The sequence below is a fragment of the Dreissena polymorpha genome, chromosome 8 (genome assembly GCF_020536995.1).
Source record: "Dreissena polymorpha isolate Duluth1 chromosome 8, UMN_Dpol_1.0, whole genome shotgun sequence".
NCBI lineage: Eukaryota > Metazoa > Mollusca > Bivalvia > Myida > Dreissenidae > Dreissena > Dreissena polymorpha.
This window is the reverse complement of record NC_068362.1, coordinates 105,482,471-105,554,559: the sequence shown is the minus strand read 5'-3', so window position 1 is coordinate 105,554,559 and position 72,089 is coordinate 105,482,471. Positions and strand designations below refer to the sequence as shown.

The window sequence follows — 72,089 nt, the reverse complement described above, 5'->3', positions numbered from 1 at the left end:
GTACATTGTGTGTTAAACAGTGGCTGGCCATATCAAGACGGAAAAGAGATTAATGGCTGCTTATAAGCCAACGGCAAAAAATACAGAAAAAAAAGTTAAATAATAAGTGATTGCTTGTGTAAAATACTGCTTATTATAGCAAGTTAACACTACATGTACAATTCATGATACATTCTGATCCTTTGAACATAAAAAATCTCCTTAAAATTATCAGATTTTTATTTTTACGCATCAGTTAAAAATAATTCATGAGTGAAATACCCCTCGGCTGAAAAAATTATCTGGAGCTCTGGTGGGCGGGGCATTTTTCTCTATATGAATTTAGTGAAAACATGTGAACACTCTAGAAGTCACATTTTTGACCCAATTTTCATGAAATTTGGTCAGAACATTTGTTTCATTGATATGAGAGTTGACTTTGAAAATGGTTCCGGTCAGTTGAATAACATGGCTGCCGGGGGGGGGGTTATATAGTAAAAAAAGCTTGTGAACACTCTAGAAGTCACATTTTTTGCCCAATCATTATGAAACTTGGTTAAAAGATTGGTTTTATATATATCTCAGATGAGTTTGCAAATGGTCCTGATCGGTCAAAAAACATGGCTGCTAGCAGGGTTTTTTTGTGACCCGCCGAAAATCGGCCCTTTCCCCTCCGATTTTTTGTTCCCCTCAGCTGGTAAATTTTCCCCTACATTTCATTTTCCCCTCCAAAAAAAAAAATGTTTTCTTTTTTTTTAACCTCTAAATATATAAGTTAACCTGATCCAGTGTAGAAAATAGAAAAATATTGCATAATTAAATTTTCTGTTTCCTTGAATTTGTTTTAAAAAACAGTAAAATATGCTTAATTGATTATTTAAGACTTCCCTTATTTTCCCCCAAAATCCTGCATTTCGTGTGATTTTTCCCCAAAATCCGGCGTTTTGCGCGATTTTTTTCCCCTCAAAAAAGGCCAGGCCCTTTCCCGAAAATCAGATAAAAACCCCTGGCCAGGGGGGGTGGGGCAGTGTTTCTTATTTGACTATAGAGAGAAATCTTGTGATCGAACACTATAGCAGTCACATTTTTTGCCTAATCATGATGAAACTTAGTCATTACATTGGTTTTATTGATTTCTCGGACAAATTGGAAAATGGCTCAGATCGGTGAAACACACTTTTTAGCTCACCTGATTGCTCAGGTGAGATTTTAGGATTGGTCTTTGTCCGCTGTCCGTCAACATTTGGTTTGTAAACACTCCAGCATTCACATTTGTCAAGCATTCTTTATCAAAGTTGCTGAAAGATGTCAGTCATTGACTGTCCCAAAACTTAAAGGTTGTTCATAACTTTTGCAATATTGAAGATAGCAACTTGATATTTGGCATGCATGTGTATCTCATGGAGCTGGACATTTTGAATTGTTAAAGGTCAAAGTCATCTTTCAAGGTCAAAGGTCTTTTTTTCTAAAATAGCTGCCTTGCGGCTTCAAAGCGCAGTAGGGGGCATTGTGTTTCACAAACACAGGTCTTGTTCTATTCAGAATGGGGCCAAACACCGGACTGCAAGACATTGCTTAAGTATTGGATAAATGTTTTAAAAAGTATGTCCTCCTTCCAGCCCTAAAAATTTATAAAGAATATCTCAAAATCTTAATATTTAAAAAATGCCTAATGTTTAACTGTAAAAAATTCCCCTTGAGCAGTGATATTTTTTGCAACATAATAACAAGTTGACCTCTAACATGATTGCTGTAATTTGGGCTTTGAGATCTTTTATTTACAAAGCATATTTAAACAATGGAACATAATTATCATACTAGTCTTTGATTTATCTTTAGCGTCTTTGACCCTGTCTGTTGTAAACAATTTAAGCAGTGACAAATACGTCTTTATAAATGTTCTATATAGTTCTATGATAATATGTACAGATTCAAAAGGTTTGAAAAGAATCAGCAGACATCAGTGGGCACAAGAAGATTTAAGGCTCCTCAAAACCTCTCCTCTTTCAATCATAGTTTGTTAATTGAGTGAAGTATCGTATCAGAAAATCCAAAATGTTTAAAGGCGCATATGCATAGTATTTCCCCATGACGATGCATATTCTTTGTTTTCAAAACGGTATTTATCTAAAAAGATGTTTTATTTTTTTGTTTTACATATATGCCTTTAATGGGATTTAAACTTATGCCTACACATAACCTACTTCCATGAAATTTTAACTTCACTAAAGTACGCTTATTAATAGTGTGCATGTGTAAGGTGGAACTTAATGTAAATTTCATAATATATTATTAATTTATTACTACTACCAATTGTCCAATGCATACTAAAATTGCCATGGCGACAATTTTTAGCTCGACTATTATATAACAAATATATATATTGGAGCTGTCCTACTCACCCCTGCGTCAGCGTGAGCGTTGGATTGTTAAAGTTTGCGAACCACCTCAAATATTTTTTATGTCTCTTGACATATTGCTTTCATATTTTCCATACTTCTTTACCAACATAACCCCAATCTATGAACAAGAGCAGAAAACTGTATCAAGCATTTTGTATAATTTATTATGTTCCCTTTTTATACTTAGAAAATTGAAATGTTGGTTACTTTTTGTGTTTAGGTTCACTTTATTCCTCAAGTATCAAAGCTATTGCTTTCATACAAACATGTACTTGCAACGCTTACTATCATAAGGGGATTATGCAGGCAAAGCTATGTAAATCTGACTGGTATTTTGACAGAATTATGGCCCCTTTTTGTACTTAGATAATTGAACATTTGGTTAAATTTTGTGTTTTGGTCCATTTTACTCCCTAAGAATCATAGCTATTGCTTTAAGACTTGGAAAACTCGCTAACTATAATAAGGGGACTGTAAAGGGCAAGTTGCATAACAATTAATATATTCCCACTTGGAATATGTGTGTATGGGAAGAAACTTAAATCACTTAGTCAATGTGTCTCTATGTTGGTCTGCATTTACTTAGCATTTCATGAAAACATTTCTTTTCACTCATACTATTTCAAATACATGAGTTTCTGTTATATATCATACAACAGTCACAACACTCAATAACAAATGGGCATTAAGTGTTGACCCCATGCACATGTCTATGCAAGCTTGGTAGCAAACATTATAGTGGGTCTGTACACTTCTTTCAACACGCCGTTTCTAAAATTTCGTATAATTGTTCCTATCGTCATAGCTTTCGACAGCTTTTTTTCTGATTCAAGCATCTTGCATCTGACAAAGTTTATGCTCATGTTGTTGAATGCATTATTCCTGGCTATGGCCTTGGTGTTTCTGAGGTAGACTTTGTGGAGGTGGTGTTTCTCTTTCAATAACTGCTTTATGTCCTCTCATCAAACCAGTCCTTATGTTTCTTGCCCCAAGGGTGTCTGTGGCTTTCTGAGTAATACACAATCCAACGCTCTTCCAGAGCATTCACAAAGGACAGCTTGCAGCTGGCAGTCTTTAACTTAGTAATGTTCAAAGGTTAAGGGGCCTTCTCTCTTTGCCAATGTTGTTTGGGCCGAATATGTATATTGGGCTTGGTAATGATGAGGCGGTGATCTGTCAAGCGTTCGGCAACCGACATTGAATTGGTCACCCGTACATCCCGCCTGTAACTCTTTATCAAGATAACGTAGTCAATAAGATGCAAGTGTTTTGAGCGAGGATGCATCCATGATGTTTGGTAATGGGTGTGAAGGGGCAAGAAAGTGTTTGTGATCAGAAGTTCAAGATCATCACATGTGTGGAGAAAAAGACCATTGCTGTTGCTGTGGATCACTCCATGGTGTCCAAGGACTCCTTCATTGTCAGTGCCAACTATTGCGTTTAAGTCAATTAAAAGTTGAGCTTGTCTAAATATAACATTATTTGATTATTTTGGTCACCTGTGATGTTTAATATATATATATATATATATATATATATATATATATATATACAAATAAAGGGTATTAAGACTTAATAAAGTTCCTTCTTGTAATTTAGGTAATTATAGGTAATTATAGTTTTTTTTAATGAATGCCATTGAAGATAATGTGCCCTCATCCTAGCTTTAGTGAAGGATGAGGGTCATTATTAGAGTAAAGCCGGAGGCTGAGCATGTATACTATAGCATTATGTTCGGAGTCGTTCGAACTAATCGATTAATTCGCCAGTACAACGAGAAAATCGAGTCTACCCGAAGTACTCCCAATCGAGTACACCGGAAGCACTAAGCACATTTTTCATAATTCAAAGCTCAATGTTTTGTTGAAAAACCACAATGGGCGGGCTAAGAATCAGATATAAAATATTGCAGAATAAATGTATGTTATACAATACATAAAAATGTTGGGTGGGTGTATACATGCTCAGCCTCCGGCTTTACTCTAATAATGATATACTATTATATATAATAATATTATAATAATAATAATAGCGTCTGAGTGCGTTTATTCAGAATTTTCCATATTTCATTATTAACCAATGGAGGGCAAGCCATTTCACAATTCTCAGGAACAGAGTACTTTGAAATTAAAGAATCTGTTTCACACTGTGTTGTGCAAGCAACATTTATTACTTTCGCCAAAGATGGTGATATTGGTTTGCCCTTATCTGGGGCTTTAAGACGGGGCAATTCCCAAGTGTCACATTCAGCCTCATCATCATCAAATAGTGCACTTGACATGTCAATGTTAGTACGTTTTCTTTGTTTTATTACATCATCAGTGTCAGAAATCTGATCTGCATCTACTTCGATTGTCATTCTTGGTAAATTTTCAAGAGAAGTTCCAAACAGAGATGTAATGTCATCATCATCAGCATATTGTGTTTCTGTACTAGGAATACCAAGTAACTCTCTAAGACTCTTTATGTCATTTTCTGATAGTTTAGACAAATCCAATGCAGGTGTCTGCTTATTACAACCTACTTGTGAAACTGAAAGTTCATTGTTATTCTTATCTGAACCAGATTGCTTCTTTTTTGTTACTTTCGAAACATTACTTTTACTTGTTTTGTCTTTAGAATTACTTTTGTCTTTAGAACTAATTTGCGCTTTCTCCTTCGGAGTGGCCTTTTCTTTTGCATTTAGTTTCTCATTAAACGTTTCTTCATCAGAGAAACCATAAAACGAGTCCTCCGACTCCTCTGGATGCAACGAAACTTCGTCTCGTTTAGAGCCCATTTTCCAAACTTTAAATGTCAATAAATTGGCAAAAACACTATAACACTGAGATTAATCAATGCTAATATAAACTGGGACTACGTCCTCAGTTGGCTCCACAATATATTGATGTACAAATTGTTTATTTTTTCTCACCTTGTTCGTCGAACGCCAGAACATAAAATGAAAAATGTGCTTAGTGCTTCCGGTGTACTCGATTGGGAGTACTTCGGGTAGACTCGATTTTCTCGTTGTACTGGCGAATTAATCGATTAGTTCGAACGACTCCGAACATAATGCTATAGTATACATGTGAAGCCGAAGGCATTTACGAAAAATAATGTAAGATTACCAGAAGGTGTTCTCGTGGTAAACAAGTGCGCCAACGTTTTGGGGACCAGTGAAACCCCTGCATAATTAATGCTTCAATGAATCATGACAGTGTGGCTTATTTAACATGATTTAGTGGCTGTCTGCAATGTTTCAATACATCATGACCCTTGGGCATATGTAACATTGTTTAGTGGTTGGCTACTGTTTCAATAAATCATGACCCTGCATGGGGCGTATGCAACATGGTTTAGTGGCTGTCGACTATGTTTGAATATATCATGACCCTTGGGCATATGTAACATGGTTTAGTGTCTGTCTGCTATGTTTCAATAAATCATGACCCTGGGCACAACACTTGCCACACTGGGGAGGTCGTCTGCACTTACCCAGTGAATTATACATGTTTTAACTAAATTTGTTTTGCAAAATATCATTTCCTGAGAAATCACATGGCCAAAAGTTTAATTCTTGGTTTGTGGCAATTTATTTTGATAATTTTTATTTAATTTAAGTGGTTTTTACTTGCAACATTGAGTGTTTTTATCAATACTTTGACATTATCTCCTATTTACATGTATGTATTCTTATACATGTCTCTGATCTGGTAGTCTTGATTTGTAAATACAGCTACACTAACAGGTTGTTCACTATATATTGTAGTAATGGAAATATTAAAGCAGTTAAAGTACATTTACAGTATGTTACAGTGTTTACAAATTAAAAACAAAAGTACACTAAAAGTGGCTTTTATTCAAAAGAAATATCTGGCAATAATTCTGTCTTTTTATTTATTCATTAGCAAAACATTTGTACACTGTAACTCCAATATAAAGCGCTCCGTTATAACGCTGAATCCAATATAACGCGGAGGGTGCTTGGATCCCATTTTTTCTCCAACCTTCCATTTTATTTCTGATTCAAATCCGTATAATGCAACTTCATGTATTTTCAGACAATTCAAAGATGGCGGCAATCACAATTATGTTGATTGCTTTATTCAACCGTCCGTTGAACCGATTATAATCGCCTCGAGGTTAAACAACACCGACAGCTAATTGATGTTAATATGTTGTGTAATGTCAATAAAGGTGTGAAAAACTCGCGTGTCAGTGTTTATTACATGTATACCTCATCAGAGCGGTTCAGTGCGATAATTTCCATAAGTTAAGTGCAAGCGGGATAGTTATACAATTCAAGTAATTCAAATGATTGAAAAATTCTTTCTTTGATATGGTTGCAGTTTGACTATATTAAATGAGCGGCTGTGAAATATACTGCCTACTGTATAAAACAACTTTTTCTGTCATTTTATTATCATTCTAGTATTATGTCATTTAATCTCTTTCAGTTCGTGTATAAGAAATTAAATAATGCAGACGATTTATTTACAAGCGAACGCAGTGTACCGGCAATTGTTAACAGAGTTTCACTTTCATTTTCGCGCGGTATCAGAAAGTCCCCGGGAAACACGTTTTTTGCATGCGTATGACGCAATATAACAATTTTTTGTACGTGAGTCGTATTGTATTCAATCTTAATTTAAAGTTGCTCGTCCAATGAAAGCTCTGCCCCATAATACACTGTACTTTTAACACTTCTGACAATGGCATATATGCATACTGTTGTGTTTATGAATTTCTTAAACATATATCGTCATTAATGTTCAAGATAATTATTTTTAAGTGATGTTGCAATTTTATTGGATTATCGGATAAATGTGCACATAAGAAAAGCGGTATGTATACTGTTATCGATACAATTCGGTTTATATGCATGTATTTGCGTCAACACAGCATGGCAACATGTCACATGACCTATATTATAGGCTATTCTATACCTGTTTTGTTTATAGCGCCCAGCAGTAAATGAGCTCAAAACCTATAACGCGGATCCGTTATAACGCTGTTTCGCGGCTTGGACCCCATTGACCGCGCTATATTGGAGTTACAGTGTAATATGAAAAGTTATAAAACAAAATAAAAAAATGATTTAAAAAATCTGTCACACATAATAACATAAACTAGCCCTTCCCCTGCAATTCCACCATTTATGGTAACCCAAGAAAGAACACTAATAATTTGGGTTAAAATAAACTAATAAAGTATGAATACTTTTGGAAAATTACCTTGTTTCAGTACTCTAGAGAAATATCTGTATGCTATTTTAGAAATGCTTTTGTCTGTGGTTAACATTCTTATTTTCATGTAGAACTTTAACATGTCTTTATAAACCTTTGTACTTCACCACCTTAAAACTGTGTATTTATCTGTTCTGAAACAATCAACTCCTTTTTGTCATTACTCACTTATTATTCCCCAAAAATGGCGGAAGGATATAGAATAAGCTTGTGCCTCAGTCTGTGAGTCTGTCCGTCCGTCAATAACTTTTCAGGGCTAAATCTCAGAAACTAAACAAGATATCAACATGAAACTTCATGTGTGCATAGATATCAATGAGAAGGTGTATTATGCACAAGAACCATTACCCCACATTATCTTAAATAAGAGTTATTTCCTTTTTTTATGGTGTATTTTATCAGGGCTTTATCACACATACAATAGTCCAACATGAAACTTCATGTGTGTATATACATTGTACAGGGCCCTCGTTTTGCACTTTTTACCGCCGAATATAGGCAGCTTCCCCCATAAAAAAATTATACTTTTTTCCCCTTTTTCAGCTAAAAATTCCCTCTCCAAATGTTTATACCTATGTTGCCAGCTGGTATAATGCTACTTACCTTTGATTTAATGTATATTTATATGAATCACAAAAAAATATAGCAATTTGAGGTGTTGAATGGTTGGTGAAAAGATCTTCTAAAATTCCCCTTTTCGCCCAAAATGACGCGAAATTCCCCCTCATGAGGGATGTGGGTGGCTTCCCCTGTCGGCAAGAGAGGGCCCTGATATATATAAATCAGGAGAAATGCCTTGTACAAGAACCATAGCCCTCCACTTTTTGAACAAAAGTTATAATGCCCTTAAGTTTGTTCTTTTTGTTTCATGCAAATGTTCATGGTTATATATCACATACCATTCAAGATTCCAACATGAATTTTCATGGGTGTATATATATCAATAAGGAGAAATGCCTTGTACAATAACCATAATCCTTCACTGTCTTAAACAAGAGTTATTGCCCATTGTTATTTATGTATGATGTAATTGTTCAGGACTATATGTCAGATATGGTACAATATTTTTGCATGAAACTTCATGGGTGTGTAGATATCAATGAGAAGTGCTATGCATAAGAACCATAACCCTACACTTTCTTAAATAAGAGTTATTGACCCTTGCTTTTTTTTTAATGATGCAACTTTTCAGGTCAATACATCCGATACGATACAGATTTCGACATGAAAGTTCATGGATGTATAAATCAATAAGGAGAATTGTTTTGCACGAGAACCATAACCTTACACTTTCTCAAATAAGAGTTATGACCCCTTGTTGTTGTTGTACATGTATCAAGTAACATGTCAAGGCTTTATATCAGATATGCTACAAGATTTCAACATGAAACTCATGGATTTATTTATATAAATTAGGAAAATTAAACTGCTTATAAACAATAACGTTACACTTAATTATTTTCTTTAAGGATTATACTGTATATCAAGAGATTAGCACCCATCCATAAACAAACTTTATTTAGCGGGGATATCAATTTAACAAATTTACTTGTTATGTATGTCCTTGATCGGTGTACATTGTAACAAGGCCATTCAAGATTGAGTTTACTATTTTTTAGAAAATAAAAAAACTTAACATGAATAAATCATTGATAACGCAATCATTTAATGTCAGTAGCAGTAAATGGTTTTTATGGCCCCCCATAGGGTGGACATATAGCAGTTGAACTGTCCGTCAATCAGTCCGTCAGTCAGTTGGTCCGTCCGAAAACTTAAACATTGCCCATAACTTTTGCAATATTGAAGATAGCAACTTGATATTTGGCATGCATGTGTATCTCATGGAGCTGCACATTTTGAGTGGTGACAGGTCAAGGTCATTATTTAAGGTCAAAGGTCAAATATATGGCTTCTAAGCGGTGCGGGCATTGAGTTTCTGACAAACACATCTTAAATTTTTGAAGTTTGATTATAAAATTAAGAAATGTAGTTGCATACAGTAGTAAGATAATGTATAAATTGTGGCCAACTCAATAGCTTTAAAAGAATTTTGCAAAAAAGAAATGCCCATAGAGTATATTAATTTAACTTTGGTCTGTTGGAATGTGAAAGCAATTTTTAAAAGCTGAATAACAGATCTATTTGCATGTTTCTCTTGACTATACTAATGACACAAAATTGACATTGCTTATTTGATCATTTGAATTGATAACACACTTGAATAATTATTTATTTTTTTTTATTTTTTTTATTCAATATAATACATACAATGTATACATGTATATGATCATACAACATAGTGATTGTACAAAGCAATAAATTCAGACATGTTATACAAGATATGCTAATATATATATTTTTTTAAAGAGAAATGAAATGAACAACTGAAGAATAGTTATGAAAAATGATGAGTTGTATAAAGTCGGAAGAAAAAATACTGGACTTGTGTGTTTTGTTGAACATTCACAATGATCTTATAAGATTGAAAAAAAATATATATATTTTAGAAAGATAAACTAACATTAGAGTGAATTGTATATAAGTGGACAAACATTATGAGAATTTAATCCGATTCCATTTTTGTTCAAAGATTTGTAATCTGTCATTACTGAGGGCTATTTCTTTCTCAATTTGGATTTTTAGTTTAAGACTATGGACAAAACAATTAAAGTTTGGTACTTGTTTTTTGTACTTCATAATAAAGATAAAATATTTCATCATTATAAGAATAAAATTCACAATATTATTACAGTCTATTGATTTCAATGTGTTAATTCCGAAACTTACATTTAAGAAAGATAGTTTAACGTTTAGTTGCTGTTGTTCAAGAAAAGATGCTAATTGATTCCAAATAGGCTGGATGTGTTTGCACTCCCAAAAAAGATGTTCTATAGTTTCGATGTTTTCACTGCAGAAATCACACAGATTTGAATTAGATAATTTGCATTTAAAGAGATATTTATTTGTAGCTATAATTATATGGAAGTATTTATATTGAAAATTTCTCAGTGTGCTTTCAACAGTTGCTTTATATGGCATGGTAAATATGTGTTTCCAATTAAGTTCATTTTCTCCGAAAAGGACTTGCCATTTATTTTGGATTTTGGAGTTTTCTGTAGGGTTTTTAATTTGTAGTGTGTACAATATTTTATTTGTTTTGTTTTTTCTCCCAAGTATGTTTTCTACGAATTTTGTTTGAGTACATGGTGCATTATTTGTATTGATTTCAGATTTAATATGTATGGGTATGCTTTTGATTAGCGTGTAATAATTCAGGAAATTATTTGAAGGTATTCCGTATATGTAGCATATATCATCAAAAGAGTAAAAATCCTTAATTCTGAACTCATATAATTGGTCGACATATTTAATGCTTCGTTCAAACCAATCTTTATAGAAAAACGTCTTATTGTTTGAAGTTATGTCTTTATTGTTCCATAAAATAGTTTTACTGCTGGTTTTGGTTTCTAGTTTATGAGTGACATCACTCCATGCTGATAGAACATCAGACAGAAATATGTTTGCAATTTCATGTAAGATAGTATTGCTGATGTTACATTCAAAGAGTAAGGAGTCACCATATTTTTTTAGGATTTTCTGGTAGAATAATTTCCATTTACTCGTATTGGTATTATCTAGGTATCTTTTAACCCAGCTGCATTTGATTGCCTTCACAAATGAGTCAATGTTCGTTAATTGGATACCTCCATTTTCTACGGATTGAATTAACTGAGTTCGTTTTATTAGCTCATCTATTTTTTGAAAAAAAATTATGAGCTATTGTCATCACCTTGGCGTCGGCGTCTGCGTCGGCGTCGGCGTCCGGTTAAGTTTTGCGTTTAGGTCCACTTTTCTCAGAAAGTATAAATGCTATTGCATTCAAACTTGGTACACTTACTTACTATCATAAGGGGACTGGGCAGGCAAAGTTAGATAACTCTGGCGTGCATTTTGACTGAATTATGTGCCCTTTTTATACTTAGAAAATTGAAAATTTTGGTTAAGTTTTGCGTTTAGGTCCACTTTTTTCAGAAAGTATCAATGCTATTGCATTCAAACTTGGTACACTTACTTACTATCATGAGGGGACTGGGCACGCAAAGTTAGATAACTCTGGCGTGCATTTTGACAGAATTATGTGCCCTTTTTATACTTAGAAAATTGAAAATTTTGGTTAAGTTTTGTGTTAAGGTCCATTTTATTCCTACAGTATCAAAGCTATTGCTTTCATACTTGCAACACTTACTAACTACCGTAAGGGGACTGTGCAGGCAAAGTTATGTAACTCTGACTGGCATTTGGACGGAATTATGGGCCCTTTATACTTAGAAAATTGAAAGTTTGGTTAAGTTTTGTGTTTTGGTCCACTTTACCCCTAAAGTATCATAGATATTGCTATCATACTTGGAACACTCGCAAACTATCATAAGGGTACAGTAAAAGGACAAGTTGCATAACTCTGGATGTCATTTTTACGGAATTATATATATATATGGCCCTTTTTTGACTTAGTAACTTTGAATATATGGTTAAATTTTGTGTTTCAATCCACTTTACTTCTTAAGTATCAAGGCTATTGCTTTCAAACTTCAAATACTTTCATGCTATCATGAGGTTACTGTACCTGGCAAGTTGAATTTTACCTTGACCTTTGAATGACCTTGACTCTCAAGGTCAAATTATCAAATTTCTCTAAAATTGCCATAACTTCTTTATTTATGATTAGATTTGATTGATACTTTGACAAAACTACTCTTACCTGACATACCACAATAGACTCCACCCAAACCATCGCCCGTGCCCCCCCCCCCCTCCTCTATTTTTTTTTTTTTTTTTTTTTTTTTTTTTTTTTTTTAAAGATCATCTCACAAATGACCACCACACCCTCACACTATACCCCCCCCCCACCCCACCCCCTCCCCAATTTTTTTTTTAAACGGTTAAAAAACAAAACTATTTATTTTGATTATTTTATGTTTGAAATACCGTCCAACCATCCCACCCAAGAATCCCCCCCCCCACCCCCCCCTCCCCCACCCGAATCCCCCCCCCCCCCTATTTTTTTTTTTTTTTTTTTTTTTAAGATCATCTCACAAATTACCACCACACCCTCACACTATACCCCCCCACCCTCACCCCCCCCCCATTTTTATTATGAAACGGTTAAAAAACACAAATATTTATTTTTATTATTTTATGTTTGAAATACCGTCCAACCATCGCACCCAAGAATCCCCCCCCCCCCTACCCCCCCCCCCCCCGATTTTTTTTTTCCTTTTTTTTCGCATTTTTGGAAGAAAATGTAATAAATGTCCACACCCCCACACAATGCACCGCTCTTCACTCCACCCCTCCCTCCTTTGTGATTGAAAATGAGAGTCCCTTCACCTTTAAAAAGAGAATAGATGAGCGGTCTGCACCCGCAAGGCGGTGCTCTTGTTTTATCAGGCTTACCGTCCCATATGAAATTAAATATTGCTGATTTTATATCGTTAATAACATCATTTGGTGGATTTGGGAGAACTGTTAATACATAAATTAATTTAGGAAGTGCAAACGTTTTCAATACTGTGTTTTTTCCGATTAGTGTAAGTTTACGGTGATGCCATGATTTTAAGCAGTTTTTAAAATTCTGCAATTTAGGAAGTATGTTTTTAAGAACTGTATCATTTTCATTATTTGTGAAAGTAATTCCTAACGTTGTGGCTTCATTGGATGTCTAATTAAATTTCATTTCTTTTTTATATTGGACATTACTTTGTTTTAATTTACCTACTCGTAGCACAGTACATTTACTTTTGTTTAGTTTAAGACCCGATATCATTCCGTAAAGGGTTAACGACTCTATGAGGTTATGGAAAGAATCGTAATTGTCGTTTAAAAAATAAGTTGCATCGTCAGCAAATAGGGACTTGAATAATTATAGTGGAAATATCATACCTCTATGGTCAAATTATAACTTAAAAAAATTCTTCAGTACCCATGCTTCAATAGCTCCTACAATCAGATTACCCTACCCGTGAATACCTGAACATTGTAATATATTTATTAGATATAATCGCTCTGCAAATCTCTTTGTGTGAGTGTAGTGTCAGGCAATTTGAATAAGATTTTTAATAGATTGAATTGCTTTCATACCTGCCAAATCAATTTAGGCCTTAGACTATATAGTTTTAGAGCCTGTAATATGAGAACCATACTTAAAATTGTCTATACAAAAATCACTGGTGATCATCAATTAAAGAGACTTTTGCAAATGTTACAGTTACAACCCCAGGTTTCAAAACTGACCATGATCAAGTGACAAATAAGCGATATAGATGTACATATTTGACTAAGATTACAACTCATCTTTAAAGGCCAAGTCAGAGTAGTTATATATGGCATGCAACATCATTTAGTGGTCATCTACCAAGTTTGTTAAAATAATTATCTTGGATGAAAATTGGCCATGCTTGTTGATGTGGGAACTTAAATATTTTAAAAATTAATTGCATAGCTTAACAACTTAAAAAACACACACAAACTACACAGCTTTGATACATGTATGTGGTATGTTTGTCCTCTATAGAGATTGTATGAAACAGTTGACCCTATTATACAGGTAAGTGATCAAGGGCATTCTTGGTTCTCTTGTCTCAACCATTTAATCAATAGAACATTGTTTTCAATGATAAATTTCAGCTTGAATAGAGGAATACACGATATTAATGATTATAAATGCAGTGCTTAAATAGTGCCTATATTTAGAGGAAAGTCTATCCTTATGCTGCTTTAAGTTACTGTAATCCTCAGGGCCGATCACAGGATTTTTTTACTGGGGGGCCCATTTATTAACCCGGGAGGGTTTGGGAGGGGTCCCCCCTCCCTTTATATATTACAGGTGTTGGGCGCGTGGCCAAGTCACTTTAACACCATCAATTCGTCATAAAACAACATTTTTTATCATATTGACCAAAAAAACATAAAAAAATTCTGATATGTAATATATATGAACGTTCATATATAACATATCCGAAAAAAAAAAATTTTTTTTGGTCAATATGATAAAAAATGTTGTTTTATGACAAATTGATTATGTTAAAGTGACTTGGCCACGCACCCAACACCTGTGATTTATATACTTTTTTTTAATTTGGCACTTTAAAAGGTGAATTTAAAAGCTTATAAAAACCGTATTTTGTGATATGAATTAATGGAATATAACACGTAAATCAGCACATTTCGGAAGTCTTAAGCTTTAAACATTGGGGTGATTTCACAACAATATTAAAAGCTTTAGATTTCAGAAACTTACAGGTAAAAACTGACGATTATCCACATCAACTCTCGTATTGCTTCCACCATTTTTTTCACAAATCAATAACTTCACAGGGTTTTTTTAATCTGATTTTTTGCGAAAGACCATGCCATTTTTTAGGAAGAAAATTGTGCGAAACGCCTAATTTTTGGGGGAAATAATGAAAGTCTTAAATAATCAATTTAACAATATTTTTCTACACTAGATCAGGTTAACTTATATAATGAGATCGATTTGTTGTTTCAATTTTCATTTCTTAACCAATGATCCATTAATAGGTTGATATTATTCAATTCTCCCAATTATATTAAATACTGAATTCTGCCAAATTCTTATCTGCTCGGCAAATTTATGAATCTGTTTTTCTTTTAAACAAACATTTTAACTATCTTCTCGTAGTCTTTTTCAGTGATTTCCTGTCAAAAATTATAAATACTCAGTTTTAATACCTTTGTCAGTGTTTTTGTTCCGGTTGAAATTCAGCGCCCTATTCTCAATGCAAAAAGTATATATTGGGACCTAAAAATTCCCAATAAAAGGTTTCCAAAAAAAAAAACAATTAAACTTTTAGAAGGGAAAAATACGTCTAAGGCCTTCTCAAAGAAGGAAAAAACCTGCGTCACCAATTATCAGACCATAGTCTACGACCTCCTGTAGCAGTTGCTTCCATTCGCTGCACTTATCAAAATACATGTTACATCAACCATCGATAGATGAAGCATTCATGATCACAATGGGGGACTGATCGGGGATGTGTGTACACGGCGATAAGAAAACATTGCCTAGAGGCTTATCTCGATTGGCGAGCTTTAATCCCCTTGTTTATCAGGGACAATAAAACATAGCTGCTCTTTTGTTTTGAGGGAAAGTGTTCTGTGAGCCCTTGCACGAGAGAAAAAATTGCAGTGGGCCGATTATTTAAAAAAAAATCGTAGTTATACAGCCAGCTGGGGGGGGCCTGGGCCCCTGGGCCCATGGCCTGGATACGGGCCTGATCCTTTCAGTTGACACAAACATGGATATAACATTATAGGAAAGAAAATACATGTTCTATGGCCCAACAAGTTTTAATAGTGTTTGAAAACAAGTCAATACACATGACAAGATTTTAATAGCTTAGCAAATTAGATTGTCCTCTCCTGCATATTCCTTTTATGAAAAAAGAAATGTTCAAATTACTGTAAAATTTGGTATACAAGGTTTTGCATTTAGTTCACAGTAGAAACTGTAGTTAAAGTATTTTCAATAAGTAATTAGCCTATTGTCTTCGTAATCCACTCCAATAAGAATTTGACCCTTATCAACATATTAATATTCCTTTATGAACGATTTTCAAGGCATTTTTGTGAAATTGTATTTTTTACAAAATAAATCTTGAATTGCTTCTTATTGAAATTCATATCATAAAATGTTTAAAATCAATCCTGTTAATTGCCTAAAATATTGTCGCTTTGAGGAATGGCTTTGCACATGACCGTCAGTTGGTCTGTCTAAAACCACGCAAATTGGTATGACATTATTTTGTGAGAACAAAAATGCACCTATTAATTTTGAGGGTTACAGGTCAAAGGTCAAGGTCACAAGAGTTTGTCACAGTATATTTGTTTCTACATATCTTGAGAATTCTTTGACCCATTATCGTTACCATGCAAAGGTATACATGTATATTGGTTTTTGAGAGAAAGAACAGTGGATACTTATTGATCTAGGGGTAATGAGGTCAATTATACACGGTACAGCTCTGGGCTTGTAACAGGAAATCATCCTGGCACCGTAATCTGAAACCTTTTGAACTACAAAAATGTGAGCTTGTGATGTTTATTAGCGGTGTCGTGCGAAATGTGTCTTTGAACAGAAGCGACCAGCAAAGCTGCATTCCAGCCTGCGCATCTGCCTTACTGTCTACAGATCCGTTAAGTATTGTTAGCCCATATTGTTCTATAGTCATTCTAACCCAAGCTCTGATGCAACCATAACAGTTGTCAGATACTGGCATTGGTATGTGAACTTGGCACTGGTAAACTGTTCAATGGTAAACCAGCTCATCCCAGGAAAGTGCGAGTGTAGGTCTTAACCCTTTCCCTGATAGACCTCTTATCTGATCTGCTACTCCAGGCCAATACCAGTCCTGCTGTTCTGATAACAGTGACTCCATATAGACCGTTCCATAATTTAGTAATTACCCAATTATCTCCCCTGAATACTCTCCGCGTCCGCCATTACACTACTGCCAAACAACCGGTAACATATATAAGAGAGCACCGATTATTCAACGGGTGAATTTCTTTCTTTTTGTAAAACGTTTTTGTTTGTCATGCAAATTGTATGAAATAAAGTTTTTCTGCTAGAGGAGATGTTAAGCTAGTGTTATAACAGAAAAATGTTTGAAAAACGTGCATTTTTTAGGTATTTGTCTAGGAAAGTAAACACATTGACACATTAAAAAAACCCATTTAATTAAACTAAATGCAATATTTATCATTTGATTATATGCATCAATCTTAAAATCGCGTAATCCTTTGCATTCCAGTGTTGAATTGCCCGTTTGTTCTGCATAATCCGATTATCTTGTTTTGATCAGATATTATCCAGACTTAACTAACAACATGGCGTCATTCCGGGGTGTCATAAACCACACTGGGTGGCAGATGACAGTCTGGTCATTAAACACAATTGATGATGCCACCATGTCTTCTCTTTCTGGTAGTATTAAGCAGTCATTTGGTTTAATATTTTACCCCCGACATACTTAACAGTTGCGTTCATTAGATATGTTACATATTGTACAAATTAAAAGTTATGTCCATTATAGAATATCAGAAATTGTACACCGTAAAGATACTGGTTTAATTTATGAAAAAAAGTATTTGATAATTATAAAATTTACCTAAAAACATAACATTTAACGTATTTAGCGGGTATTGGTTAATTAAAACTACGTCATTTCGTATGAAGATTTAATGTTACGGCAATGCATGAACGACATCATAAAAACAGAAATTACATTTGACACGAACGGGGGTAAATAATGTTTAAAAAAATATATTAATATAGATATATGTGTGTTAAAATGTTAGATATTTGCCACTCATACTCACTAGTAACGAGTTTTCAATATACATGAATACACAGTTCAAATTGCATCATGTAAAGTTGTGTTTTTCAGTTGTATGTTAATATTCCTCAATAGCGTCATTCTCTGTACAAAACCCATCAAATTAAAATTACATGTAAATACTGTCATGCACTTCGCTTTTAATAGGGCTTTGTAGTACGTTTATTTTCAATGCACTTTCTATTACTCACGTGTTTAGCACACTAACGTACCCATGCCATTCATAATTATATTTTTATAATTAGATGTATTACTATTGTAATTTATTGAAGCTTTTCTGCAAAAAATATTACGGCTTATGCATAGAGCTCTTTGTTGTGCCAAATTGTTGGCCTTTCAGTCTTCAGATAATCTTTAATTTGATGCTTATGCCGCGTTTTTAAAGTTGCAAATAAATGTTTTAATAAATTAGTTTGGCGCTTAATAATATATTTTTGAAATATTATTTAGGTGTTTTTGTGTGTGGATTAATTGACTAAACATTTGGTGTCGTTATCCATATGTTTTGCGTTACTTCAAAGACCTATAAAATACATTTTTTAGTATTTTTTAGCTTTATAGCTGTTAAATGATTCACAGATGCAAATATAGATATATCACATAGATCACATTCTCTTCATCTTCCGAATAATCACATAAAATATCGTCAAGATCAATATCACTCTCTCATGATAAAAAGCTCGTTTTTTAACGTGACAAAATTCCATCTAAAAAAATTAAATATAAATCCAAACCACAATTTTTTATCTTTGATATCAGTTAGAACAAGAAAAATAATGGAAGGCGTATCAAAAATATCATACCGTACTTAATATAATATGTTATGATTTTGGAATGTAGATTTTTACCAAATGAGACCAATTACAAACAATTAGCGGTAATTAATTGCGCGAGAATCTTTAATAAGTATTAATTAAAATATAAATAGCTTGATGTTGCGGCTATTAACATCAACACAACAATACATGCGTGAATTGTTTGTGAAGCGTTAAAAGTAACAAGTCTAATCAAAGACATAGTATGAGCGACTGAACCGGCAAATTTTCGCCGATGATTACTACTTGATTACAGATAAAAAAAAAGCAAATACACGAAAGCATTTTAAACATTTTATTTGTAGCAATCCATCTCAACTTCAAACAATCATTTAAACAACAAAAATGTGATGATCGCCTCACATTAATTCATTAAGTAATTTATTTATCTGACAACGGTTAAGCGGGTATTCTCTACGTCTTTGGCTTTTGGAATCGCAGACTCGCACCAGTTAGCAGCAGTGTAATGGCGGACAGTCACGTGACTGACAATATGGTGGCGGTCAATTTATCGATTATGGAACGGTCTATACAGCTGATAAGCCTGACTACACCATCTCAATAGGGTTATTGGTAAAATAATGGAAACATTCTCAACTGTTACACCTGTCTTGTTTAGGCTTAATTTTCACTTAGTTTCTTGCATTTCACATCATTTGTGTCAATGTAAATATTGTAGAGAAATAAATTCTCATTCCAACCATATAAATTTTAAGTCTGTATTCTTATAAATAATACGAGGATATAAGTTATAACAAGTAATACAAGCGTATGCGAATGCAACAAGAAGTGCAGTGTGAACCCCACCTTAAAATATTGAATTGTAACATTAAGAGATTAATCTTTTGATTTGTCGGCATTTTGTTTTTATTTCAGACTCCATGCAGTTTTCAGATCATAATCTCTGTGCTTTATTACCCAAACTCGTTAGTTTCTGGACACGTGTGCTACTGAAAAAAGCCACCGGGATTGCGTTTTATGGCCCAAACAAGCCCAAAGTGTCTAGTATCCCGTGTGTTTTATCCCTAAATGTTAGATAAGCACATGCATTATTAATTATTCTGTTGGTCAGTACAAAAGGCCTACTGAAAACCGCCGACTGCGTCTTTGTTTTATTGCTCAATCAAGCAGCAATAATCCAATATCCTGTGTATTACAAAAACACCAACTTTAGATTAGCACGTGTCGTCTGTCAAAACCATGATTTTATATGTCAGTAAATATATTGAAGTAATTCTCGTAAATGATCTCGGAAACGGGACTTGCTTTAAACATTTATCATCACGATATTAATTTTAATAAGATAAATGAGAACCAAACAAACATACACAGACAACATAAAATATAAATACCGTATTTTACCATGCAAAGCGCGCAGTTTTTTACCTTCAAATTTCAAAATAAAAATTCAGTGCGCGTAATACATTGACACAACGCTTTCCTGGTTGCTAAATTGCAAAAATCCATTTCGTAATCGTAAATCTTCACAATTGCCGCCATTTTTTTTATTGCAGAAAACTACACCCTATAATGTTATAGACTGAAGGGGCCGTTGTCGAAACAACAAAAAGCGGGAAAGGGTAGGAATGAACGGGGTAGTAACAGTTTTGACAAAAATTAAAAGATGAAAAAATGTCTTTGTTGGTGTTTTCACACTTCTTCATTGATTGTTCATTAAAATAAAAAATCGAGGTATACCGATTCCCGCGTCGTCGCGGTATTGTTTGTTAAAGTTTTTGTTGTCATAAAAACTCGTTGATTTACAACGCAAAACGTCTTATTTGAACTGACGCTAATTATTTCAATCATATTTCTCAACTTCGCTTTTGCTTTGTTTTGATAATTTAATCCAAAGTTTAATGTTCGCAATTCCGAAAATTTGCACTCTATGTGAATTGACAGTTTGACAACATCAAAGGAAAGCCGCTTCCTGTCTGAAGCAATAAAGCGACAAGTTTCTCGCCGACAAAATTGGCTTCCTTTGTCTAGCAATCAACATGCCGAACCAATCGTGTGTTTGTTCCTCAATGGAAATCGTCCAATTAAATAATAGCACGTGCAAAGCTCCGCCTTCTAACCTTTTACAGAGAACGGAGGTGGAGTTAAACGGTTAATTGAGCAAGTGTTATACGTAAGTTGAGTTCCGATTTGCCGAAATTTCTCGACCCTAAGCATTGAAACGACGAATAGATTCATCAATGATTTTCCGATCTCTTCATTAATATGCTACCGTGCGAGTATACTACGTAGGTTACAAACCAACAATAGAGATATAGACTTGTTTTATTTTCTTTCAATAGAGATAAACAAATGATATTTGTCTAATGGCTTTACGCCGATAACACCAACTGAATGGAATTGAGCGTTCGGGTGTATTGTTTGTCTCACTATAAATACTGATCAACTAGACCCAGTGACGGCGCGAATTACCGGGTCAAACTGGTTTTAATGGGGAGCATCTTTTAATGGGGAAGGATCCACGGACGATTTGCGTAAAATTGGACATTGCAATGTTGCGGGTCTGCAGAAGACGATGTTTATGAGCGGCAGGTAATAAAAATGTTACACTGTTCAAATGTGAGGAATAGGTAATAGTGGTTCGAATTTAACGCGCAGGGGTCTTGAAAAAACACGCGCAGGCAATAAGGACATATACGGTGTTCTCGAGAGAATAATCTTAAAATTGTCAAAAATATAGTGCTATGCAACCCATGCTCCTGATCGTATAAACGCTCCCTACTTTAAAACAAAAAATTAAGCGCCCGAAAAACTTAAATGATTGCGCAATATAAGAATGGCGGCCATTTTCGGCCCAATTTTCAGGTTTTTGGTCTTGAATTCTTTTTTTCCTCCATTTTGGCTTTAAAAAAATCGCATGCGCGTTATACATGGGAGCGCGCTATACATGGTAAAATACGGTAATTATGACAAATTAAATGGAAAAAAACGTTGGTCTATTTTCGAAAATCACTTTTACTTTCTCCCAATTTCCAGAAAATGACTTGTACTGTTGATATTGCATAAAATCTAAATATAGATGACGCTGTTAATTGGTCGTTGTAAAAGAATATTCATGAACTGTACACGGCACTTTGCGTGCAATCAGATACAGTACAATAATTGTTGCAATATTGAAGGAACTAACATATGAAAATGATACAGCGTTTATTACTTTTATTTTATTCAGGAAAATGTCAAAATCATTTGCGAGATGCCCCAATACTTAAATGGAAATTCACTACGAAGCTTTTACGTTGCTGTCTGCGCTACGCAGTTTTTGTTATAAATAAATACACCCACGCCTATTTTCGCGCTCTTTTTGTCCAAACAAAGACCTGACACGAAAATATCATGGGCATATACATGTATTTATTTCTGGCTACAATTTGTAACAGAACAATAACTGTACACGATGCGCGCACACCACATTATGTTATTTACGCTAATTTGAATACCATTGTCCCGATTGGACACCTATTTCATCAAATCTTTAAATAGAAACATATGCCGAAATTTATTTGACACTTTAGAAAAATGTCGGATGTTTGTGTTTATGAGTTTTCTTGAGCACTTTTGTCGTTAATATCAATCAGAATTTGCATTTTAAAATGGACCTTGGGAATATACGGGATTATCGGGTAATGGATAGACACGGCCAAATTCGCATGTATGCGGTAATCGATAGAGACGGTAATAAACGCATGTATCGGGGAATAGATAGACTCGGGATTATATGCATCTATCGGGGAAAGGGTTAACACTGAACATGACTGAACTATTATTGCACAAAATCAACAAACCAAAAAGAGTTTGCTCCCAATTTTAGAAGAGTTCTTTTGCTTTTGGTTGATTCTAAGGTCCTTAGGGCTCCCAATTTTATAAGAGTTTTTTTTAATTTTCGTTGGTAGGTCCTTCGGTTGATTCGTAGATTGTGTAGAAGCAAGCATTACATGTACGTTAACACATATATTTGACGGTTGATCTACAGGTTGTTCTTTATCTGCGCGTGCAATATCTGAACCGGAAACCGGAACTGGAAATTTTCAAAGTAAATAACCAGCGTCTGCTGATTGTTCATAATGATACAATATATAAAAATGATCAAATTTACGGCTTTTAAATATTCTAAAATTCTTCTCTGTATTAATTGTGACTATATTTCGAACAACGCATCAGCATTCTTCGTGTAAAACAGTTGTTTTCATCCCGGGAGTTCCCCGTTCGATGACGTCAATTTAGCACTGTAGTTCCGATGTTTATAATTTTGGGGCATTTGATTGGTTGAAATGTTAGAAAATTGACCTAAGGAAAATAGGAGCTAAAGAAACGGCTACAAATAACTATACTTTATTCTAAACAACAACTTCGTGAAATGTTGAAATTTAATTAAAATATTATCTCTATTTAAGCTTTTTGTTAGTTTCTTGTCAGACTGTGACAATGAACTAGAACAAATTTATTCTGTTTAAAGTAACAATCACGCTCAAAAATATAGAATATTTCGTTAAATAAAGCTAACCCATAAAAAAATCAATGTTCCTTTAAGCAAAATGCAAAATTTCAACGTTAGATGTTGTCTGGTAGAATTGATTTAACGAGATACAAAATGCTTGTTTTTATTTTTTTTGTGGTCACAAATAATTCCATTTATATCTCCCGTGAAATATCCGAACAATTACGGGCGAACACGAGATTGGATACGTTAAGCGTCGGAAGCATGACGTAGCTCTCATGAAAAATCATTTTGTGAAATCAAAATAAATTCTGGGTAACTGGAGCTAAGCGAATGAGAAAATGGCTTGTATAAATTATGCAAATGAACGCAACACGAATGAATCCGATCCTGACTCGAAAGCGAAAGTAGATTACATCGTGGAACGATATTTAGATGCTTAAAACTTGCCAAATGCTTGTAATATAACGTTTTTACATCAATGTTACTTGTTTTTAGGGTCTTCCTATTGTAATTAACCATCGTATGGTACTACTTGTTGTCGAATGTATTTTATATAGCATAATACAGTAGCCGTATGTATTGGTGAGCGTAATAGTGACTTTAAATACCATCAATACAAATGCCTGCATTTTATGCAGTGTGTGGTTTTTCAAAATACAGAATACTATGTACACTGTAAGTATCATTGAGTACTGGAATTTGTCCGATGCGTTAAAGAAAGGATTACATGGCGAGGCTTGCCATGAGCAACACATAATTAGCATCATAAAGTGACTAAGAAATAAACAAAATGATCAAACACAATTGTAATTTAACAACGCACACAATCGGGATATTAAAATATCTATTGCAACTGAAACTGTTTTGTAGGATAAGTTGATGACACAATTGCAGCTTTAACAAAAGTTTATAAATTAATTAATTTAGTATAAACGTCACGCGTACCTTAATGACATTGTTAATCCACTCCTAGATTGGGACTGTAACTAATTTGAAGATTGCTACTCAACATTTTGCCAATGTGAGTTGACATTCACATCAACAAAATGTATATAGATTTAAGAGAATTGGGTTCACCCAAGCTACAATAATGAATGTTTGTAGTAAGTAATTGACTGCTTCAAGATTTTTATTAAATGGTAATTATTGTCTGTACCATATTTTAAATGACTTAATCAGTGGAACCCTATAATAAAATAAAATAAAAACACAACAGTTGGACATATTTATGAAAAGCTTTCAAGTATGTTAATTGTTTAACAAAATATTAAGGTCACAACTTTCTCAGTAGCTCAGGCTCAACGACCCATCCAAAACTAATAATGAATGCATCCAACACATTTGTTGTCAATGTTATTCATTCATGTGTTTAAAACAGAAGATGTATCACTCAGGCTTTTGCTATGTCAGTATGCAATATTCACACTAGTCAATTAGTGCAATTGCATTTAAATGGCCAAGTATTACTTGTTAGTTTTAAATGCTGTTTGAGGAAAAGTATCTAATATAACGCGAACATTAATTCTTGAGCTTTGATATAGCCTAGTTATGTGGGTTACCACAAGACTTGGCTCTGTGTTAAATAATTGTAAAAGTGTACTTATGTTTAAAATGTAGTTCCTACCGACAAAGTCCTATATTTTGTTTCGATAGGGCCTACTACTCGGTATACCATTTATGTCAATTTATTATAGGCCCTACCCATATAACCTAAATTCCGCTATACATGTTTTAGAATACTATTCGAAAGTCTCTTTTATTGTGTAGGTTATATGCAGAGACTATAACGTTGTATATTTACTTTATAACATGTTTATATTTATATGTATGATATATTTAATTATATATATATGTGTATATGTATGTATATGTTTGTGAATGTATGTGTATATCTATATATAATATACATTTCCGCTCTACTAAATGCAAATGTTGTACAATCTTTAAGCATGTTATTGTAAGAATCGTTTACCACTTGATTATATGCTTACATGTTATGCCAACCAATTGTGCACACACCATTGTTTTGCATGGATTGTAATATATATGTGTCAGGGGCTGGAGGCCTATATCACAAATAAACAAACTTGAAACTTGACTTGATATTGTCATAAAATTTGTTTATGTAACAAGCTTCTGTATTATCATTATACTTATATTATCATAACATGGCATGTATTAGAGCAATTAAAAATGTGGTGTGTTAAACAATCTGGTTTAAAGTGTTTATCTACAAAGCTTGTTTTTTGCAGTTTAAAGTAATCAATACACTCAGTACCCAATAGTCAGGTGACAGTATACATAGTTACACTGTTTACTCCTATAATACAATCGCCATTTGACGGTTAACTTGGTTGCTGTTCAGTTCGAAATTTATTAAAACTTGTCTGTGTTAAATAACATTGTGTGTGTGTGTTTTCTGGGATATTTAGTGTACACACGCTTGGACATAAATATGTCAATTGATTTTAGTTTGTAAAATCTTGTTTGTTGAAAGTGAATTATCAAAATGGCGACATCTGGAATTTCAAGAAATTATGATTTTGTTAAATATTATTGTTGTACAATCTGCGAGAAAGAACGATCTGTAGAAATAGATGCAGATTTTTACTGTGAAACATGTCTTAAATACTTCTGCAGAAGATGTATAAACTCCCACAGACAGCATGGTTGGTTGTTTTTCAAAAAATCTCCTTATGGAAAGGATAAAATAATGAAGTGGCCACTTTCTAAGAAGATGGAGACTTCTCTTTTAACATGCGTCATACACAAGAGTGAACAAATAACAATGTACTGCACAGACCACAGTCAGCTGTGCTGCTCTAAATGTTTTGAGCTTAATCACAGGTAGCTTATTATTACTTATTTTATATCAGTATAAATTATTGCATTGTATTACCTGTATGCAACAGGGGCGTCGGAAGCACATTAACAATTTGGGGCGGCGGATGGGGTGGGTATGGGCGAGGGTATCCCCCTCCCGTTGGTGGGGGTCTGGCGTACCCCGGAATTTTTTTCAAATTTTAGCATCAAATGGCGCATTTTGGTGCGTTGCTATGCCTGATACCTGACCTTATACACATCTATTGCAGGCATTTTCTCAGTGACAAAATTTGTGACAGACAGACACACGATGGAGAAGTGATCACTATATGTCGCAGTTTGTACTTTGTAGCAGGCAACACAACAATAGGTATCATGTGGGTTGAAAGACTGTTCTTCAGGATTTTTTTGTGCCGAAATTCCGTTTTAGAAATTAGAAATTTGTTTGTTGGTTTGGAATACACATATTGAAATGACACAAAAAGTGGTAAAAAACATTAAATAAGTTTAAAAAATTAAAGAATTACTTTGAGTTATTACAATTAATTCATGTATCTTGAGGTATCTTTAATTTTGTGATAATTAAGGACTATTGAATATCGGCACATTTGTTTCATGTCATACTTTCCTTTATATTAATGGAAAGAAGCAAAGGCTTATATCATACCAACAATTTAAGATTCCCAGGTTTAATTACTCAATAATTAAGGGATTATTGTTATAAAAGAGACCTATTAATTACCCCCGGTAACAACATAATTGACACGTACATTTCCGCGGGCGGGTGATGACAATCAACAATACACGTGTTATAACCGCGAAAGCATGATTACCTTGTTTTGTGGAAAAGATATTTTCAAATATATGTGTATTGATATGATTTTTAAAAAATGTCTTTGATGAATTTTCATTTTTGCGGAAACTATTGGGGCGGCGGTCGCTGCCCCAGCCGCCCCAGCTTTGACGCCTCTGTGCAATTACCATCATCCATGTTAATTTGTTTGGATTATTCTATTAGTAAGTTATATAAGGTTTTCAAAATCATTTCTTGTGTGCAATTTTTTCTTGAGCTTTAATTTGTTAATTTGTGTTTGTTTGAAATAACATTTTAAAGTTCAAGCATATGGATTACAAGACATTGGCAACATTTCAGCAACAAATGTAGTATATAGTATAGCAATACCTTAAGGCTTTAATCAACTTGCCTGTATAATGTCTCATGCATATGTTCCTTTACTCTATTTATGGAGGATAGTTCACACTTGATGTTTGCTTGTTTTAGCCTGCATTTTTAACCTTCTCATCGTGACCTTTTCTCAGTTTTGTTTCTTTATGATGGTTGTTTGTTGTCTGTTATCAACAATTTGCATATGAACACTATAGAGGCGCCACATGTCTTGCCCAATATTCATGGAACTTTGTATTAACAGTTTGTGTACATTAAATATACGTCAATAGTGCCTTTTCATCGATTTTTAGTTGGTCGCGTTAGATTGGTCGAGTCATTTACAGACCTTGTTTTGCAAATCTGTTTGTGCTTAGAAGCCTTAGCTATGATAAGAACCGTAACTCTCTATGCTAGGAACGATTACCGCTGCCCGTCTGCACTGCAGACGACGAAGCAATAGGAGCGTCTGCTCTACTACTCAGTGAATGTATTTACCAGGTCGTAAGACAACATTGGCCTGTCTAGTGTTTATCATTTAAATCTGATTTTACATATTGGCTGCTTGCATAGAAAACAGGGTTAAATGCATGTCAAATAAGATTAGCCTGTGTACACTGATTAGCCTGTGTGCACTGATTAGCCTGTACACACTGATTAGCCTGTGTACACTGATTAGCCTGTGCACACTGATTAGCCTGTGCACACTGATTAGCATGTGCACACTGATTAGCCTGTGCACACTGATTAGCATGTGCACACTGATTAGCATGTGCACACTGATTAGTCTGTGTACACTGATTAGCCTGTGCACACTGATTAGCATGTGCACACTGATTAGCCTGTGCAATGCACACAAGCTAATCAAGGACGACAACAGAGAACAACTTCAGTGCCTTCAGCGCTTTGATTATAATTTTGTGGCCGGTTTGTTTACATTTGTAGTTTAAATCTGAGTTTTCATGTAATTTCCAGACCGGGAAATATATGTCTTTGACCCATATCCTGTGACCTTAAAATACTTTTGGGAATGTCTGGTTTGTCCGATCTTCATTAAACTTTTTCAGAGTTTTTTCTATTCATATAGCCACTAAGTTAAAAACTAGTTCCAGCTTTTTAAATACATGCCGGACAGAGGGACATGTTTCTTACATGCTGATGGTGATACCTTGCAAATGCTCTACACATCACATTAAAAGCTCACCTGAGCACAACATTCCCATGGTGAACTATTTTGATAAAATTGTGTCGTCCTTTGTCATCCTTTGTCCATTATCAACATTTGCCTTTTGAACACCCAAGGACGGAATTTAGTGGAAAATCTTCATAAAATTCATTCAAAACATTTTGTCCTAATGATATGTCAGCCACGTTTCAAGTCTGGCCATGTGAGGTAAAAACTAGGTTACATGAAAGAACAATCTTGTGAACACTCTAGAGGACCAAAAAATTGCCCAGTTTTTTTTTTATGAAACTTTTTGTCAGAATGATATACCCGATGCATTTTAAACTTGGTTGTGTATGGTTTAAACAAATAGTTTGTTAGATAAAATAAAAAAAGCATGTGAACACTTAAAGACCACATTTATTGTCTAATGAAACTTAGTAACATTATCCAATTAAAATCTTAGCCAGATTGCATTCTTCCTGAAAGCTCAAGAAGAGTATCAGACATTCAGCCCTGAGCAACCATATTTTACAGACCAATACAATATAAATATGTAATCACTTAAACATATTCATGGTCTATCAGAGCAAACATACTTTTTTTATTTTAAACCATATCAAGCGACATAAAATTATACAAATATTTAATACAAGTATATACAAACAGCCAATAATTATGCATGTTTTTGGTAAAAAACAAATCATTCATTTGTACGAAGTACATTACTCACTTGTATGGTCCATCTTTATGAAACTTGGTAATAACATTAAATTTTGTTCAAATGACATCAGTGGAGTTCAAAACTGGTCATGTTGGATATAAAACTAGATCACTAGGTAAAATTGAAGTAAAGGTTTGTTGAAATCTTTGTAAATAATATTAAATGCACATTTTTAGCTCATCTATTTTTTGAAAAAAAAATTATGAGCTATTAATTTTAATTGTCATCACCTTGGCGTCGGCGTTAGCGTCGGCGTCCAGTTAAGTTTTGCGTTTAGGTCCACTTTTCTCAGAAAGTATCAATGCTATTGCACTCAAACATTGTACACTTACTCACTATCATGAGGGGACTGGGCAGGCAAAGTAAGATAACTCTGGCGTGCATTTTGACAGAATTATGTGCCCTTTTTATACTTAGAAAATTGAACATTTTGGTTAAGTTTTATGTTTAGGTCCATTTTATTCCTTAAGTATCAAAGCTATTGCTTTCATACTTGCAACACTTACTAACTATCATAAGGGGACTGTGCAGGCAAAGTTATGTAACTCTGACTGGCATTTTGACAGAATTATGTGCCCTTTTTATACTTAGAAAATTGAAAATTTGGTTAAGTTTTATGTGTAGGTCCACTTTATTCCTACAGTATCATTGTATCAAAGCTATTGCTTTCATACTTGCAACACTTATTAACTATCATAAGGGGACTGTGCAGGCAAAGTTATGTAACTCTGACTGGCATTTGGACGGAATTATGGGCCCTTTATACTTAGAAAATTTAAAATCTGGTTAAGTTTTGTGTTTTGGTCCACTTTACCCCTAAAGTATCATAGATATTGCTTTCATACTTGGAACACTCGCAAACTATCATAAGGGTACAGTAAAGGACAAGTTGCATAACTCTGGTTGTCATTTTTACAGAATTATGGCCCTTTTTTGACTTAGTAACTTTGAATATATGGTTAAATTTTGTGTTTCGATCCACTTTACTTCTAAAGTATCAAGGCTATTGCTTTCAAACTTCAAATACTTTCATGCTATCATGAGGTTACTGTACCTGGCAAGTTGAATTTTACCTTGACCTTTGAATGACCTTGACTCTCAAGGTCAAATTATTAAATTTTGCTAAAATTGCCATAACTTCTTTATTTATGATTAGATTTGATTGAAACTTTGACAAAACTACTCTTACCTGACATACCACAATAGACTCCACCCAAACCATCCCCCGTGCCCCCCCGAATCCCCCCCCCCCCAATTTTTTTCATCTCACAAATGACCACCACACCCTTACACTATACCCCCCCATCCCCCCTCCAATTATTTTTTTTGAAACGGTTAAAAAACTTTAAATATTTATTTTGATTATTTTATTTTTGAAATACCGTCCAACCATCGCACCCAAGAATCCCCTCCCCCCCCACCTCCCCACCACCCACCCCCACAATTTTTTTTTAATTTTTTTTTTGCATTTTTTCGCATTTTTGGAAGATAATGTAATAAATGTCCACACCCCCACACTATACACCCCTCTTCACTCCACCCCTCCCTCCTTTGTGATTGAAATTGAGAGTCCCTTCACCTTTAAAAAGAAAAAAGATGAGCGGTCTGCACCCGCAAGGCGGTGCTCTTGTTTTTAGCTCCACTGGCCAAAGGCCAGCGGGGCTTATGTCATGGTCCTGTGTCCGTCGTGTGTGCGTGCGTCCTTGCGTGCGTGCGTGCGTTAACTTTTTATTAAAACATCTTCTTCTCCTAAACTACTGGTCCAATTCTGATGAAATTTCTCAGGAATGTTCCTGTGGTGAACCTCTTTCAAATTTGTTCAAATGATGCCCCTGGGGTCAAATTTGACTTTGCCCCTGGGGGTCAAAAAATTGAAAATTTGCTTATATAAGGCCTATTTTGTGCAAACTTTATAAATCTTCTTGTCAAGAACCATTTTGCCTATAGCTACCAAACTTGGTATGTAGTGACATTTTATAGTCCTTTACCAAGTTTGTTCAAATTATGCCCCTGGGGTCAAATTTGACCCCGCCCTGGGGGGTCAAAAAATCGAAAATTTGCTTATATAAGTCCTATTTTGTGCAAACTTTAAAAATCTTCTTGTCCATAACCGTATGGCATAGGGCTACCAAATTTGGTATGTAATGACATCTTATAGTCCTCTACCAAGTTTGTTCAAATTAAGCCCCAGGGGTCAAATTTGACCGTTCCCCAGGGGTCACAAAATTGAACATATGCTTATATTGGGCCCATTTTGTGCAAACTATAAAAATCTTCTTGTCCATAACCATTGGGCCTATTTCTATCAAATTTGGTAGGTAGTGACAACTAATAGTTCTCTACTTAGTTTTTTCAAAATATGCCCCTGGGAACAAATTTGACTTTGCCCCAGGGGTCACAAACATGAACATATGCTTAAATAAGGCCTATTTTGTGCAAACTTCAAACATCTTCTTGTTCTTAATTATAGAGCCTAGGGCTACTAAATTTGGTATGTTGTGATATCTAATAGTTCTCTACCAAATTTGTTCAAATTATTCCCCAGGGCTCAAATTTGACCCTGTCCCGGGAGGTCACAAAACTGAACATATGACGTTTACCAGGGGAGATTACTGCGGCCGTGTGGCTGTGACCAACAACAACAACAACATCTTGTAAACATGAGATAAAACCCTGTCATTTAGTGCCATTTTAGATCAGATGGTGACTGCTTACAAAGGAATTGAAGTAAGAAATTGTGTTCTGAATGTTTTTCTTATAAACTGAAAAAAGTCAGGATTAATTTAAATATGTCGAAAGTGACCATAAATCCGGATAAAAAAAATTCGAATGACATGTTTATTTAATGTCTTTTTTGTAGTGTTTAAACCAGTTTAATAATATCTTATTGATTTTAAAACACAACTTCCATGAACATAATTATTTCCATAAAAGTCAATATATGATTCTGCATTGTAAACTCAAACTTTGTATCCAAGAGAAGGTGTTGGAATTAATGAAGTGCAATGTTCTTAACTGTCTATAGGCTGCTTTTTAATAACTAATGATTCATTGTTCCATTTGTGAATTGTTACTCATGAATTGTGGAGATATGATTGTCAATTGCTCAACGATCTATATAAATTTCTGATCATTTTATAATTTTCTTAATATAAGTTATGAATTGATCTTAGAAGTCATATGTATTACTTAATTAAATACATTTATAAATATAAGAAATAATCTTTAGATTATCATAATATTCTCAGGCCTGTTGGTCTAAGGGATGTGTGGGTTGTTAATTAAATGTATGCCCCTCTTCGAAGAAGAGTGTGTTTATTGTTTTGCACATGTCGGTCCGTCCGTCATCCGTATGTCCGTCCACCAGATGGTTTCTGGATGATAACTCAAGAACGCTAAGGCCTAGGATCATGACACTTCAAAGGTACATTGATCATGACTCGCAGATGATCCCTGCTGATTTTGAAGTCACTAGGTCAAAGGTCAAGGTCACGGTGACCCGAAATAGTAAAATGTTTTCCGGATGATAACTCAAGAACGCTTATGCCTATGATCATGAAACTTGATAGGTACATTGATCATGACTCGCAGATGAACCCTATTGATTTTCAGGTCACTAGGTCAAAGGTCAAGGTCACGGTGACCGGAAATAGTAGAATGGTTTCCGGATGATAACTCAAGAACGTTTTATGCCTAGGATCATGAAACTTCATAGTTGCATTGATCATGATTCGCAGATGACCCCTATTGGTTCTCAGGTGAAAGGTCAAGGTCACTGTGACCCGAAATAGTAAAATGTTTTCTGGATGATAACTCAAGAACGCTTATTCCTAGGATTATGAAACTTCATAGGTACATGGATCATGACTCGCAGATTACCCCTATTGATTTTCAGGTCACTAGGTCAAAGGTCATGGTGACTCAACTTAGAAAAATGGTTTCCGGATTATAACTCAAGAACACTTACGCCTAGGATCATGAAACTTCATAGGTACATTTATCATGACTCGCAGATGACCCCTATTGACTTTCAGGTCACTAGGTCAAAGGTCAAGGTCACGGTGACTTCACACAAAAAAATGGTTTCCGGATGATAACTAAAGAAAGCTTACGCCTAGGATCATGAAACTTCATAGGTACATTAATCATGACTCTCAGATGGACCCTATTGATTTTCAGGTCACTAGGTCAAAGGTCAAGGTCACAGTGCCAAAAAATGTATTCACTCAATGGCTGCCCCTACAACTGACAGCCCATATGGGGGGCATGCATGTTTTACAAACAGCCCTTGTTTGAGATGATTCTTTACAAAGAAAGATGCTACTATTGTATTTGTCATAAATGTGTGAAAGGCTCTAAGAAGGAACCAGATATTATTAACCCTTTACCAAACACCAACAGGATTTTACGGGTTTATAGCTGACGACTTTATAAAAAATTATGATAAAATGAGAAATTGCTCAAGATGAGCAATTTCTCCTTTTATCACAATTATTTCTACCCTACCTGTTTATTTCCTTAATATTCCATTACAATTTAATTGTCATCTGCAACCTTTTTCAAATTGGGAAAGTCCAAAATGTGTCGTTTGGTAAAGGGTTAAGGCATTTGGATTCCTACGGGTCTTGTTGAAATCAAATGCGTATATTTGATCTTCAGCATCTAAAAATATGTTAAATAGAAAGAACGACAATATCTTTTGGAGAGATAAATGTACCTACGTTATAAGCAATGGGACTGTGCTTCAAAGGAACAATTTCCGGGCTTTTTAGTCTGTTTAGTCAACACGGTAGTAACTTTTTCCATAGATAAAAATGCTCACCCTTCCAACATTAAGAGCCCAATGGGACGAGGGATAGACAGAGAAAGTCACATGCTTGAGTACATTTCAACCCATGCGCATTGCGCGTTTTTTCGCATAAAAAAACAGTGGAGCGATACAGGGCCATCATGGCCCTCTTGTTTATCCCTCGCCATAGGCAGAGGGATATTGTTTTGGCGTTGTCCGTCCGTCCGGCACTTTTGTGTCTGAACCCATATCTTGGAAGTGCTTTGGCGGATTTCATTGAAACTTGGTATGAGTATATATATTGATAAGAGGATGATACACGCCAAATGGCATTGTGCACCGTCTGTTAATAATGGAGTTATGGCCCTTTGTATCTTGAAAAATAAATAAATTTGTGTGTCCGGAGCCATATCTTGGAAGTGCTTTGGCTGATTTCATTGAAACTTGGTATGAGTATGAAAGTGAATAACATGCCTTTAGAAACAATGTCACCAAGTCAAATCTTTATCTAAATTCTTAACACTCTAGTGGGGTCAAACAATAGACCACCAGTTGAAGTCTTCCACAATTCATGTCCAGGAACTCAGATTATCCCTTAAGGGCCATGATGGCCCTCTTTATTCATGTTTATAATGTTGATCTTTAATTCTAATATGACATGAGGCCTACATTTTTTATACTCAGAAGAAAGTCAAGTGTGGGCTATTATGCAACCAATTATGATGGGAGCTAAACATTTTGAAACTGTTATATTCAAAGAAGTTGTTTCATAAATGATATTATGTTTAAATTCAAGATCAATTCGCCATGTTGGTGCAAAAATTGCTATGTGCCCTCTCATTTCAATTTTATATGATACCTTTTTGCACCAAGGGGGCAAATTATACTTTTGAAAAATCACTTGAAATTCGTCCATTGCTTTACATTAGACGGTAACAAGAATTTATCTCTTGATTAAAAATTATGGAGTTTCAATATTTGTTAATATACTTGTTATTTGTGTCAAAATGGTTGAGTGTATGTGTGTACACTGCAACTCCAATATATCGCGGTTGAAGGGGTCCAAAGATCGCGAACGTGATATATCCGGCGCGTGATATAAATTGTAAGTTTATGTATGCATGTATATGTATACATTAGCATCATTATGCAATCTCAAAACACGCTATTTACCAACCTTATTCAAGTTTGTGTTATATCCATATGTCATTAATTGGTATAACACAAAACATTATTCCATGCGAGTATTTTCAAATGCGTATAATTAAATTTTTAATCCGAAAAACATTGCCGAGTTTTATTGTTCAAGAAAGCATGCACAAATTAGACCCATGTACAAAATTACGTCATTCATTTCTCATGAAAAGCATGCACAGCATGGGGTTTAATAGTAGAGCATTGTGACTAACTGATCTATATTGTATACTGTATCTAACGCACACAGATTGGTGAGATAGGTCAGTGTTGACTTGAGACATTTACTGTTATAATTGTGTACACCTTCATGTGTGCACTGGTGCGTTTCGGCAGTTCAAAGCAAATTCAATAGAGAATTGTAACACCCGAAATGACCTGTCATGTTTGACAATGGGTCTTTTGTTTATCGCAGTACACAGGTGTTAATGTGATGTACAATGTAAGCAAACAATCTGGTCAAAACTGGATTATGACTGTTGGATTAAAGTTGGTGAAAAAAAGGGAAAAATACTTGCTTGAAACGGATTTTAATGCATCATATTCTCAGATAAAAACATTTTATTTAAGGATTATGCTCGTCAGATTTTTGGGAGCCATAGCCGATTCGCGATATATTGGACAGCGCGATATAACGGACCGTGATATATTGGAGTTGCAGTGTATACATGTGCTAGTCCATTGTTATTTTTTACAGTATTTAACAATAAGTATGAATTATCACATCATTATTTATCAATTTATTAATGAAGCTAATGCCAATTTATGCAAGAAAGCAATTAGTAAAGAGAAATTAAGTTCTCATAATTTATAACCTTAAAAAAAGGAAAATATTATAGTAAAAAAGTCATATTAAAGGCTTATGCATTAAAACATATTTTATTTTATACTTAGATTGCCATTTCATAAGAATTATTTCAATTTGAAACACTGAAAACACGGAATGCATGTGTTAATAAAAACACACTTTGTCCTGTGGCTCTTTAATCAGTATAATAATGATGAGTTAAATATACATAACTTTATGTTATACACATGCATTCTAGTAATGACATTACTTATAAAGAGTGGTAATATCATTATAATGAATAAATGCACAATTTGTTGTTCAATGCGGTTTGCATTATTTCCCAAACACACAGTAGATAGATACATATTTATTTATATATTTTATTTTAATAATAATCAATATAGTATTGCCTCTAGAAAAGTAACATGTGAATTGATGTACATGCATTGTTATTGTATGTGCCTAAATATTTTTTTGGTTAAAATGCCCCTTTAAATTTGAATTATAATTAATATCGTTTAAGGGTAAACAGTTGGTTATTGGTCAGTTGATTACTATTCAATCACTTACTGTCTCCCGTGTGGTTGTTTTTCAGAATATGCTTACAAGTAACTCCATTACCTCAGGCTGCCACAGGGAAGTCAACCAACTTCAAGAACCTGTCTGTCAGCACGGAAAATACTCTTTCACAAATGAAACAATGTCAGACGTATCAGGAGGACAGAATGAAGTCTCTTAAGGTTTCATACAAAGAGCATGAGGGGCTTATTGTGGATGGTTTGCGTGTGAATATAGTATCGTATTTACGCGAATGTGAAACCAGCACAGTTAATACAACACATGAACATATGCAATACCCAATCAGTGAAATGCGTGAGGAAATCAAATATTTATTAGCAGATTTTGAGAAAAGCACTATTAAGGAGAAGAAAGAAGATCTAAACCAGAAACAAGCTCCTCTCAAGGTTGTGAGAAACAGCTGCATTAGACTTCACTATGAATTGTTCCATCTCCATGTGGCCATACCGAAAGTACTGGGTAAACCTGTACTCTCTTTTATTGCCAGTAAAAAATGTCTGGAAAATATACAACAGTCTAATATATTTATAAAAGAGAACTTTCCAAACCATGTTTTCACTTTGAATGGGAAGTCTGTGCACAATGTGAGAATGCCAAGTGAATCAGGCACATGTCATATCACAGCAGTATGTGCTCTCCCAAATGGACAGGTACTGGTTGCAGACTACTATAATAAGAGAGTAAAGCTTCTGAACCAGCAGTACCGTGTGGTGAGCCACTTGGATGTAAGGGATGGATTCATACATGACATGTGTCTTATCACACCCACTGAGGTTGCAGTGGCTATGTCGAAGTATGAGGTCCAGTTTATCACAGTAAGCCAGAGCCAGCTTGCCAAAGGCAGGAAGCTTAAGTTACAACAAAAATGTAGAGGTATTGCCCACAACCAGGGTGACCTATATATCTGCTCTCCTACTGCTCTGTACAAGTTCACATTGAGGGGCAAACTGGACTGCAGACTCTATGAAGATTCATCAGCTGATGATACAGGTAAGAATCATGGTGGATTCATCCTAATAACATGTGTGATATGTACAGAGATTTTCTAGCCATTTTAAGAAAAAGAGTCTTGTCTAATTGATATTTTTAAAACGATAAAATGGCACATTGGGGAATTTTGTTATCGACTAAATGGACCGATTTTTTCTTACTAACAAATATTCGGTCTTTTCGAAACTAAGGGCAAACAAGAGTTGTCTCGCATTCAGGTACGTATCGGGTAACAAGTAAACGAACCAAAAGAAAACAAGTTATCATATGCTTCTCAGATCTCTGAAATCGTAATATTTACTGTTCATTTCAATTTACGTATACAGTTATTTCTTCATTGATTGATATACTTATATACTAGTTTGTGTTCATTAGTATTTTAATGTATTGCCATATAACTTTGCAACCAAAAGCTCTTTATCAGTAAAAGTTAAGCACCACTGATAATTAAGCTTTCTGCTTTTAAAACTGTGCCTGTTGCATTATTCAATTGATTCCAAACATTTATTACGTTCCTGTCAAGTATTTCATTGATTCATTCACCTCAGTAATGTGGGTTTATTTTAAATATTGATTGATATTCTTCTGTCACTGTCACACTTGACTATCAGTTTCTGAAAGAAAAATTGTTTTAACAGTAATTTCATACCAGTTAACTTAGTACATTATTTTCTTGATTTTACGATAAATACATTATGATGTTTTTCAACTGATTTTTTGGTTTAAATATCTTCTTGATAATACTGTGTGAGAGTGTTGTGATTGGTCATAGTTCAGTGTTGTGTTGTTTATTTTGAATGTCCACTGACAAAATTAATTGACCGGGTTCTTCTTCGAATACAGCACTCCTTCTAGCACTCTCTTGCACTACGGTGTATTACATTCACCTCTGTCGTGGGCTCACGGACTACTTTCTACCACACGTGACTTTTAGTCACATGATCAAAGTCGCATATTCAAAATGGCTGCGCCCATTGGCTTTGCTTTATCTGATAGTATTTGAAGTTTACAACTGGGCGCGTGCTATTAAGTTTTATTTCATGCACATTTTTTAACTAAATGAACATATTGCAATATTAACAATGAGTCAAAGCTGTATATCTGTATTAGAAAATAATATAAAATTATACAGAAGCATCAATAATTATTTGCTGCTTTGACAAGATTTTGAGTGTATGAGAAATGTTGAATATAAATATTGACCAAAGTAAACAGTCTGTTAATGTTTTACCAATGCAATGCCAGTTTGGTACACATAGACCCTGAAGATGTTTACTCAAACTAATTCCATGGTAAAATACACATCTTAAAATAAATTGCAGGCCAACATCAGTACAGTTGTTTTTTTATTTTTGTTTTAACAATATACATTCAGTGTTCGACACTAACTCATTTGAGAAAGGAGTCCTTTGGAGTCTGAACAGACTTCAGAGAGTCAATCAGATACTTTGTATATACACTATTGTTCGGGTTATTACACATGTTAATCCATGATTCTCTTTCATGTTTGGTTTCAGATCGATTTTCAATAATTGTTATCATATGTTATCTATCATTGCAACATTATTTAACCCTGTGTTCATACCCATTCCAATACAATTTAAGTTATTTTTGAAAGGTTTAAACAATATACATGTGTTAATTATGCATGTATATGTATGCTTGCTTGTTAATATTGGGATTAGGGTTAAAAACCATAATCGGAGAATTATGTTTTGTTAGTGTCACAGATAATGATTCACATCTTACGGGTGTAACAGTCCTATATGTTTCATTGCTTTATATATTTTTGCTCAATAATATTTTTTAGAAATTATTCATTTAAACACTAATGCAATTCAGAACAAAGTATTACCGGTCATTACTGACCACATCGGCAGAGTTGCATTCCCACATTGTAATCACCTTTATCAAAACATCAAGGTCTATAGGCAGTCTTAGCGTGTTTTCAAAACGCCTAACACTAATTCCATTTTTCCGGATTTTCTGTAATATGTATAAAGAACAATAACTGTTTCAATAATTAGATTTCTAGTTATCATAAAGACCGTAACGATAAAGATACAGCGTGTTTGGTTTGAAATTTATTTAGATGAAATGTCAAATAAAAACATATTCGCCATGTAATTTTATAAAAATTAACTGCGAAACTTTTAACAAAAATTTAAAGATCGTAATGTTCTCTGCGCTTATAACAAGGTGTGTACACATACAAAAATCAATACATCCTCGCTTTCCATGCAGATGACATGGCGTTGTACATGCAGCATAATTTTCCCGCGCTTTACGTGTCGAAAAATGTTTTTTAAGTATTATGCATGAAAAGCACAATTTCCAAGAGGATTCTACACCCGGTTGCCATCATTAGTCTCTTTAGTAACAGGCAACGATTTTATCGTGGTGGGATACACCGTCGGGATAGATAAGTGTGGTCGGTATAACAAAGTCAACGAACCGCAATAAACCTCTGAAATAATCGATTGATAGCGAGCGACACGTGGTTATTCACGCATTTTTTATCTTCAGTTACTTGGGTCCATGAAACGTGCATTGTGTAAACAATTTCGGGTATTATGATGGTTTTTATAGTTATAAGAGACCGGGGACTACACGCAAGGACTGCGACAGGGAAACAAAATAAATAATTCGGAATGTTTTTTTGTCGATGTGTTCTAGCAAAATGATGAGTGACATATGTTTTGGAATGTGCAGAAGTTCTGACACTCCGAATTCGAGATACAAAAAAGTAAATCAATGAATATTTTTATATTTGAAAGATGATTTTTAAGGAGTCCGACGGACTGCCTTGACACAAAAACAAGGAGTCCGAGTCCCATTTCTAGGAGTCTCGGTCTACCGGACACCCGTTAGTGTCGAACACTGTACATTTCATTGTCGCATGCTTTTCCTGACAGGGGACAACTGGAAGCATTTATCATACACTTACAACTTCATTCAGGAATAATGTTTAAAAATACAAAATTATATAAGAGAACTATGACAATCTGTCAAAAAAGTACAGAATCAAAACTGCACAGAATCAAATTAACCTTGACATGATCTTTTAAATAAATAATAAATTGCAATACTTGTAATACTCATGCCTTTTCCCCGGCTCTTTAAGCACTTAAGTGCCTGAATCTTTAGTTTATTACTTTATCTCACCAATTTGTGTTGCTGTAATTCTTCAATATCATGAAAGACATTAAAGGTTCATCATGTTTTTAAAGGCTGATTAGTTTAAATATATATTTGTTCAATTATTGCACTTTCTTAAGTACAGTAACATATTGTAAAGTGCCTAACCTTACATAAATTCAAAGGAGTAACCCAGTACCCTGTAAATCACACATATTTTCCCCTGTGCAAATTTCTGGAAAAAGACCTGCATTACTGATACAGTAGTGGATGTCCTTGTTTTGTTCAATGTCAATATCATTATTCAGGATATTCAGAAGGTTCAGCAATGCATCAAAGTACACACATTTTAACATGATTACATTTAACAGGATTTTTTAGGTATTCTTCGCAAGTGTAGAGGATGAGTTTAATAATAGAAAGCAATACGAGAAAAAGGGATGGTGGGGTGTAAATTTGAATGTCCTTAATTAATACTTTTTATGCCCCCGGATCGAATGCTCTGGGGTATATTGTTTTTGGCCTGTCTGTCTGTCTTTCTGTCTGTCATTCTGTCCCAAAACTTTAACCTTACAGTAAAGTTTTGCAATAACTTTTGAAATATTGAACATAGCAACTTGATATTTGGCATGTATGTGTATCTCATGGAGCGGCACATTTTGAGTGGTGAAAGGTCAAGGTAATCCTTCAAGGTCAAAGGTAAAAAATTTCAAACTTTTATAAAGTAAAGTTTTGCAATAACTTTTGAAATATTGAACATAGCAACTTGATATTTGGCATGCACGTGTATCTCATTGAGCTGCACATTTTGAGTGGTAAAAAGTCAAAATCATCCTTCAAGGTCAAAGGTCAAAAATTAAAAACTTTACATAGTAAAGTTTTGCAATAACTTTTGAAATATTGAACATAGAAACTTGGTATTTGGCATTCATGTGTATCTCATGGAGCTGCACATTTTGAGTGGTGAAAGGTCAAGGTCATCCTTCAAGGTCAAATGTCAAAAATTTAAAACTTTAATATAGTAAAGTTTTGCAATAACTTTTGAAATATTGAACAAAGCAACTTGATATTTGGCATGCACGTGTATCTCATTGAGCTGCACATTTTGAGTGGTGAAAGGTCAAGGTCATCCTTTAAGGTCAAAGGTAAAAAATTTCAAACTTTAAGATAGTTAAGTTTTGCAATAACTTTTGAAATATTGAACATAGCAACTTCATATTTGGCATGCATGTGTATCTCATGGAGCTGCACATTTTGAGTGATGAAAGGTCAAGGTCATCCTTCAAGGTCAAAGGTAAAAAATTTAAAACTTTTTCACTATTGAAGATAGCAACTTGATATATGGCATGCATGTGTATCTCACGGAGCTGCACATTTTGAGTGATGAAAGGTCAAGGTCATCCTTCAAGGTCAAATGTCAAATTTATGGCGTCTGTCCATCTGAAAAATTTTCCATTGGTCATAACTTTTTCAATATTGAAGATAGCAACTTGATATTTGGCATGCATGTGTATCTCATGGAGCTGAACATTTTGAGTGGTGAAAGGTGAAGGTTAAGGTCATCCTTCAAGGTCAAATGTCAAATATATGGCGTCTGTCTGTCTGAAAACTTTAACATCGGTCATAACTTTTTTAATATTGAAGATAGCATTGATATTTTGCATGCATGTGTATCTCATGAAGCTGCACATTTTGAGAAGTGGAAGTTCAAGGTCAAAAAAACAAAACAAAGTTCAACGGGGCATTCTCATGAAGCTGCACATTTTGAATGGTGGAAGTTCAAGGTCAAGGTCATCCTTCAAGGTCAAGGTCATCCTTCAAGGTCAAACAAAAATTCAAAGCTGCGTTATCATGAAGCTGCACATTTTGAGTGGTGGAAGTTCAAAGCCAAGGTCATCCTTCAAGGTCAAGGTCATCCTTTAATGTCAAATGTCAATTTTTTTTATTCAGAACAGCGTCATCATGAAGCTGCACATTTTGAGTGGTGGAAATTCAAGGTCAAGGCCATCCTTCGAGGTCAAAGTTAAAAAAATATATTTCAAAGCGGCGTTCTAATGAAGCTGCACTTTTTGAGTGGTGGAAGTTTCAAGGTCAAGGTCATCCTTCAAGGTTAAAGGTAAAAATTTTTTTTCTTAATTCAAAGCGGTGCTCTAGGGAGCATTGTGTTTCTGACGAACACATCTCTTGTTTCTTTCATACACTTGCATACTTTTCCATAAATAATAAATGATTAAAATAAAAAGGAAAACACAACTTGACTTTTAATGTTTAATCCCTCATGTTCAGCTTTATTTATTTTTCAACATACAGTACCATACCAATAGCATATTTTTGAGTCTATTTTCAATCTAAACAACAATAAATATGCATGCACATGCAAGCACTTCAAGATAAAAATATTCTAGCATTAAAATTTGATATAACCATTTTATCTATGTGAATGCTATTCATAATTATGAATTCTATTATTATGAATGGGTACATAATATTGCACTGATAAATGTAAACATTGATTGGAGTGAAGTTTACTCATTAAACAATAACTGTGATAATTTACTTATTACTATTATATTGTAATAATTACAATTAACTTATTAAGATAATAAATGTTTATGGTATTTTTGTTTAAAAAATACATAATTTATATTGTGAATAATTTTTATATGGGGCCAATTGTACCACAAGCTGTTTTAGAATATGCTTGGAATTATAAAACTTTAAACAAATTTCATGATACATGTACATTACATTAAGAATGGTTCAAAATGTAATCTTAGTCATGCATCAAAATCAAAGATAGCACATATATCCTAGTTTATACTCAATTAAAATCAGACAAGGCATAAAAGGTTTAGGATTTTATTTTATGGCATAACTGGCTAAGAACATCAGACTTAAACAATGACTAGGTAAAGACTAGAAAAAACATGATACAAGTATTGCAAAAATAAGTCTGGTATGATTCAAGCCAGTATGCCATCTTCTTTCTTGGTATTGGCTTATGAGCCCAATCCCCCACAAACAAGGCATACTGGCAGAGTCCTTAACCAGAAGGCATTGCTCTTCAAGGTGCGAGGCGGGGACGGATGGTGGATAATGTTGTCAATCGATCAGTTATCTTGTTTGTAAACAGAAGGCGCATGAATGTTAATTAGCTGCTGATGCGGTACGGGTTCGACTTTTCGGAATCGGGATGCTGATTTGGTCACGTGATAAAGAAAATACCGGAAGTGCGGAATGTAAATACTAAAGCGAAAGTAGAATGGGATTTCTAATTTTGCATAAACTGCGTTTACTACGTAAACTTCAATTTATACTCAATTAAAATCAGACAAGGCATAAAAGGTTTAGGATTTTATTTTATGGCATAATTGGCTAAGAACATCAGACTTAAACAATGACTAGGTAAAGACTAGAAAAAACATGATACAAGTATTGCAAAAATAAGTCTGGTATGATTCAAGCCAGTATGCCATCTTCTTTCTTGGTATTGGCTTATGAGCCCAATCCCCATAAGAAACAAGGGATGATGGAAAGCGCATTTGACAGAATAAATTGTTTTGTGGCCAAGAAAGAAGAATCCTTGAAGAGCAATACATATTAAGCGAGACACAATAATAATATTTTTATATGATACAGCTGTGCACAACATGAAGACAATTTGTTAATTTCTATGTATAAGACTGTGTGAATCTATAGTACGTAACATATCAGTTTTAAATAACTTTTGAAACTTGCTAATTCATGGCATGGCCAAGTAGCTGAGTGATGTGCATCAAAAACAACAACAGCAAAATAATCTGGGAGTGAAATTGCCTACGATAGCAGGCTTGGTACGAAATACATAGACACATGTATTGCAAGTAGACTTGCATAAAACATTTTAAGGAACAAGTGAGTAACAAAGTAAATAACAGTACTCTATATTTGAGTACGGCACTGTGTATACTAAAGAAAAAGAATCACTGTACATATTTTCAACAAAATAAACACAAACATTGCAACTATTGGTACATATGAGAGAATGACTGATAAAGCAATTGTGAGTGCTACCTAGGATGGCAGGCGGTGAGTGATGGGCCTACGATAGCAGGCGGTGAGTGATGAGCCTACGATAGCAGGCGGTGAGTGATGGGCCTACGATAGCAGGCAGTGAGTGATGAGCCTACGATAGCAGGCGGTGAGTGATGGGCCTACGATAGCAGGCGGTGAGTGATGGGCCTACGATAGCAGGCTGTGAATGATGGGCCTACGATAGCAGGCGGTGGCGGACCTACGATAGCAGGCGATGAGTGATGGGCCTACGATAGCAGGCGGTGAGTGACGGGCCTACGATAGCAGGCTGTGAGTGATGGGCCTACAATAGCAGGCAGTGAGTGATGAGCCTACGATAGCAGGCGATGAGTGATGGGCCTACGATAGCAGGCAGTGAGTGATGGGCCTACGATAGCAGGCTGTGAATGATGGGCCTACGATAGCAGGCGGTGGCGGACCTACGATAGCAGGCGATGAGTGATGGGCCTACGATAGCAGGCAGTGAGTGATGGGCCTACGATAGCAGGCGATGAGTGATGGGCCTACGATAGCAGGCTGTGAGTGATGGGCCTACGATAGCAGGCAGTGAGTGATGAGCCTACGATAGCAGGCAGTGAGTGATGGGCCTACGATAGCAGGCAGTGAGTGATGGGCCTACGATAGCAGGCGATGAGTGATGGGCCTACGATAGCAGGCTGTGAGTGATGGGCCTACGATAGCAGGCTGTGAGTGATGGGCCTACGATAGCAGGCGATGAGTGATGGGCCTACGATAGCAGGCTGTGAGTGATGGGCCTACGATAGCAGGCGGCGAGTGGTGGGCCTACGATAGCAGGCGGTGAGTGATGGGCCTACGATAGCAGGCGGTGAGTGATGGGCCTACGATAGCAGGCTTGGTACAAAGTACATATACAAATATAATTCAACAGCATCAAGTAGGCTTACAAAAACATTTGAAACAAACAATTGAGTAATAATCATAATAAAAAACATAGTGTAGGGGAAAACATCAGTCTATATACGAGTACAGTATTTGAAATTAACACATATGGGAAACAAAGCTGGTTCACTGTACATATTTACAAGAAAATGCAAATGCAGCTAATGCAACACGCGTTTCTACAAGTGTGTCAATGACATTCGAGAAGGTAAATTCAACTTCGAAACGTGAAGTACGCAAGCAAACTATGTTATGCTTTAATTTACCTAATATAAATTTGACATGGCCTTTTGTGCGTGTTGAATAGTAGTTTTATCGGTGTGAATGTAAGTTGTGTAACAATCTGATGACCAACGACCGAGTGTTTTGATTAAATGATCTTCGATCCTCTATTTTGCGCAAGTTGTAGCCGCACCAATTCTAATGCTATGACCATTATACTTAGAATCGTCCATACCAATACTTCTGAGAACATGTTTTAAGTTACTTATGAATTTTGTTCTGGTCAATGGTGATCCATTTTGCATGATGAAGAGGGCATCTGAGTTAGAATGTCCCCTGTACTTCAGATATTTTTTGAGTGCTGCTACAGGGCAGACTTGGTTGTGTGTGGCATATACAAAAATTTCTATACCTTTTCTAAAAGGATCAGATTTTGACTGGTTTAGATGTAAAATGATAAATTCTTCGTTAACCTTAATGTCTTCTAATCTGAGTGTGCTGTAATTGATTGGCGCTTTCTCATTCACTGTAAATTCTCCGCATCTTAAAAAGGCAAAAAATGCAACACTACAACAACATGACATTAAAATGTCTTCATACAATCCGAAACAACCTTCTTTCAATTTTTGAACTATCTTTTTTAATAAAACAATATCTATCGGGAGCCTTTCCCATTTTTCTTTATTTTGCAATCTTTTTACTGAATTAAGGAATGTGTATACCTTAGCGTTGGTTAATTTTGACTCTAAAGGTGAATCTTTTCCATGTCTAATATAAAAGAAACGAATGCCACATAGATATAACTTGATAGTTTGATACTTAAGTTTTAAAAAATGATAACAGTAAGCAATAAAATTGATGAGTAAATCATTTGTCACTGGTGGTGGACTGCCACCAACATACACAACAGCTTGGCTGCGTAAAAATTGTTTGTAGCAGTCCATTCCCGTGCTGTACACTTTCAGGGTGTTTCCACTAACTGAAGATTCCCACATGTTTTCCACCAACGACTTCAACCCCACATCACCTGCGACATTCCCGGGCATTCCTCTGGGTTCTGTTTGGCTTGTGGCGCCGCGGCTCGAAAGCGGGCCATCTGAAAGCGAGAAAGAGAATCGGCTATTATATTTCGCTTGCCGGGAATGTGCAAGGACCTGAAGGTGAAGTTATTGGTGGCAGCTACCCATGTTAACTTTCTCATTAACTTCATAATGTCCATACATTTTGATCTTCCTTTATTGAGGATGTTAACAGTCGCTTCATTGTCACAATGAAAGAGCAGCCTTTTGCATTTCCAGTATTTACCCCATAACACTGCTGCGGCAACTATCGGATAGAGTTCGCGGAAAGCCATTGAGGCATCACTTGGAATTTTGACAGGCCAAGAACTACAGAACCAGCTATTCTGGAAGAAAGCTGCAAATCCAAGCGTAGAGCTTGCATCCGTGTACAATTGTAAATCGTCTGCTGATGTTGTTTTTTCGTCATAGAACATGGATACACCGTTCCAGTTCTCGAGAAATTTTAACCACATGAGAAGGTCTTCTCTGCAGCTCTTGTTCAAGTGGACAAAGTGGTGTAGTTCCTTAACTGTTGTTGACAGTTTAATCAAATATGACACGAAACTACGTCCCGGCATAATCACTCGTGATGCAAACTGAAAGTGACCTAATAGCTGAAGTAGTTGTCTTTTTGTGCACGATTTTTTATTTAACATGAATTGTATGAATTCTATAATTCTTTCTACTTTATCGCGCGGTAATCTAGCCTCCATACTCAACGAGTCCAAAATGACACCTAGATACTCCAAGCAGGTGGTGGGACCTACTGTTTTAGAAGGAGATATTGGTACCTTAAGTCTATTAAATATATGTGTCAGTAGAGCCATCGTTCTATCGCCATCGGAATCTGCATGTTGCACCGTCAGAAAGTCATCAAGCAGATGGAAAATCAAGTCAATTTTGTAATTGTTCTTTGCGATCCAACAAATTGCCAACGATAGGTTGTCAAATATTTTTGGCGATGATCGACTCCCGAATACTAAGCGCGTGAACACATAAAATTTGTCTTTCCATCGCACCATGAAGTATGGCATCTGTTCAGGTTTAATAGGTAGTAACTTAAAAGCATTTGATATGTCTGTTTTGCAAAGGATAGCGCCTTTTCCGGTTTCTCTAATAGCGGCTATAGCATCGTCTATTTTAACGTATGAAAGGCTGCACAGATCTTTATCTATTAAATCGTTAATGCTCGAATGATTCGTATCATTACGGGGCGAAGACAAGTCCACAATTAAACGTTTTTTACCGGAATATTTTCTCTCCGCTATACCTAAAGGTGAAACCCTATAGTGTTCGAAAGGAGGAGTCTCAAACGGGCCTTGTAAAAACCCATTATCAAGTTCTAGCCTCAACAATTTGTCCACTTCATCAGGTTGTTTTAAGGCAGATTGTAAATTTTTACACACTTTTTGGTCGTTTGGATAAGGCCATATCAGAGTATCGAAACCTTTTTGCAGGCCGTCGCACAAGTAACTAACAAAAAGGCGATCGGGGTGTTCTACTAATTCTGCTCTTAAATTGTCTATATTAATTGGCGTAGACGCGTTGAAAGATAGTCACTCTGATTTTTGAGAACGTGTTGATGGTGTTGTGTGTTTTCTTGTGTTGTCTGTTTGAGATTGTCCACAGGAGATCTTCTTGTGACTTTCTGACTTGCAGTTTAGACAAATATGAAGTCTAGGACAACCTCTTCTGGAACAGCCTTTTTCGTTGTTGAAATTGTTACAAATTTCGGTCCCTTTATGCATGATAATTTTTCGACCAAATTTGTCCGAAGAATCTCCACTGGTTTTTGCATACTGATTTGAGCGGACTGCTTGGGTTAAAGCGTTTGCACAGAATTCAGATTCATGTAATACCGAGTGGCAGTGTTGGCACTGACTGGCTCTAGTACCGCCTAGTATCAGTTGAAAGTTTTCCGTGTCGCGCATAGCCCAGTTGACCGGTATACCATTTCTCACAGCTTCCGCAGCCTTGCTTGAAAAGGCGAGGTGGTAGTCATAGAACTTTTCTCCGTAAAAGGCGTGAATACGGCCTATGTCAATCTCGTATTCATCGAGCTCGTTTTTCCTATGCGGCCACTTTCTGCACATGACTCGCTTGTATTTACCGAAAGCAGTCCTAAATTGTTCAATGGTCAGCCTTTTCTTTAGCCTAAAGTCATTTTTGAAGGCATCATTGTTCATATCAAAACCTGGGATCAAGAGAGCTGCCAAATTTACGTCTCTACCAGCTTCGATCTGTTTGCGCAGCGAGTCTGACACGATATCGAGGTGTCCTAGCTGACTGGCAGGGATGCCATTTCGGTTCTCTGAGGCGCGAAGCCTTAAACTGTCAATATCACACGAATTGAATACAGAAGAAAAATCAGGGCTAATACCTCGGTAGATGTCCTCCAAAGTGGGGCTGTCAGTCGAAGTCGTGGACGTGTCTGTTGAGCCTGAACTATTTCCTTTTCCATTCAGGCGTTTCATCGTCTCGGTAAATGCCGACATCGTGTTGCTAAGTGTTGACAAACACAATCCTATGTCAATTTGAGAGTTGTTTGCGCCTTGACTGCTTATAGTCGATGTGTCGTTTTGCTGCCTCATAATCGGCGATCTGGATCGAAGCCTTTCCTCCGATCTGATATTTATTTGGGCATTGTCATTGTCCGAATTCTGACACTGTTTTCTTTGTAAAGTGCCTTCAAGGCAGCCTTTGTGAGCGAAACCGGGGCTTTGATTCCAATTTTTTGTAGTTCCTCCCGATATTATTTAGCTCCCCAATTCTCCGGGTTCGTCATATCGTAATTGCGTCGTTCCGACCTCGAAGAACGAGACGCCATATTTCTTTGTTAATCTTTCCGAGTCAAACACAATTATCTTTCGCACAATATAACGTTTTTAAAAACGGCGACAAAGTCACAAATCGGAACACAATAACGGCACGAATTTGTATATTCTTCAATATATCATCTCTGAATTCGTAAGTTTTTAAAACGTTAATAAATATAATAATGTTGTCAATCGATCAGTTATCTTGTTTGTAAACAGAAGGCGCATGAATATTAATTAGCTGCTGATGCGGTACGGGTTCGACTTTTCGGAATCGGGATGCTGATTTGGTCACGTGATAAAGAAAATACCGGAAGTGCGGAATGTAAATACTAAAGCGAAAGTAGAATGGGATTTCTAATTTTGCATAAACTGCGTTTACTACGTAAACTTCAATAAACCTGTTTAAAGGAAAGTGTAAGAAAATTTGACCTCTTTCCAAATGGGTTGACTGGAAAGTATTCTTCCCGTCTGTAGATCTGCCATAGTCATTAGCACTTTTCTATGGAATTCCATAGAAAATATTATGGAATTCTACGGAAATCCATGGAATTTGATGGAATTCCATCCACTTGCCAATTTTCCATCTGAAGCTGTTATGAAATTCCACGGAATCTCGACTAAAATTCCATGCATTTCCACGGAATGTATGGAAAACACCATGGAATGTTGGACTTAGCCATTTTTTTCAACGGAAATCGTTATGGAAAATAACTTATACATTTTTATTGGATGGAAATCAATGGAAAATAACTTAGAAAATTTTCGCTGGTTGTCTGAAATGTATTTGTAGTTTAATACATGTATGAATTTATTTGCATCATGTATTTTGTATTTAAAAGAAAATGCAATAAAGATAATTATAAATTTGTTCTAGAAATTGGAACTGTTCTGGAACTGTTCCATATTTGTGTTCTAAAACGTATGTTCTGGAATTGTTCCAAAACATTTTTTTTAGAATAAATCCAGAGCATTTGTGGAAAATGGCTTAGGACTGAAACTGTTCCAATAATTTCAAGAACCTTTTTAGAACATTTCAAGGACAAAATATGGTCAAGAAATTTCTAAAAATGTTTTAAAATGTAGTTCTAGAACACATCTAGAACGCCTTTAGAACCAGTAAGTTCTACAAAAGTTCTAATGGGGAATAAGAACACATATAGAACACCTTACACTTACAAATAGCCAAATAGACTTCATAGTAGCGACAGCAGCAGCAGCAGTAGTAGTAGTTGTTGTAGATGTAGTAGCTGTATTAGTAGTAGTAGTTGTTGTTGTTGTAGTAGGTGTTGTTGTTGTAGTAATTGATGTAGTAGCAGTAGTGTTTTTTATATCAGTAGAGGTTGTGGTGGTAGTAGTAGTAGTAGTAGTAGTAGAAGTAGTAGCATTGACAGTTTCTGTAGCAATAGTAGTAGCAATAGAAGTAGCAGTAGTAGCAGTTGTTGCAATAGTAGCAGTTGTTGCTGCTGCTGTTGCTGCTGTTGTTGTTGCTGCTGTTGCTGTTGTTGTTGCTGCTGTTATTGTTGCTGTTGTTGTTGGTGGTGGTGTTGTTGATGCTGTAGTAATTAAAGTTGTAGTTCTGCAGAAGTAGGAGTAGTTGTTACTTTCGAAGCAATTTCTACAAGTTTAAATTCCTTAACCCTGTCCAAGTGGTATACACACTGTTTTTTCTCAATATCAAACTCAGCCAGTCCAGGTTGTCAAATAACAATCTATCTGATAACCCCAGCGTGTGCTTTGCATCAGATGTTGGGTATGTTTGCTGCAAATCTATTGGTTATAAGATATAACAGCCTTTTCTAATTGGCTGAATTCAAACAGAAAGTTTACCTGTTAGATTGAAACATGAAACATGGTGGACAATGTACTGGTTTAACTTGTTAAAATAAAGTTAAAAAAATTTAACAAACAGAAGAGATCAAGAGTTTTTCCATTAAAAACACTTTCTTGAAATACTTATGTATTTATATCATTTGAAAAGTGACATGAAATATTGCTAAAGAGTGATGCATACAGTGTTTGAGCAGTCTGTCTAGGAATAGAACAACAACTGAAGGTTTGTGATTTTTATTATTTCTAAATATTCCTTTAAATTTAATCTTCTTATGACATTATTGTAGACCTTTTTATGTGATATTTGAGGTTTTAGTATGGCAAATATTAGTATAAAAGCAGCTGTCACCCAAATTTTCACCAAATTTTCACTTAGTGGAGTTTGCAGGTTGAAAAAGGAAGTAATAAGACCTATGTGGAGAAATTAATAACGTTGAATGTAGTATCGGAATTTTATCATGCAAGGTTATGGAACTGAGGCTAAGGAAGTTTTGTACTGTGCATGGTGAGCACTCAATGCTCATTAATGGTGTTAATGTTTATTATTATCCCCCGCCATAGGAGGAGGGATATTGATTGGTGTTGTCTGTCCGTCCTTCCATCCTTCCGTCTGTCCGTCTTTCCATCTGTCCGTAGCCATATCCTGGAAGTGCTTTGGCGGATTTCATTGAAACCTGGTTCGAGTATATATATAAGAGGATGATGCACGCCAAATGGAATTGTACACCATCTGTTAAAAACGGGGTTATGGCCCTTTGTATCTTTAAAAAATGCTTGTTTGAGTGTCAAATATAATACTTATGTGTCCAGAAGCATATTGGCGGGGGATATCAATTCAATGTATTTGCTTGTAAATAAAAAATTAAACCAATGGAATGTGTTTTTAGGTATCTGAGTGTGCATTTTCATACCAATAGAATTACACATCATTCTAATTATAGCAATAATAAATTTGTACTAATCATACCAACAAATTAAGTTATGCTTAGTGCTTTGCGATGTATTCTCTTTGTTTTTAGTTCTCTTTCTAAAGACCATTTAACAACTTTATATTTAAAACAATTCATGAATTACGTTCCCTATACATTTTCATTATGTGCTTTAATTACCATTGACCAGTTGATGGAAGATACTGCAGAGTTTGGCAGGGAAATAATCCAACAGCAAAGCGTCTCTTAAAGCGCATTTACCTAGAGGACTTACAGGGCCACAAATTCATGGTAAATATTGTCATGCCCTGGGCTAGATAAGTTATTTAATGTTAACCACCTGAAAGTATTTTGTCTTTTTGGAATTCAATATATTGGTCTAAGTCAGATACACTTTTCTGGATCCTGGGATAACTTTAAAAGTTCTAAGTATTTTTTCATGAAACTTGAAACATGAACAGATGACAATAAGGACATTTTGCACGTCATTTCATGTTGTTTATAATGCAAGAATTCTGGTTGCTATGGCAACAAATATATTTAACAAACTTAAAATAGTGAAGTTTAACAGGTAGGGGACCATATTGCTTTGCAATCTCTTGTTATAGTTTGAATGTAAATAACTCTTTGCTTTAGACATTTTTATGATTTTTTATTCTGTAGAGCACATGTGAGCAGTATACAATGTACCTCATATCAAAAAGGACCCGGAGGCAGTGACTGGTGTTCAATATTCTCCGAAGAAAAGGAAAATGGCAGTGGAAGACTTGGACAAACATTTTTAAAAACTAGCCTCTGTGTTAAGCCTGGCAGTCTGTGGCTGGTGACATGTTTTATTTTGGTTACTTCTTGTATGAAAAAGACCAGTTATTTATTTTGTGAATTGTATTTTGTGTTTGTTTTTTGTCTTAATTTATTTTTATTTTTTTTTAATTTAGGAATTTGAAACTTGGATAATTGAATAAAGTCCGTGTTCAACAGTACTGAGCATAGTATAATAAATAACAAATTTACAACAGTTGTTAATTTGTTATGTATTATTATTAACTATGCTCAGTACTTGAATACTGGCTGTCTGCATGTGAATTTGTTTTCTAGAAAGTTGGTTTCAATCTTAAATATTTGAAGTTAACCTTCGGAACTGTTCTAGAATTGTACTGGAACACATCAACTAGAACTGAACTTCTGTTATCATACTGAAAGTGTTCTAGAATTAATAAGGAACAGTTGTTGAACGTTAAAACTAATGAGAAAAAACTCTACAACAATTGTACGTGATGTGTGTGTGCATGTAATTGTGTGTGTTTATGAACATATGTGAGAAAGGAAGTATACTTGTCATAAGAGAAATGTAAAATTCTACTTCTATGTTTTATATTGTGCCTTTTATAAGTTTTTCTTTTCTCACCTGTATATGCGGCATGTTTATGGATGTGTTTTTGAATGTGTGCATGCATGCCTGTGGTTAAGAGAGTTGGTACTTTATGAAAATGTAAAACCACTCATTTTTGAATATGTACTGTGACTGCATGTGTGTGGTTAATGATTGATGCCAGATCTTGTTCTTGTTTAACTTCTATGATGAAACCTTTAGTTACATTCACATTTGTTTTTCAAAATCGATAAAATGCCTTTGATCTATAATCTGTTTTTTTAAATTTTATTCCAGCTTTTTATTAAATTCCATAGCTTTTCACGGAATTTCATATAATTCTATGGAATTCCGTGGCATTTTATGGAATTCCACGGCATTCTATGGAATTCCACGGCGTTCTATGGAATTCCACGGCGTTCTATGGAATTCCACGGCATTCTATGGAATTCCACGGCATTCTATGGAATTCCACGGCATTCTATGGATTTCCACGGCTTTATATGGAATGCCACGGAATTCTATGGAATTCCACGGCATTTTATGGAATTCCATCCCATATCAAGTCCTTCTTCTGTTTTTTTTCACTTTTCCATTGATTGCATGGAATTGGATGGAAAGTTAGTGCCAATACTCCACGGAATTCCATCTAACGATTTCCATAGAATTCCATATGATTCCACGGCAGATCTACAGACGGGTCTCTTGAAAAGCAAGGGCAGGAATTAAGAATTCAGCAATGTTAAGCATTTCATTTATCATAATTTATTATATCTGTAAGTGGCAATAAGACCTAGAACTGCAGTTTATACATTTATAGTTTTAAGCATTGTGACAAAGAAACAATCATCTACTATTCTACATGTACATGTAGGTTACCGGTAGTCAATTTACTCAGAACTTGATATAAATGTCCAATAGTATGATCGCACAATGGTGGCAGTTCCAAATTAGCAGGTTACCGGTGACCATAAATAGTGATCAAGAAATTAGCTACATGTTTATTAATTGTACACATGTAAATAGCATAATCCTAGACACTGGCCCTGATAGCCAGGGGTAAAAGATTCGAGTTCCGGATTGGCTGTACAATTGTCCCATCCTGCAACATTTGGTGCCCAATGTGGACCATGGCACAATCCATTCTCAACAAAACCTGTTCATGGTTTGAATGGATCCGGTTTACAATGATCTCCGTGACTTGAATTCTCGAAAAAAATCCAGCTTGGCAGAAGAGAATGTTAGTGCACGAACTTAGTGATTGTCACTAAACAGAAGATGTTTTTTGGCATATCATTAGCTCAATCAGAAAAGCAAGGGGTCCCTGGTTAAAATCCCGGACTGGCTGCGCAATTTTCTCATCCTGTGTCATCAAAACATAAAATACCATAGTATATTTAAAATGCCCAGTATGTATTATGCTTGAGCATTAATTATGTGTATAATTTTTACCACAGGGTTTTGAAATTCTATACATGAAGCTAATCTTGTGGCAAAATAATAAAAATAGACCCCTATATAGTAAGTCTATATACTATATTAGTATATAGGGGTCTAGTTTTTATTATTTAGCCATTAGATTATTAGCTTCATGGAGAGAATTTCAAACTCCTGTGATTTTTACTGAAAAGCATTAAAAGCAAAATATTGAACAAGCACAGAAGTAACATTTCTAAAGTAATTAATTGTGCTTGGTAAGTATTAAAGGGGCCTTTTCACAGATTTTGGCATGTTTTGAAGTTTGTCAATTAAAGCTTTATATTGATAAATGTCAACATATTGGATCTAAAAAGCTCCAGTAAAAAATATAGAATAATATAAAAAGGGAAAAAAGAGTAGCCCGCAGCAGGGCTCGAACCAGTGACCCCGGAGTCCTGGAGTAAAAAATAAAATGGTGTAAACTTTTGCACATATTATTTTGTTCCTCTCTTATTCACAGTTTAAGTTCAAATTAAAATTTCTATGGAATGTGTTGCCTGTATTATTTTAAGGAGAAACAGCAATAACATGTTTTGGATATTAATAAACATAGAGAGCTATATAAAAGTGAAGATAATAATAACCCTTGGAACAAATACATAGAGCCAATTGAGCACATTTTATCAACAGAGCCTGAGGTGTGATAAATTTACTTGCATTCTTTGCAGTACAAATCCTGCAGTATGAAAACATAATGTACAGTTGATAGAACATCATATTTCAGCTAAATAATAACTCATTTTTGAAAAATACATTAAGATGTATTTCTGATTTACAAAACTGATCAAATAATTAAGAAATAAATTCCATTTGCATTTTCATGACATTTTGAAAGTCAAAGCTTTGGTTTCGTTTGTAGAAATTCAATTAAATGAACTGATCCAAACTGACGTTACTTGGTCAAAAGGTACCGGAAAAATGGTTAAAATGTTGATATAAAAATAGTTATGCAGTTTAATATATAATAAACATGTTTTGTTTTAAGTTAATGAAGAATAATAAGCATGTTAATTTGCAGAGAAAAATAATTAAAACTTTCTTGTGACTTTGACGAACATACGGACATCCGGACCCAATCTAATTTTCTTCAGAAGCTGTGTTGAATACTTTTTTCTAAATAAAGAATATATATGGGTGGGTGGAGAATGGGATTATTGATGCAAGTACCTGTGGTTCAGTCCTCATGTTCATTATAAAGAAACGTGAAGTAGCACTTCTTGGACATTTTTGGGATGTTGATTTTTATCTATAAAAATATTACAGGATCTACATTTTAATAAATACGCACATTTATTAAACCTACCCAAATCGTTTAAACACACCGAAAGTAATCGATGGTGACACCTCTGCAAAAACTCTAATTATTATGCCCCCCTTCGAAGAAGAGGGGGTATATTGCTTTGCACATGTCGGTCTGTAGGTCGGTCTGTAGGTCGGTCTGTTGGTCAGTCTGTCGGTCTGTCTGTCGGTCGGTCCGTCCACCAGGTGGTTTCCGGATGATAACTCAAGAACGCTTGGGCCCAGGATCATGAAACTTCATAGGTACATTGATCATGATTAGCAGATCACCCCTATTTATTATGAGGTCACTAGGTCAAAGGTCAAGGTCACGGTGACCCGAAATAGTAAAATGGTTTCTTGATGATAACTCAAGAACGCTAAGGCCTAGGATCATGAAACTTGATAGGTAGATTGATCATGACTCGCAGATGACCCCTTCTGATTTTCAGGTCACTAGGTCAAAGGTCAAGGTCACAGTGACCCGAAATAGTAAAATGGTTTCCGGATGTTAACTCAAGAACGCTTATGCCTTGGATCATGAAACTTCGAATGTAGATTGATAATAGCTGGCAGATGACCCCTATTGATTTTCAGGTCACTAGGTCAAAGGTCACGGTGACCCGAAATAGTAAAATGGTTTCCGGATGATAACTCAAGAACGCTCATGCTAGGATCATGAAACTTCATAGGTACATTGATCATGACTCGCAGATGACCCCTATTGATTTTCAGGTCACAAGGTTAAAGGTCAAGGTCACAGTGACCCGAAATAGTAAAATGGTTTTCGGATGATAACTCAAGAACACTTATGCCTAGGATCATGAAACTTGATAGGTTGATTGATCATGACTCGCATTTGACCCCTATTGATTTTCAGGTCATTATATCAAAGGTCAAGGTCACCATGACCTGAAATAGTAAAATGGTTTCAGGATGATAACTCAAGAACGCTAATGGCTACGATCATGAAACTTCATAGGTACGTTGATCATGACTTGCAGATGACCCCTATTGATTTTGAGGTCAAGGTCATGGTGACCCGAAAAAGTAAAATGGTTTCTGGATGACAACTCAAGAACTCTTATGCCTAGGACCATGAAACTTCATAGGTACATTGATCATGACTCACAGATGACCCCTTTCGATTTTGAGGTCACTAGGTCAAAGGTCAAGTTCACCGTGACCCGAAATAGTAAAATGGTTTCCGAATGATAACTCAAGAACGCTTATTCCTAGAATCATAAAACTTGATATGTAAATTGATGACTCGCAGATGACCTTATTGATTTTCAGGTCACTAGGTCAAAGGTCAAGGTCACGGTGACCCGAAATAGTAAAATGGTTTCCGGATGATAACTCAAGAACGCTTATGGCTAGGATCATGAAACTTCATAGGTACATTGATCATGACTGGCAGATGACCCCTATTGATTTTAAGGTCACTAGGTCAAAGGTCAAGGTCACAGTGACAAAAAACATATTCACACAATGGCTGTCACTACAACAGAGAGCCCATATGGGGGGCATGCATGTTGAACAAACAGCCCTTGTTTTTAATTTGGTATCACATAATATGGGCATGATATCAACAATGGTGTCCTGAAGATAAACTTTTCTAATTGAAATTATTTCTGCTCCGTTTTTAATTAATTTGATTTTAAAATATGCCACATTTGTCTCGTTATTGTTAATGTCCGTCATTTCGGAAATGCAATATGAAAATCATTTGTTAAATACTCAACGATTGGCTTATAGCGTCTGGTATTGGCTGCAATAGCCAATAAAAATTGCTGACGCTTAACAAGTCGACTTGGCACAACGAAACAACCCGTATTATAAACAAATTTTGATCAACACTTTGGCAATCTCCGCAATTTTTTTTTCTAGTTTTGGATAAAATACCAGGTCGGCGGGTGAAATGTAAAAAAAAAATGAAAGTGACTTTTATTTTTATTTTTATTTGTCGAAAAATAGGGTCGGGCGCTCCCGTTAAACAAATAATTAAAAAAATGTTGGCCTTAGAAGCACATAGTAGTATATATATATATATATATATATATTTGAGGTAGAGCAATAACCAAGACCAGCCTAGCCAAATAAGCAACACAAAGCAAAAGATAAAGCAAAATGATAAGCAACTAATAGTAATAAATGATAACTTAGAGATTTACGCTAATCTAAACCGTAAGCTTACAAATTAATGAAGACAATGAAAGACATAAAATAAGCATGGCAAAGAGGTTATTAAGCACATGGTAGTATACAAATATATGACAGAGCAATAACCAAGACCAGCCTAGCCAAATAAACAGAACAAAACAAAACAAAAACATTGATCATTATCTTCATACAATGATACACTATTAATTATCAAAAATAATTATTATATATCTATCCAAATTGCAAACTTACGATATGTTCCCATAATTAGCTATTTCATTTGATTACACATTCAACATAAACATACACAAAACTTTTAATGTGTTTGTAGATTAACACTTGCTTTTCATCACCATTTCGGCCTTTGTTTACATTTTAGCGGAGTGATGCTATCTGCGTAAATGGGAATGAAAATTGTTCTCATAATTGTTATTAAATATCTCGATAAATTAACAATACATGCAGTTTTTAAAGGTAATTACTTAAAATATTATGCTTGGTGTCCTAGATATTTCCATGAAAGAGCGTAAAATTACTTTGATGTGTTTCGCCAAGATTTCTGGAATTGAGCCTACTGCAGAGATGTTGTATGTTAAGGCACGAACGACAACTCGGCTAGGAGAATGTCTTTCTAGATCAAATGTTTTGTGCCTCCCAAAAAGAGTTAATTTATTAAGTGAGTGCCTTATTCGTCTGTTTGCTTTAAGATTCTGATTTCATTTCCAGTTGGTTAATATTAACGCTTTTTACTGATAATGATTTAATCACGTGAAATTAAATTGCTTGGATTATTTTTAATGATTATTTTCGATGAGTGTCTACTTAATTTTTGTTCTTCATATATATAGTAAAACCATCAATAGAGATACGATTAAAATAAGGAATAATTGTGGTAAAAGTTGAAAAATCTAAAAATGAGCAATATCTCTGTATCCCATAATTTTTAGAAATGTCTGCAAAATTATGTAATTACATATATGCTCATTTATAATTAACCAAAAAAATTCCAACAGTTTTTTTTACAGATACCTGAAGTGTTTCATTTTGACATCAAAGAAATACACTTATAAATTCATATGGGCACTGTAACAATAAAAACTATTTTCATATTATTCTTCAAGTCTTTGTTGGTTCATTATATAAACACATGGCCAATTGTTTAGTTTTAATCAATTGGGAAATAAATATGGACTGTTGTGATACATATATCAATCTATACTTATATGGCCTGTGATATATGTGATTTGAAAGTATATGTTACTGTCACATGTGACTGTACATGCACTCAAAGAACAACAATACAATGAAAAGATACAACTCATTCAAAATTAACAAATTTTTTATTCATCAATACAGTACTTGCAATGCAGAGTTTTTTTTTTTTCATTTTGTTGCATCACAATTCAAATAATTTGTTTATTATGTCATTGAAACTCATCAACAGGTCAACTTTTTTTTACGCCCTTCTCAATCTTAACAGTTTTCAGTTTTTCAGAACATAACTCGTATAGGCACCAAATTCAATCGATGTCAAAAACAAAGAATTAAAAATAACGAAAGTTGGCAAGCCTGTATAAAACATGATTTTATCGTCTGAGGCATTAACATACTTGATGGTTATTTCTGATTTTAAGTTCCATTGGCCAAAAGCCAGCGGGGCTTATATCATGGTCCTGTGTCCGTCGTGCGTTCGCCCTTGTCAAAAAATAACCCACTTTCATACCAAAACACACTTAAACCAACATAAAACTGTGTTTTTTCTGAGTTTTTCTCAGCAGAAGTTGGTTTTTGCTATTAAAAGCGAGTTTTATGTGCGCTAAACTGTGCTTAACTGAGTTTAAAGTTGGTTATTTTAAGAAGATGTGTGTTTAAGCGAGTTTTTTTCTGTAAGAAGTCAGTTTTTTTGTGTCAAAAGTGAGCCTTTTTATTTATGAGTTGGTTTATGTGTGTTTAAGTGTGTCTTTTTGTTTTATAAGCGAGTCTTTTACAACAGAAGTTGATCCTTTTTAAACAGAAGTGGGTTTAAGCGAGTTTAAATTGGTCTTTTTGTAAATAATTTGAGAGCTGAAACCAGGCTAAAAGACTCACTTAAACACACTTTTCAATAAGTTGGTCTTTTGTTTATAAATAATACCCATCAATAAAACAAGAATTCTTCAAATAGGTCTTTGTTTCATGTTTATAGCCATTATATAATACAAGTCAATTGTAAAGGGGCTTTTTTACAGCTTGTTTGCCATTGTCCCTATTGTAAATGTGTGTGCTCCGGCTCTAGGAGAAGTGCCCCCCCGGAGAACTGCCCCCCCAAAGATTTTTCACTGGGCGGAGAACTGCCCCCTCACTGTTTTTGTATAGGGCGGAGAACTGCCCCCCTGCTGATTAATTAGGGGCGGAGAACTGCCCCCCTGTCAGAATTGATGACCCGGAGAAGTGCCCCCTAATTAAAGAAATAGCGGTGATATATAAAGCGAGTATTATAATGACAATAACGCCAGTAACTTTCTTGCTATTATGTATGGAAATTGAGTGAAATATCAAAAGTAATATAAAGTTGTACAAGTAATAAAAGTTTTAAAACGGCATAAAATACCTACCTCGGCATGGACGTCGTCACGTCGCCAACTTTATAATCACGTGATTTTCGTCAATGTGAACAAAGAAAAACAAATAACTTTTTGCTAATAAAAAGTTTTCGCGGCTGAATTATTTGATATTTTCCCCGTAATAAAAACAAACAATTAGCATGCAATTTAATCCATCCTTATGCCAGCTGAAAACAATAATTTATTTGTTTGTTTTCGCCAATTACGGATTTGGACGGTTCAATATAATAAACCCGTATGCGGCTTTATTCAAAGCTAACAAGTTCTTAACAATTAAGGTCGGTCCGGTCTACCAATTAAAAGATTAAAAGATCGCGGTACTTATCGTTAACGGTAACAAGTTCTCTGCCTGCCTTATTAGCTGCTAATTAAAGCAACTGTTACCGATTTTGTTTGTTTGGCATGTCGACATGATCTGCTCAAAATGCAAACTGCGGACGACTCGACGGTCTTGCGATGCTACCGACGGATAAGGTGCTAGAAGACATGAATTAACTAAACAACATAAATAAATTGCTTATAAATTCAACTTCACTTCATTTTTTTCTTCAAGTCAGCTAAATTATTGCCTTTGCCTTGCCTATTAATTTACTTTTTTATATGTCAATTAACTTTTTTTCCATGGGTCAATACTATCTTTATAATGTAAATTAATTCCGATGTAACTTTTCCTCCATAAGTACCGAGTTGCACGTCTATATTTAGTTGCAACACATTGCCAGTATTAACACGCACGCGTTTCCTGTGTGGATCTCGACTATGTTTCGCGCTCTTATTAAAACACGACTTTTACAAGGCATTCATGTATAGTGAGTGGTGCAGATGCGTACCAAGGGCCTTAAACAGTATTATCACATACCTCTAGACAATTTGTGTTATTCAGTTCGATAAATGGTAATATACTTGTACTGAAATTAAATTGTTACCGGATAAAATGTGTACGGCGATAACGTAAAATTACCCGTAAGTATTGTTTTCACTACGTAACTAATAACTAATATGACAACGGGGGGCAGTTCTCCGCCCCTACAGATTTGATGGGGGGGCAGATATCCGCCTACTAAATTCTGACAGGGGGGCAGTTCTCCGCCCCTACCGATTTGATGGGGGGGCACCTCTCCGCCACCTTTAAAATAAGGGGGCAGTTCTCCGGGGGGCAGTTCTCCGGGGGGGCACTTCTCCGGATACCGTGTGCTCCCCATAATTTTTTAGTGAATATTGGATGAAAATGGCTCTTTCAGAACATCACAGGTTCACAGATGGACAACAAGTATCACTGCCAAAAACTATAAAAATGATAAAACTTAGTTTTATACCTGAAAATGAAAGAGTTTGTGTTTCGCTTTGATTTTTTTTCTTTATATTTGTTTTTATTATAAACAATATCTTATGATTGTTTTATGTCTTAAAATTATTAATTTTTTTTTTTTAAACAATCTTATATGATTGTTTATATTTGTTTAAAACAGTATTTACTTGTTAAATCTGCATATTTAAATAATTATGGTATTGGAAACATTATTTTGGAAAAAATCTATTAATTTGTGTACATAAGTTATGCAAGATTTTGATATTTTCATATGATACCATTGTATCCATTTTCTTAATTTGCAATAAAATAATAAGATGCCAAACATGACCTGTGTTACATAAACAGTCAACAAAATAACAAGACAATACCTAAAAACACCCCTTTTCACACCACTAACAATAAACAGATAACAATCTGTCAGGCATTCAGAGCTAAACAGGGTACTGATTATCAGGGGCAGATAAGGCTACTGATAGGGTTTGCCCAGACATAAGGCTGGAATGAGGTATAAGACTTTTGATTGGTTCAATTTTTTGCACAGGAAATTATTTGAAAACAACAACTTTTGAAAAACAAGCTGGTTTCAGCAATTGAATTGAGCTAAATTAAATTAACATTAAGACTTATAATTGTTCTGTAAAATGTATTGAAATACTGTCAGCATGAAGTATTGTGTGATGAAAACAATGTGTATTTTACTACAATTTGGAAATCAACAATAAGTTTGTTGGAAAAGAAGTTCAACTGTTTTTTTTTGGAATACTGAAGAACAGTTTTAACAGGTTTGTATTGTCATTTCTTCATCCTTTTTTATTTAGTTTACTGAATTAATTATGATCATTATTATATTTATGTATTGTCACTGGGAAATGTAAATTGATAAGTTAATGTATTGCAACATAAAGGAAAAACAACACAATTTGAAGCAAAAATAGATAAACATACACATGACAAAGTGTAAATGTTGGGTACATTGAATTATTGTGGTTGTGTTTTATGATTATTGTCATCTTTATTGTTATTTATAGATATTTCTGGTTACTACTGAACAGATTTCTTTCCCTCATATTTTAATTTTGAAGGTTAAACTCTTGCCCCAAGAGCAAAAGGGGTAATCATACTACCTGATGTATGGACTTTTACACCAGGCTTTTACCCTGCACGAGCTGGCCAACTTGAGGGGAACTGAAGTTGGCAAACCTCGCCCTGTCGTTGAACAAGAAAGCTGGATTTGTTGAGAGGTAAAACTATACAGGTTATTGCATTTTAAAAGCGTCACAATTCTGACCAATGTGACAAAGATTTTTAGAGTTTGAAATGTGATGAAAGTAAATTACAAGCTTTGGAAAATTACCAATTGTAAATATTTTGTCAAAACTCCTTTTCTTTTTTTGGTTCCAGAGTATCATTTAAGCTGAAATCCAGCATGAAACCAGGGATGTGATGGCCATCGCACAGGCCATGTGCCGACTATTCACTTTCCACCAGCTTGTGACTTGCTCCATGAAGGGAGCAACAACTACAAAGGGGTCACCAAGACCAAGCCTCCCCGCTGCTGAGAGAAATGCAATCATTGGTACTTTTTCATCATAAAAATTTGAAGTACCAATTATCCATATAGAAATTCAATACACATTCTACAAATATTGTTCAGATCACTTACTGTTTACAGTCGCATAAATATCATTTTATTACATCATTTGTGAAAAAGGGGAGTTTTTATAATCCAAGTGACAGTTAACAATAGTTGTTTTTTTTATTCATGAAGACAGGGATTGAAAAACTTTGTCTGTGTCTCTAGTCACTGTCTCCAGGACAATCAGTAATAAACTCATTTATGTTGACTTCCTTAATATGCAAATATTTAACCTCTTTTTCTGGCTAGAGTATTTTCTATTTAAGAACAGATTTTGTTGTTTTTTTTGCATGTTTTTAAAATGAATAGTCTATCATATTTTTTCAGATGTCATAGCCAAAACCTTTGACAAGCCTTGGTTGATGTTGAAGAAAAGATGAGAGGTTGTTTAAGGCATCTGCGGCTGATGCACAAGTAGACTGAAGTCTTTGTAAATAAAATGTGCTGTTAAAATGATTATTTAACCATTGTTTTCACTTTGTTATCTAGATTTGCACCTGTTTCAACAACATTAACTTATTTTTATGCTCCCGGTCTCATATAGCAGTTGAACTGTCCGCCTGTCTGTCTATCCGTCCGAAAACTTTAGCATTGGTCATAACTTTTGCAATATTGAAGAAAGCAACTTGATATTTAGCATGCATGTGTATCTCATTGAGCTGCACATTTTGAGTGGTGCAAGGTCAAGGTCATCCTTCAAGGTCAGAGGTCAAAATCCAATGGAAGAAATAAGCAAAGAGAGATAATTTCTATACCTGCCAAATGATAAATAGAAATTTTATTTCAAAGCGGTGCAGTAGGGGGCATTGTGTTTCTGACGAACACATCCACATCTCTTGTTTGTATTTATTCCATACAATCTTACTTTTTTCAGTTCTTTCTTTGTGTTCAATGTTATGTTATAACACTATTATATTTTATTATAACAATGCCATGTCTGTCAAAATAGTTTTATCATGCTGTGTATATGGATATATATGTTAAGTTTTATGTTTTATCGTTTAAAAAAAAGTAATTAGAATTTAATTTATGATATTTTTGTTCTTATCATAAAAAAGTTTTTCAGTTTTCAAGTGGGTGAAAAGTGGGTTTTTACTGAGCATTTAACAGGTTTTAAAGCTAGTTTTAACTGCGTTTAATCTGTGAAAAGCACACATTTAGCTCACTTAATGCTCAAATAAAAACCCACTTTTAACTCGCTTAAGAACAGGAAAAACCGACTTGATGTGTAGAAGCGGGTGTAAAAGCCAACATAAAGAAGGAGAACACACTAACTTTTAACCAACTTAAGTTGGTAAAACTCGGTTTTAAAGCGTGTTTTAACTGCGTTTAATCTGAGTTAAGCACACATTTAGCTCACTTAACACTCAAACAAAAACCCACTTTTAACTCGCTTAAGAACAGGAAAAACCGACTTGATGTGTAGAAGCGGGTTTAAAAGCCAACATAGAGAAGGAAAACACACTCACTTTTAACCCACTTAAGTGGGTTTAAGTTAGTTTTAGTTGGTTTAAGTTGGTATAAGAAGGTATAAGCGTGTTGGTTTATGTGAGTGAAATCCAGGTTTTACCTACAAAAAACCAAGTCGGTAAGCAAAAAGTGTGTTTAAAAGACACGCTTTAACCCGGTGCCAATACCGCAGGGTTTAACACGGTTTTAACACGGATTAAAACCGGGTTTTGCCCACTTTTTTGACAATCCCTGCGCTAACTTTTCCTTTAAACATCTTATTCTCCTAAACTACTGGTCCAATTCTGATGAAATTTCTCAGGAATGTTCCTGGGGTAAACCTCTTTCAAATTTGTTCAAATTATGCCCCTGGGGTAAAATTTGACCCTGCCCCAGGGGTCACAAAATAAAAAAAATCTTATATAAGGCCTATTTTGTTAAAACTTTCAAAATCTTCTTGTCCATAACTATTGGGCATAGGGCTATCAAATTCAGTATGAAGAGACATCTAATAGTCCTCTACCAAATTTGTTCAAATTATGCCCCTGGGGACAAATTTGACCCTTCTCCAGGGGTCACAACATTGAACATATGCTTATATAGGGTCTATTTTGTGAAAACTTTACAAATCTTCTCGTCCATAACCATTGGTCCTATAGGGCTACCAAATTCGGTATGTAGTGGCATCTTATAGTACTCTACCAAGTTTGTTCAAATTATGCCCCTGGCCGGGTCAAGTTTGACCCTTCTCCGAGGGTCACAAAATTGAACATATGCTTATATAAGGCCTACCGTAATTACTCTATGTTTTCGGACACTCTAAGTTTTCAGACACCCCTCTTTTTAGCAAAAATAATTATTTTTCGTGACTCTTAATTTTCGAACACACGAGTTTTAGTCCATAATTAATGTCTCTAAGTTTTCGGACAGTATATTTTTCATCGCTATTTTACTTAATTTCGGTCCTGTTTTCGATATCTAATGACACTGCGATCATGGGGTTTTACAACCAGATTAACATCATAAACCATGGCAGTTGCAACGGACCATTACATTTGCGTTATTGGGTAAATAACCTTGTAAACCGGTATTAAACAATGGTTTAGCCCGATAGCATAAGTGTTATGACAATTACCAGGGGTAGTGCTAATTAGCAGTTCAATTATCTACCGCAATGGTACTACCCCTTCTCAGTAAAATAACTATGACAAATACTAAACGCTTCAAAGTGGGATGCACCCTATTGCAAGTTTTACGAACAATGGAAGGTGTAACAACAACCATCGGAAGTGAACGAACACAGAATTTTTAATTTGCTTTTTTATCTACCGCAATGGTACTACCCCTTCTCAGTAAAATAACTATGACAAATACTAAACGCTTCAAAGTGTGATGCACCCTATTGCAAGTTTTATGAACAATGGAAGGTGTAACAACAACTATCGGAAATGAACAAACACAGAATTCTGAATTTGCTTTTTTTATTGCATTAATTACAGGTTCATACTAGCGAGTATCGGTACATCATATGCTTATCTTTGAACTTGTTGGTCATAGTAAAACCTTTTAGTAACTTTCTGTCAAATAAATTAAGCATATAACATTATTTAAAATGCAGTGCAAACATATATAACTGTAATTAATACTATACGGCATGGTATTTTACAAGCGCGTGCTATTACTGATAGTCGTTGATACAATTGACGCTATTTTCCGACACTTCAATTTTCGACTCTAAGTTTTCGGACACCTGTATTTTGTAAATATTTTTCATATCTAAGTTTTCGGACAAGAATTTTTTTTATTATTTTTAAGTGTCCGAAAACAAAGAGTAATTACGGTAGTGTGGGATTTTATTTTTAATCTTCTTGTCCATAACCTTATGGCATAGGGCTACCAAATTTGGTATGTAGTGACATATAATAGTTTTCTTCTTAGTTTGTTCAATATGCCCCTGGGGTCAAATTTAAAACTGCCCTGGGGATCACAAAATTGAATATATGCTTATAAAGGGCTTGTCCATAACCATTGGGCTTAGGGCTACCAAATTTGGTATGTAGTGATATCTTATAGTCCTCTACCAAGTTTGTTTATATTATGCCCCTGGGGTCAAATTTGAAACTGCCCTGGGGGTCACAAAATTAAACATACGCTTATATGGAGCCTATTTTGTAAAAACTTTAAAAATCTTCTTGTCCATAAACATAGGGCCTCTAAGGGCTATCAAATTTGATATGTAGTGATATCTTATAGTTGTGATATGCTTATATAAGGTTTCTTTTGTGAATACTTAAAAAAAATTCTTGTCCATAACCATCCCGTCTAGGGCTGTCAAATTTGGTATGTAGTGACATCTGATAGTCCTCTACCAAATCTGTTCACATTTTATCCCTGGGGTCAAATTTGATCCTGCCCCAGGGGCCTAATTTGTGAAAACTTAAAAAAAAATTGTCCAGGACCATTAGACCTAGGGCTACACAATTCAGTATGTAGTGACATTGTATAGTCCTCTATTTAGTTTGTTGAAATTATGCCCCAGGGGTCAAATTTGACCCTGCCCTGGGGGCCACAAAATCGATTATATGCTTATATAGTGCCTATTTTGTGAACTCTTTAAAAATCTTATTGTCCTTTAACCATAAGGCTGTGGCACTTCTACCCTTATGTGAATATATAAGTGTTCAAAGGTTCGTTTAAGTCGCGTTGTGTAATTTTTTGTTTTGACTTAAATGTTCCAGGTTCGTTTAACTACTCATCAGTTTGCGAAAGAAAGCAACAAGTCTTTTTATAGCATATATAGTATTTTATTCTTGTTTAAAATGTTTGTATATGTTGTATTGTAAACGTATATTATTCTTATTTGTATTGTAAATGTATATTATTCTTATTTGTATTGTAAATGTTTGTTATTCTTATTAAGAAATTGAACAAGATTAAAACAAGAAAGAAACAAGATACTCCAACACAAATATAATCCGTCCAGAAAGTAAATGTCCGTCTCTCCTGCACTAACCGTAAAGCCGTAAAATTATAATGTTTACTGTGCGAGTTGCTATCAATAATGGCTCGATTTGTTTTAAAAATACCCCTCTTTATACTAATGCTTATATAAATGCTTATATAAACGGTCATGTTCCAGAAAACGTGATCTCAGCAAGTAAACAAAACTTTCCATCACCCTGTCATATAGGAGTATTTTTTTCTAACCACAGTAAACAAGCAGTTCGTGACCGTTTTAACATCGGTCTGACTGCCAAATAACCAAGGCTTAAGAGCATCCCTACATGTATGATAGTTTGAATTGAGTTCAGTCAGCTTACTAGGACAAAAGTGTTACAAGGCATAGGGCTACAAAATTCGGTATGTAGTGACATCTAATAGTTCTCTACCAAGTTTGTTCAAATTATGCCCCCTTGGGTCAAATTTGACCCTGCGTGGGGTCACAAAACTGAACATACACTAATGGGGCTTATTTTGTAAAACCTTTAAAAATCTTCTTGTCCATAACCATTGGGCCTAGGGCTACCAAATTTGGTATGTATATACAATAAACTTCTACCACATTTGTTCAAATAATGCCTCTTGGTCAATTTTGACCCTGCACCTGGGGGTCACAAAATTGAATAAATGCGTATAAAGCGCCTATTTTGTAAAATCTTTAAAAAAATCTTCTTGTCAAAAACCATTCGGACTATTGCTACCAAATTTGGTATGCAGTAATATCATTCTTATAGTCCTCTTATACCAAGTTTGTTCAAATTATGCCCTTTGGGTCAAATTTCACCCGCGGGTCACAAAATTGAACATTATATACGCTCATATCTTGTTTATTTTGTGAAAACTTTTAAAATATTCTTGTCCTTAACTCTAGGACCTAGGGCTACCACATTTTGTATGTAGTGATATATAGTAGTCCTCTAAAAAGTTTGCTCAAATTATGCCCCTGAGGTTAAATTTGACCCGCCCGGGTGTACTTTGTCCAGGGTTTTCCATGGAAATCCATGGAAAATATGAGGCTGGAGTATTCGGACTAAGTTTCCAGCCTTTTCCAGCGTCAATATTTAAAAAAAAGGTTGGAAAATTGTCCATGGTATGTAGAAATAACCTGGAATAGTTTCCATGGTTTTCCAGGCTCCCTGGAATAATTACCATGGAACAATTTCCAGGGTTTTCCAGCCAGCATGGAATAAATACCGTCCGAATACTCCATGTAATCTGGAAAACCATGGATTTTTTTCCAGGGTTTTCCAGATAACATGGAGTATTCGGACGGTATTTTTTCCATGCTGGCTGGAAAACCCTGGAAAATGTTCCAGGGTTTTTCCTTGTTTAATATTCCATGGATGCCTGGTAAAACATGGAAAATTGTCCAGCGTTTACCATGGTCACTGAATAGAAAAAGAAATTTCTGGTTTAAAAACAATATTCATGTATTAAATGAATACAATTCTCACAGCTTAAATAAATAATAATTTAAGGTTAGATTAAAACAAAACAAAAAATCAACATAATGCCTTAGTTTCTTCGATGTATTATTTTGTTCACAATTCATCAAAATATAACATCAGATTACAAATTGTGTTACATTTATTTAACAAATTATTCAGATCAAACAAGTGTTGTTTAATACATGCTTACAAAGCCTCTAGGTCCATTATCATAAATCAGGCCCTTACATAACAGAACAGGCGCTACTTTAAAAGTTAAAAAGTATAATGCAACCTTAACAACATGTATTCAAAGTAACAAAATACAAGCAAGTCAAGTAATATACAGTAACAATTCACAAACCCTGTACAAACGATATACAAGAAACAAAATGAAAAATTTAAGTTATTTTAGCTACTTCATGTTTGTCACAATATATGTAGCTGCCCATGAGCACCAGGATACTATTTTTCTCAGCTACTTTCACTTAAATGCAATTTAGGTGCTCAATTTCATTAAAATACTTATGTATAATTTAATTGTTCAAAGAAATTCAGAACATAATGCATGTACATGTATTACTTTCCAAGTGACAGTTTAAAATATAATTGCAAGTCTAAAACTTGTGTAGGCAGCTTAGTAAATTATAAGTACCCAGGTGGGATAAAATTACAATTTTTAAAAACTTTTTTGTTAATTAGCTGGGCTTCAGTAGGTCGTGGATCTTTTATAGAACTTGTACTGCTGTTATACTGTACGGCTCCTGCATGATCTCTGAAAGAAAAACAAAGCAAACAGTATTACAAGAAAGTCATAAGTTTTTTACATTCATCTGTAAAAGTAAATATGCAGCAATCATATGATTGAATATCTATACTTCAATGCTCATTCATATTTTAATCTATTTGAGATATTTCATATCACTGCTCAATTCGGTACATCTGGCTTTTTTGTATTTGAGCGAACATTTACGATCCTAAGTAGTTAGCAATTATTTCTTTTCCATTTACTGAAATTTATTCTCTTAAAGTTTGCAAGCGGGCTTTAATCTACTTGCAAACAGGCAAAAACACAGGAAAACTGAGACTTTCAAGTGAATAAATTGGTGATTTAACTTATATTTTTATATGACTCTCTTTTATTTTGAAATTTATATTGTTGTTTTCTTAAATGCCCCAAAACGGGGTACACTAGCATGTATCTGGAAACTCAAACATATACAGGAAATTTATATTCAGATATTGCTATATGAAAGTTATGCTAATTTGCTAATTCATATAAAAATAACCTGTAATTGAAACTAGACCAAAATATTGGATACCAAAAAGACAAAATACTTTCAGGTGGTTAACACTAAATTACTTATATGAGCCCGGGGCATAACAATATTTACCATGAATTTGTGGCCATGTTAGTCCTCTTGGTAAATGCGCCAAAAGAGCCGCTTTGCTGTCTTGGGTTATTTCCCTGCCAAACTCTGCAGTATCTTCCATCAACTGGTCAGCTACAGTTAAAGCACATAATGAAAATGTATATAGAAATTAATTCAAGTATTGTTTTAAATATTTAGTAAAATGGTCTTTAAATAAAAACTTTTAATGAAGTTAATACATCACAAAGCATAGCATAACAAAATTTGTAGGTATGATTAGTACAAATTTATTATTGCTATAATTAGAATGATGTGTAATTCTATTGGTATGAAAATGCACAGTGAAACCTAAAAAACAATGCTATTGGTTTAATTAATTTATTTATAAACATTAACAGCATTAATGAGCATTGAGTTCTCATCATGCACAGCACATAACTCCCTTAGCCTCAGTTCCCTAGCCATGCATTATAAACTTCCGATACTACATTCAAGCTTATTAATATCTCC

General features: G+C 34.9%; 1 protein-coding gene and 1 long non-coding RNA gene across 2 annotated transcripts; both read left to right on the top strand.

The window, feature by feature from the left end:
• The first annotated feature begins 25,650 nt into the window (after positions 1-25,650).
• On the top strand, positions 25,651-46,827 carry LOC127840791 (uncharacterized). The gene is made up of 3 exons (XM_052369200.1): positions 25,651-26,142; positions 36,541-37,514; positions 46,814-46,827. The coding sequence occupies exons 1-3, from the start codon at positions 25,805-25,807 to the stop codon at positions 46,825-46,827; spliced, it is 1,326 nt and encodes a 441-aa protein (XP_052225160.1). The 5' UTR covers positions 25,651-25,804.
• A 16,038-nt stretch (positions 46,828-62,865) lies between these two features.
• Positions 62,866-64,264, top strand: LOC127843055 (uncharacterized). Its single transcript, XR_008032073.1, has 3 exons — positions 62,866-63,476; positions 63,777-63,935; positions 64,096-64,264. It is a non-coding gene; the product is annotated as an uncharacterized LOC127843055 (long non-coding RNA).
• The last annotated feature ends 7,825 nt before the right edge of the window (positions 64,265-72,089 follow it).

Coding starts and splice junctions, on each gene's coding strand:
- LOC127840791 (XM_052369200.1), top strand. CDS start 25,805: ATGGCGACATCTGGAATTTCAAGAAATTATGATTTTGTTAAATATTAT. Junction 26,143..36,540: donor TGTTTTGAGCTTAATCACAG/GTAGCTTATTAT, acceptor GTTGTTTTTCAG/AATATGCTTACAAGTAACTC.